We start from the raw sequence: 60,948 nt of genomic DNA, 5'->3' as shown, positions 1-60,948 counted from the left end.
CATCATTCAGCAACGTGTACACTGGCAAACGTCAAAGCGATGGAACATTAGCGCATCTGGTGGAACGATCGCGCAAATCAAATGAAATTTGAATTGATCGTTAAATACATGTGCCAGGCCGTTTTGAAGAGTGTTACGTCTGTTTGTCTGTGATCACACGAAGGCTTTGAGTGAGCAGAATTTGTTTCCGGATTTGAAGGTACCGTCGCCGCATACAGTTGTTGGCCACTTCTGCAGAAAGACTTGCTATCGATTGCACAAAATCGTGGTGATATTTTGCTAGCATTAGCCTCACCATATTGTTTTTCGATTGCCTTCTTCTTAGCATTAAAGTGTAGCTGGATCTCTTTTACGGCCTTTTTGTATGCCTCCTCAATTTCCATCAACTCCCGCTCGTACTCTTCTTCTATCTGTTTCTCCCGCAGTTCGTATTCTGCCTTCCATAATTTACTTCGTTCTTCCAATAGCATAATGCTTCGTTGTGTACACTCTATAGCAAGCTCCTTAGTGTACTCAATAAAGATCTTAAAATCTTTGAAGTTTGTTGGGGCAATCTTAACCGGAATGATTGAATACCTCTCGACAGCAGATTACATTGCAATCAGCTTCAAAGCTGCAATTTTATTATAATTTCAATTAATACATTTGATTATAATATAATATAAAACTTACATTTTAGTATTTACATCCACGATGATTCGATTCCCCAACACCATAACTTAACAACAACCTCATAAACTATTATCGGTTTTCTATACCCGACATTATGCCAACTATTATCCAGTGCTGCCAGTTTCACCAAGCAGTAGTAAAGTCACCACAACATAAAGCATACGGCTTAGAATAACTTTATTTTCTCAGTAGTACCGTAGTACCATAGACTTAAAAGTTGGTAGTACGGTAGTACGGCAGTACAATCCCGTTTTCTGAAATTCGCTTTCCTTGGTACGCAAGAAAAATATTCGAAAAGACTTTCATTGTACAGTAGCGAAATGGAGTCCATAAGGATAAATTTTTAGTTTGTATCGCAAGTTATGTACTAAATTGATATACTAAAGGCTAAAAATATACAGTTTTAGTGATGATATGGTAAGAAATTTGAAAGTAAGCTCAACTTCGGCTGATTTTCATGAAAATAACCGTTATATCAAAGATAAATTTATAAAACGTAAACTTTGGACAAAATTTATCACAATAAGAATACAAGCATGTTTTATAAGTGAGAATGGTGTGAATCAACCCGATAAGACGCACCCATGCGTCCTTAATACAACAAATCTCATCAAAACAGGTAAATGGACATTTTTTTAATTCACGTTATATTTTGTACAAAATAAAACGGCTTCGTACTTTACCAATACGATCTCATATTTTTTTCTTCTGGTCATAGTTGCTACTAGCAATGGGAAGGACAAGAACTTAATTTGTTTCATTCTAAAACCTAAGACACATAAGCGATCAACAGAGAAGGATAAAGGACAGTTAGTTCCAAAACATATGCTGTATTTGGTGTGGGCTAGTTAACTAACACATATGCATATGCTTACGTCCAAAACTGCTGTTTACCAATAATAGCCTACCTTGTCTTTGTATGCCGGGTATGTGTTATAGTAATCAAACTGTTGTAACATTGGAAACATTACCATAGACTAATTGACATTACGTTAACACGCTGGTTCATCTCATCCCACCCGTTTCAATTTAATTTGCCTCGGTGTATCATATTTTCAATGTTGATAAGATAGTTCAAATCAGTAAATGTCAAAAAACACATACTCTGCTTTTAAAAATGTGTTGAATTGGAACTAATGATCTTCATTTTACGAAAGGCGTTTGTAACCGCGATTTGAATTTGAGATGGATCAACGGATTTGCTTTTTTTTATTTTGCAGGAAACAGTGGCCTGTTTCACTGGTACAGCACTATACGTCTTCGTGCGGAGAAATAATTGAGAAAATAGACAGGAAAGTAAGATAAATGCGAAAATATGCCTTAACATTTTGTGTAGAATATGTTTAAAGAATCAATAGACAGTACGAAGCTTGTCGAGAGAACTAGCATTTTTCAAATTATTTGCTAGTGATTCTGTATGAAGGGATTGAATAATAAAACTTAAATTATTGATGTCACCATAATTCCACAGACAAACAGACGTAACTCTTAGAGTAAATTCATCAAAAACTTTTGCCCGGTGTCATTTTCATGAGCACACTGCCACCTGTTGGTAGAACCGCGCGCAACACTATCGGCCATGATGGTTTTCGATTTGACGTTTTGCTGACACGCACACTACTACACAAATTGCCTGTGATTTTTGTTTGCATCATTCAGCAACGTGTACACTGGCAAACGTCAAAGCGATGGAACACTAGCGCATCTGGTGGAACGATCGCGCAAATCAAATGAAATTTGAATTGATCGTTAAATGCATGTGCCAGGCCGTTTTGAAGAGTGTTACGTCTGTTTGTCTGTGATAATTCCTTAACACAATCAAGACAAAAACACGTTGAGCATACGTGATTTTTCACTTTGTATGTGTTTTTGGGAATATCTTATGTGACTTAAAAAAAATACCCAAAGATTCAAATTTCACCAAATAGTAAATCGTGAATAACGCTAAAATGAATAGAAAAAACGCCATGCTGTCTTCGGCAAAGTTTTTCCTCACAAAATTTCCTATCTTTTTTATGGAAATCATTTTAAATTCAAAAATTCAATTTAAAAAAATTACCTGCAAAACATGCCGTGAATTATTTTTCTCAAGTAGTTTAGATCTATATCTATATATAATTTTTGTACGGTAAAAAAATATTTGTATGAAATCGATAAGCTGCGAGGAGCCACGTGGATGATTTCACACCTGCTTGCTATACAGGGGATACTCAAAATAACTGGGACAGGCAAAATTTTCACTTTTCAAAAAATGTTCAAATCGCTGTAACTTTTCGAAAAAGGCATCAAATGTTCTCAAATTTTTACTGTAAGCTCATCAACTAGTTGTGTATCAGTGGTCAAAATTTGGGAAGGATCGGGCCATTCTACACAAAGTAATAAAAGTTCTAGAAAAAGGTATAATTATCCGATAGACAATTTTGGGCTGCTATATCTTCGGATTCAATGAACCGAATGCAATGAAATTTTGATCATTTACGACTTAAATAATGAACTTTAAAAAACAGTTGACTTAATTTGAAATTATTAATAAGAAAAAAAGTTATGGCGATTTCATTTATTCCATGTTTTTTTAGTAAATTTATCTATTTTTCATATGCATCCCATTACTTTTTCAATTTAATGAAGGCTATTTGATTGCTTTTCTTTGAAACATAAATATATTCAATTCAATTAGAGGGAATTTAAATGAACTATAATTACTATCTCGAATTTTGAAACGATGATGAAGTTTTGGAAAAATTGGTGTTATATCAGAAAAATAATCTAATCGAAATAATTTTCTTTCGTGTGAAGAATTTTAAGTTTAGTCAAATGTTTTTAATAGCTCATTATATGAGTCATAAATAATCAAAATTTCATTGCATTCGTTTCATTGAATCCGGAGATATAACAGCTCAAAATTGGCTATCGGAAAATTATACCTTTTTCTAGAACCTTTATAACTTTGTGTAGAATGGCCCGATCCTTCCCAAATTTTGACCACTGATACACAACTAGTTGATGAGCTTACAGTAAAAATTTGAGAATATTTGATGCCCTTTTCGAAAAGTTACAGCGATTTGAACATTTCTTGAAAAGTGAAAATTTTACCTGTCCCAGTTATTTTGAGCATCCCCTGTAGTTTTGATCTCGGTTTTGATGGTGTTCCAATGAGATTCTCAAAGATTTAGGTTAAGATTTTACAAATCTGAAGAGCTATATGCGTGGTGGCGGTTCCAACCGAATACAGGATCAATAGTGGTGTACTGCCGTTACACAGTTGGCAGTGGAGCTTTCGCCTATGTTCATCCGCTTTCAGCTTTGTCTATAATAGATAGATAAGCATTGATAGCTTTTTATTTCAGTTATTCAATAGCATTTAAACTTGCCATTCTCTGAACACATATTACTTTGCTTTGAACACCTCGCCACGTTTTCCGTCCGTTTGATCTTTTGTCTGATAAAATCAAAACAAAGTTCATTCTCAACAGAAATTCATTCCAGTTGCTCCCATAATAAATTTATGTGTGAACTGTTATAGATTTTAACTATTACATTTTAAACATAATTCAAAAAGGAACTGCTTTTCAATATTATGTGTGGGTTATATTAAGGGTATATGCCATCCTGCAGGGTTCCTGATTTCCACTTTTCATCTTCTTCCACATTCGAAGACAGTCAGCAGCGAACGGTTGTCGCTTTAGTTCGTGTGTATGCTTGTCAGCGACGATAGCAAACTCCGGCGAACGGTGGGAAGCCACATTTGGAAATTACTCATTCGTCCACATTCGCATCGCAAGCGAATGCGATTCGTGAGTGATGCGATTGATATTGTGCATGGGAATTTATGATGTTTTCGAATTAGTTTCTTTGCGAATCTAGCATTTCAACAACAATACAGTAAAAATGTATGCATTACATGCAGAAATTCTCTTCTATTTATGATAATAGCCGCTTCGATCGCTCACCAGCATTCTTCACCATTCGCCATTCATTCATTCGCTTGCGATCCAAACTGCGACGAATGGCAACGAATATTCATGTCAAGCAGTTGACTCATCGCTTCCCACTGGTGATGGGGTTGCGTGTTTGATCACGACGATCCGTTTGCTGCATCTTTTTCGATTCGCTTCAGCAAAGAGGAGTGAATATGAATGGAGTGAGGCGAATATACCGATCCTTGGCTAATAGTGTACTGAATGAACTATTCCAGACGAGTACGTGCCGTAATCCGGGAAATGGGGCAGTTCGGAAAATGGTTTTCTGAGAAATGCATTATTACGGAAAATGTCTTTCCGGGAAATAGTTTGAACTGTACGACCATAACAGTAAACCTAGAAAGAACAGCTCATGTTAAAAGAAGGGCAAATATCAGCTGGAAATATCAGTAATCACATTCAACACATTATTTATAAACTCGAAGATGAGCCACATGTATGTAATTACATGACAGCTCTGTCGGTCAACCAATTTACTGCTTATCATAATTTGGCGAAACTTGTGTTCAGCTATGTGACCGGGTCATGGTTTGGGTCAAAAGATTACCGGTGCATAAGGCATGGGATCAAATGTCTGGTATTGCTATGCAATCTGGAAACAAATTTCGGGAAGAAATCTTTTCCGATAAATGGTTTTCCGGTAAATGATTCATTCCGGGTAATGGTTTTCCGATAAATGGCATTCCGGGTAATGGTTTTCCGGGTAATGTCGTAAAACCTAAAAATACGATACATTTTATTGTTACAACACCATTTTTTCGAAAATTATTCACCAATAAACGTAATAATTGGGTTCTTCAGGGGCATCCGGATTATTTCAAATTCGGATTCACCGCCCAAAAATTAGTCGAAATCCAAAATTTCATAATTTTTGGAGTGCGGGAACTATTTTTAAAAAGCACTTAAATTTTGTAAGAAAATTTTATTTGTTCGGGTCGAATTGTCATTGAACTGTCATTCTATCCACGAAAATTAAAACTGTTTTGTTATTTTAAGCATCAAAACAAAGCTATTGAAATCCAATAAAATCATGTTGTACTCAGGAAAATGAGTTCTATCGATTAGGCTATAGAAAATAGCAATATTTTATTCACAAAATAACCCAATTGTAATTTTCCATCTAATTGTAATAAATCACCACTATTGTATTTTCCAAAATACAATATGTCCTAATGTTTTTTTCATTATTCTTACAATGATTGCTATTGCTTTAGTAAGATGTGGTAAAAATCATAAGGTGTTCATGAATTTCGTAAGTTTTTTTTAGTATTTGATACACTTTTTTTCTTACTTCCTTACTTAATTGTCCCTTGACCATAGACTAATTCCTTGACTTGCCCTGTCGTTTCGCACAATACATACGAAGTGGAAACTATCCATTAGAAAATACGATCGAAAGCACTAACACAACATATTAATGCTAGATCAGATATTCGGATTAAAATGAATAAATAATGCGTTTTATAAACCTAGTTCAAATTTATTTTCGTTTACAGTCAGTGGATGCAACATTGAGTAACAACTTAGCCATAGTAAAGATTTACTTTTTACACTCAAAACTATCGTTTTTTATTGTTTCTCAAACATTTGGTTTGTTGCATCAATATGGATTTACTTGTTGTTCTGTTTTTGATGTTCTCACAGCAGAAGGAAGCGTATGAACGAAAAATATGTCAGTGGCATTCGTTGTGTTGTTGGTGTGGCTAAATCATATTGCACCAGCGCTTGAACAGTACTTGGAGACACGAAGCATCAATGGTATAACAGCAGTCTTGATGTTGCTCATTTACTTTCCTGCGTCGTTCAACTTCTTTGGTAAGCTCAGCAAGGAGTTGATGAGCTCCGAGTTTCGTTTTCCATACCGTTTATTAGAGACCACGGTTACATATGGGTTATGGAGATGATAAAAGCACGCACGACAAGCCGGTAGGCTGTGCATTTCACTGAGCTCGCTTGTGTCAGAACCAGCCAACCACTCCGCTAACTGTCGTATGTATTGCTGTAAAATGGAAAACATGTTTTATTTTAATTTAACTTTAATAAAAGCAAAGGTTTTAGGTTTATAACTACAGTGTATCAAACAATTACCCATACAGAAAATTAATCATCATATTTTTGTTTTATTCAAAGGCTCACAACTTTTTTATACGTGAATCCAGTCCACTAAAAATGTAATTCTAAGTTGGCTATATATTTAAGATTATTTGCTTAAATTTTGAGTAAAATTAGATAAAATTTCAAAAATTATAGAATTTTTAGTAATACAGAACATAGACAAAATGATCGGGACAGGCAAAATTTTCACTTTTAAAAAAATGTTCAGCTAGCTGTAACTTTTCGAAAAGTGCATTAAAAATTCTCAAATGTTTACTGTAAGTTCATCAACTAGTTGTGTATTAGTAGTCAAAATTTGGGAAAGATCGGGCCATTCTCCACGAAGTTATAAAGATTCTTGGAAAAGGTAAAATGATCCGATAGCCAAATTTGAGCTGTTATATCTCCGGATTCAATGAACCGAATGTAATGAAATTTTAACCATTTATGACTTATATAATGAACTATGAAAAACCGTTAACGCAACTTGAAATTCTTAACACGGAAGAAAATTATAACGATTAGATTATTTCTCTAATAAAACATCAAATTATCCAAAACTTCAACATCGTTTCAAAATTCGAGATGCAAATTATAGTTCATTTTATTTCCTTCTATAATTGACTTATATATAAATGTGTTTCAAAGAAAAGTGTCAACATAGCCGCCAATAAATTGAAAAAGTAATGGAATACATATTAAAAACAGACCAATTTGCTAAGACATCGTGAAAAAAATAAAATCGCTAAAACTTTTTCTCTTGTTAAAAATGTCAAGTTTAGTCAAATGTTTTCCAGAGTTAATTATATAAGTCATGAATGGTCAAAATGTCATTGCAATCGATTCATTAAATCCGGAGATAAAGCAGCTCAAAGTTTGCTATCGGATAATTTTACCTTTTTTTTTAAGAATCATTATGACTTTGTGAAAAATGGGCCGATCTTTCCCAAATTTTGACCACTGATACACAACTAGTTGATAAGCTTACAGTAAACATTGAGAATATTCGATGCACTTTTCGAAAAGTTACAGCTAGCTGAACATTTTTTGAAAAGTGAAAATTTTGCCTGTCCCGATCATTTTGTCTATCCCCTGTAGTTATGAGATTTTTTCTAAATTTCTAAAACGTTAAACGTATTTCAATATGTACTTGATGAAACATTTTTAATTTTCTATGTGTTACAGCTTATACCTAAGGCTTTCATATGCAGCTTCGATTAGGGTTTTATATGCACTACAAAAAATATGAAAAAAACTGTTTATGTTCAGAGTATCATTTGAAAATTCAATCATATTTTGATCAATAAAACTGCCAAGTGTTTTCAACGTCTTAAAATTCTCTTTTTATAATATTTGTATGTCAAAAAATAACTTTTTTATATATAAATTACATTGCCAAGGCGCGACAAATAGACAACACGGAGGCTGCAATACTTCCAATCTAATGTTTGCGATTGTGCATCGACCAATCACAGAGAAACAGACGTCACACTCTACTCGCACTCCGTAGATCACCTTTTTAACGATGGATTCAAATATTAAGTAATTGGTCAATGAGCCAGTCGCGGCGCTTAAATCCCGTTCCTAATTGACGTTTGCTCACTACCGCCATCTAGTGGTTGCTTGACCAACTTGATTAGTATTGGGCGATTACGTTTTCGTGGCGATGTTTTTAACTGAAACTTGTTTGAAGAGTGACGTCTGACGTCTGTTTCTTTGTGTTACAATTCTATCGGCGAACATGCAGAACGGCGAGAGCATGAGAGACTATTCAACCCAGTGGTTCTCAACATGTACGAAGAAGTGTTTGATACACTGTCTTTTTTAGGTACGCGGAGAAAAAGCAGTACAGTTTGAAAAAACAAACACGTTTGTTGATCCACAAACGAATAAAATAGTAATTTTAAATCGAACTTTGTTGTTTTTACACCACTATTTTGGTTTGATATAAACCGGAAAATTTGTTGTTTCTATTGCCAGCTGTTTCCTTCATAAAAACAAACGGTGTCAGTTACTTTCAACTACTATTTGTCATTTTTACAGGAAAGCAATCGTTAATTTGCAAAAGAAAATATAACAATATACAGTTACTTTTAATTCCAATTGGATTAATCTTGGCGCGCCAAGGCGTCGGTATTCAAGCATAACGAAATTGATAATGCTGAAGGTGACGGTTTCGGTCCATAGAAATCTCCGTAAAGGAAAAATGGAAGCTGAGAAACAGGCTTTGTCCCAATGTGGACGTTACGCCAAGAAGAAGAGCAATTTAACATTGAAATACATGGGAATTGTTACCAAAAGGTATGCTGAGAAGGGTGATTAGTGTCCATTAAGGTGGCCCACACTTATATGAAAAACAAAAAGTTCGAAAAATGCCAAGTCTTACCTCCTAAATCAGTTGTTTTGGACTCCCAGAAGCTACGTTCAAAATTTGAGCAAAATCGGTTGAGCCTAAGGGGTCGCTTGAAGTTTGTATGGGAAAACTTGGATAAATGCAGAATGTATGGGAAAACTGAGATATGCAAAAATTTTAAGTTTTCGAATTTTGCCGCTAGGTGGCGCTGTAAGTGTTTAATAATCAAACCAATTGGTATTATTGTAGGCGACTATATGCTAAACAACTTTGTCGAAGACCGTAAAGTGATCCAACGTCTGTGTAAAAAGTTATACCCTAGGTAAGGTGAGGTAAAACATTATTGATATTTTTCCAGTACATGTAAAGGAATAATATCAATAATGAAATCTCAATTCTTTGCCTCACTTTGCCTAGGGTATAACTTTTTTCACAGACGTTGGATCACTTTGCGGTCTTCGACAAAGTTGTTTGGTATACAGTCACCTACAAAAATGCCAAAGGGTTTATTTATTGAACGCTTACAGCGCCACCTAGCGGCAAAATTTGAAAACTCAAAATTTCTGCATACATTTGGCCAAGTTTTCCCATACAAACTTCAAGCGTTTTGAGCGCCCCCTTAGGCTCAACCGATTTTGCTCAAATTTAGATCGTAGCTTTTGGGAGTCCAAAACAACTGATTTAGGAGGTAAGACTTGGCATTTTCCGAAATTTTCGTGTCCATGTATACAAGCTTGTTACCAGCGTAACTTGATGTTGTCGGAACTTAAAATAATTTGCAATAACTTTGTGTGATCCTAGCCATCTTTCCCCGCATTTTTAGTACATGGCAGGCAAGATGGGTCATCTTTAAGTTATTCAGATTTTATCAACAAAAATCAACGATGCAAGTGTGTGCGATATGCTTGCATAAAGAATCCTTCTAGAATAAAGCAGGCAAACCCACGGAAATTCTTTCGTTTTCCGAATGAAAATGTGCAACTCACGGATTGCTATTGAGGTTTTCTGGTGTTTTTACTTTGTTATCAGCCATGTATTTCCAAGCAGATTAAGAAACACATGCAGGCGCATGGTTGTTATTTCCTATGCTGCCCATGTTAAGTCCTTGACAGATTGCCCTTTTGCACTATTTCAGTTTTACGAGCCAACTTTTGAAACCAATCAATGAAAATGCATTAGAACACTTTGAATGCCTTACAAAAAAGACTACATATTTAACATAGAAAAGAACGAAAGTTTCAAAAATGGTATCTTACCCTAATGCGCGAAAACGGCATTGCTGCATTGATGGGTCTTGCCCTGTAACCTATCTTACCCCGCCACGTGGTGGTGAAATTCGGAACTAAGCGATCCATCAGTATTCGTAGTCCTGAATAACTTGGCAATAAATTGTACCTCCCAATTTGGCTTTAACTTCGTGATATATTCTACCGAAGGCGTACCGGAATTTTTTTCTCGAGTTTTTTCTAAGTATATTAAGCGCTAAATCATCTGAGTGTCGTTTTTGTCAAGGTGAAAATGAAACCACTGAACATTTACTCTGCAGCTGTGGAATCAAAGGTTGTCAATATTTGGAAAAGGGTTATTAGAGCCCTTTTGAAATTTGGCAAAGTAATCCCAAAAGGGAATAGATTTTATTAAAAGAGTTGTGCCTAGTTGGTATCAAGTGCTTTATCAACCAATATCCATCACAGCTCAATTGTGACAGGATTTTCGATTAGCACCAAATTAAATATGGGTCATACCAAAACATTTCTAAATAATGGACGCAGTGGTTAAAAGGCTCTAAAGATGAGGGGGAAAAAGGGTGAATTCTGAACTATGCTATCCATTACCTGGAAATACTTTATAGTCCTGAAGAACTTTGCCGAAGATTGCGCAACGGAAATTTCTAAATTCACTAGTGCCACGTGGTGGTGAAGTTCGAAACTACGCGCTCAGAAATCCGTTCTGATCAACGTGAACAAACAAACACAAATATGAGAACAGCAAATATACACCGTGAACTGGAACTAGTTCCAGCTGTCAATATGGGCGTTCTAGAAAATGTGAACTCTAGTTCACGGTGTACATTTCTTATTATTGTTATCGTTGCTATGCATAGTTCCCGTTGCCGTGACTGGGAGTTCACGTATATCGGAACGGATTTTTTTTGCGTAGTCCTGAACAACTTTGCTGAGGATTGTACCTGAATTTCTTGGTTCATAGATCATAGGTATTTCCAATTTTGTCTCGGAATTGATGTACACTAGCGCCACGTGGTGGTGAAATTTGTAACAATAACATCCATTACCAGGAAGCGGTTGTTGTTCTGATCAACGTTCCGAAATAAGTACGTTGCTATCTTGTTGAGGTTCCGAGAAAACTTGCTATCCAACGTGTTCGAGGTTGGCGAGGTTGCAGCAGTTGTAGCGAAACAATCTGGCTCCAAAAGGTTAAGAAGATGCTTGAATTTTTTTGGAATACATATGTCAGCTTTTACTTGTTTCGAGCGTTACATTTTAAAAGGTACATACTCCGTGCCTTCTACAGTACAATTGCTCCGTACACAATCTGACGAATAGGATACACAGCACAACTATTCCCACATCACATAAACCAGCATCGATAGGTTCGTTACCAGCTGATATAGAACTTCAATTTTCCAGATTGTAAACGTAGTGACAGTGAGGTCACTTCAGCAAGTAACATATTGTGGATTTACCGGCTACTTGCATTCTACCGGTCGCTTCAGTATGGCCTCCAAAGTAGCCGTTTTATAAAAAGAGTAACTTATTTAATGATTTTAAACAATTTTATTGTATGCGCTATTCCTAGTTGCCACTAGCTACTCAACGACATTCATTTTTTGACAATTAAGTTGATTTTTATTTGAAAACGGCTACTTTGTAACGGCTACTTAAGAAACCGGTAGAATACAAGTAGCCGGTAAGTCCACAATACTACACTTATAGTTAAAGTTCGGCCGTGCTTGCCGTACTACACTTACTTCATTATCCATATCCACCAAGTCTTCGTCGTAGGAAGGCATCGATGCACATACACTGAGGCACAAGCAAACTGCCACGAAAAAACTTGCTTTCACATTAACCATTTCGTATTCCGAGTAGAATCCTTCTGTATCTTCTAACCCTTTAGTTGGATATGCTTTCTAATAGTTATCCTTGCTGATGAGTGGTGAAAATGTTACTATCGCTCACCTTCGCCAATGCTCAATTTATATCCCGGTGCAGCGTTCTTGTGGAAAACGGCGACTCCCCATGTGGTCGCCTCAGTTTACGACCGTTTCTGTGGGGTATTTGTATTTAAACAGCATACGTTTTTCCCATTTCGCGGTACATAAGATAGAGAAGATACGCTGTCAATAACAGGTATCGGGCGCAGTTGCTGTTTCTGTTATGTTTATACAGGACCACGAGGCTCAGTCACCAGATCTCATATCCTGTGACTCAATTGTATGACTATTGCTAATGAGGATGCAGTGCGCAGAGTCCAACGTGATGAATGTGAGCTACATTTAGTTCACTCTACATCTGTTATAGACAGACCAAATCACATGTTTCACTGAAGTGATATCAACTCTGTTATCGATTCGCTGAAGCTCAACCAACTCTAGGCAATTGAGAAATATATGTATTACGATTATTGAAGCATACTTACTTACGTTGTTCGGAAACTTTATCCATTCGCATAAGCTACGGAGAAGCGCGTTCCGGAAGTTTCCAGTTATTCATGGTCGAAGCTTCTCCATGAAATGGTACGTAATCTTATATACAACAAGCGCAGCAGGGACTAAAGGTTTCTAATTATGTTTTGTAAAAATAGATTGATAATAAAGCCATAAAATTACGCAGAACCAGTATTGCGTATCATTCATTGAATGACGTAGCCAAATCCCGCGATATATTAAATTATATTTGAGGACTGAAACTGAAGAGAATAAGCGAATTAAACAAAAACGGAAATTGGTTCACCTACATCAAAGCGGTAATTTACAGAAATGCTTCAGAAGTCTTTAAAAATAGGTCTATTCTTCTTACACTCAAACGAAGGGTATTGCTTGGAAAAGCGTCTTTCGATCCAAGGCCTGAGAATCTCATTACTTAGATAGGTCACAAAATGTTCATGAAAATTTAATTAAATAAATAGTCACTTTGTTGTCTGGCACAGTTGAACTAAAAATAGTTTTTGAACTTAAAAACTGAGATGAATGCCTTCCAGAATAAAATTAAGAAATAACCAATTAGGGGATTCACTAAACAGATTAAATGACTGCGTAAACCATGATTATCTGATTATTGAAATGTTTCATGAAATTTCGAAAGAAATAATCCAAAATTGCCTTGGTAAACGCGACGTTTACTCAATACATAGTTTACTCAATTAATAGTAATTAATCAGCGATTTACACTGTTAAGGACAGACTTGTTAGAATCCCAAAATGGCCGACTTTGGCACCTACTCACGATTTTGAGGGCACAAAACTCTTCGTAAACAAAACCAGCGCACCTGAGCTTCTCATTTTAAGCTTATTACAAGTGAGCAAGAACAGAATAATAGGGGTACTCACTTAGGGGTCTCCAGTTAGCCTAGTGATTAAGGCTATGGATCGCCAATCCGGAGACGGCGGGTTCGATTCCCGTTCCGGTCGGGAAAATTTTCTCGACTCCCTGGGCATAGTGTATCATTGTACTTGCCTCACAATATACAAATCATGCAATGGCAGGCAAAGAAAGCCCTTCAATTAATAATTGTGGAAGTGCTCAAAGAACACTAAGTTGAAGCGAGGCAGGCCAAGTCCCAGTGGGGACGTCGAGCCATAAAGAAGAAGAAGAAGAAGGGTACTCACTAAACAGATTAAATTGCTGCGTAAGCCATGATTTTCTGCTTATTTGAAATGTTTCATAATTTTGCGAATGAAATAATCAAAGATTGCTTTGGTGATCGCGACGTTTAATCAGTTTAATCAGTTTACGTTGTTAAGTGAATCCCCCTAATAAAATGCATTGTTGTTTGAAGCTTGCTTTTTGAGTTTTGATGCACTGTTGAAGCGGGATGTCAAAACGTTAGTCCTTCAGTGAATCCCCGTAATTCGTAGTATATTTGCATTCTGGTCGGCTCATTTGATAGATTCAAGCAATTTATGTTAGGTACGACATTTCCCATACAAGTCACCCTCCAAAAGTTGCATGCAAGTTCACTCACTAACATAAAATGCTTAAATCCATCGATTTTGATTTGATAAAACTAAATATTTTGCATGAGCCGTTAATTTAGATGTTAGTTGACCAATTTACCCTTTGATTGACTAAAAAAAAATCCCCTGCTTAATGGCTTGCAATCAGAAAAGTCCAAAATCGCATCTCTTGCCTTATAAGGACTGTATCGGAAATTATCTATAAACGTTCAAAATGCTCTATCTCGAAACACGGTTGGTCTTTTGATTCCGGTTCTTCTATGAAATCTTCACAATATAGTTAAGTTTAGAACAGCTTGAAGAAATTTGGAAAATGTTTAGTAAAAATGTTTAGTATTATAGCGAAAACAATTTGTATGGGGAAAAATCTGGAAAATAATGATTATTACTAGCAGTTATAACATATCACTCAATACCGACTTTTAAAATTCTTATTTTGGATAGAAAAACCTCCAACATTTAGAATATGGTCTATTCCAAAAACATCTACTTTTTGGTCGAACTTTGACGCTCTGTTTTAAATATCTTCAGAGGTTATAAAATCCCGTTCTTTGGTTAAACTACCTCTTCAATAGATTAAAATACATACCCAATTGAAAAAGAATGCAAAATTTCAACTTTATGTAATTTTTATTTGCGTAATCGTTCTTTGAAGACGCATAAAAAAAGAGTTCCTCGAAAAATGGCCTTTTTATAAGAAATGACCTAAACTGCGGAGGGAATTTTTCTTGATAAAAATATATTTCCCATATCATGAGCATTCTGGAAAAGAATATATTTACGCAAAAATAAGAGAAAAAATAAAATATTTTCCCACAGTTTTCGCAATTGGCTTGGCAATTGGCTTCTTTAACGGTGTTTGATATTCTGAATCTGCATGTCAAACTGAGCCGAAATCCAAATTTTCATGAATTTTGGAGTCCAGGAACCTATTTAAAAATCAATTTGAAGTTTGTATGGGAGCGATTTGTCGAATCACCCCTCATCGCAGTTTGCTGTCAACAGTTGCTCAGCTGTCAAAAGGCGATTTCAAAAAATCTCTTCTAAAATGATTTTAGGTACCAAAACAAAGTTCTTAAAATCTGAAAAAATCATAGTGACTCAGAAAAAGGTGCTCTTTTGTATAAAATCAAAAAAATCAATACATTTTTCAAAATTAAAAAACCCAATTCCAAAAGTTTAGGAGGTGTCCAAAATTTTAAAAACATATGTGCAATTTTTGAGATTAAAGTTCAAGTTAAATAATTATTTTTTGAAAATCAGAACTGCCATTCTTTATTTAAAAGATTTATATCGTATCTCCAAAAATAAAGTTATGTCTATTTTGAACAGATTATTTTTTAGGCAATTGTGAACGTTTATAGTTTATTTCCGATACAGTCCTTAAATTGATTTATAGCTAAAACACAGACAAACAGACGTCTCAGTCTACCCACTTCCCATCGTTTCCTCTTTTAACGGATTATTTAAATATTCTGTAGTTCGCAATTCTCTCCCTCATGGCGCTTACATCAGCGTTTTTGATCCTGTTTGACGTTTGCCAATAACCGCCATCTACTCTGTGGGTTTTCGAAGTACAGCGTAATTAGCATTGGGCGATTATGCTTTTGTGATGGGTTTATGAAGCAAAAAACATGAAGAAAATGAGATTTTCTTAAAAATCGATTTTTCATACCTTTTGAACGGGAACTTGGACTTGGAACGTCAGAAAATGCAGTAGGCAAGACAAAATTTGTCGGGGACAGCTAGTTTTAAATAAAAGTAGTCAAAAAGTCAAAATCAAAGTGGTAGGAAAGAAAGAGTTATTCCACAACATGGCGACCGTGATAGGACACGAACCTACAATCTTCAGATTTGTAGTCTGTTTTGCTAAATACCTTGTCACACTATGTATTTACCGGAACCTACTACAAGTACCGGCACAACCACAACCACACCCACGATAGGTGTGCTAGGTGGTGAAAAGTTTGATTTATTTATTTATGATGTGGACGAATTTGTTTATCTTGGTACTCTAGTAACGTGCGATAATGATGTTACCCGCGAGATGAAAAGACGGATTGCAGCTACGTATCGGGCCTTTTTCGGTCTGCGTAACCAGCTGAAGTCCCGTAGACTGCAAACGAAGACAAAACTCGCGTTGTAAAAAACTCTGATACTTCCGGTCGCTTTATACAGCCATGAACCGTGGACATTGAGAGAAGCTGATTGGAGAGCCTTTGAAGACTTCGAACGTAAAGTACTGCGAAAAATACTCGGCGGTAAACTGGAGGACGGCATCTGGCGGCGTCGCATGAACCACGAATAAAGAGATAGTGAAGCAAATAAAACACGGTAGACTGCCGTGGGCTGGGCACGTAGCTCGTGTGCTGGAGGAACAACAAGCTAAAACCATATTCAGCAGAGAACCAGGAAGGGGCCGTCGGATTCGTGGTAGGCTGCGCACACAGTGGCTTTTTGCAATTGAGGAGGACCTAAGGGCTCTAAACGTACAGGTGACTGGAAGCGATTGGCCCAGGACCGAAACCAGTAGTGGAGGCGAATGCTTCATTCGGCGTAGACAAATCGCTACGAGTTTTAGCCCAACAAATATCAAGTAAATAAGACTGCAATGATCGCTTTTCTCTTTGGATTATTCTGGAAAACACGATGAGCCCCAGAGGTAAAGTCTCTCTAAACAAAAAACAAAAAAAAACACGATGAAAGTTCCGCGATAATCTCTTGGTGTATTCCGGTGGTGGACCACTAGCATCTAAAACAACAGAAACAATCGAAAACAATTTCCCGGCCAAATTATTAACGAAAGAGAAAATCGACGAAGAGAAATCGACCATTACAGATCCGCCAGTATTAGACTAAGGGCCGATTTCTTCACCCGGGCTTAAATTTTAAACCAGGCTTAGCAACATTTTAAGCCGGGCTTAACTTTTTTTCAATTTCTTCACCTTGGCTTAACCACTAAACCCGGTTTAATAAAGCTACGGTTTACGTTAAGTGTGGCTTATTTTAAGCGGTGCTCTGAGGTGGCTTAGCAGCGCTAAGCCAGGCTTAAGCCGCAAATTGCAGAGTTTGGGTTTCTTCACCTGCTTCATAAATAAATTTTTGAAACGGCAGGAAATATTTTTTAAGAAGCATGTACACTTAGGAACGATAAAATTGTTAAACTTTTGGTTACGGATGGAGACGATGATAAAGAAAATGATAACCTATAGCCGGCGGGTCGTCAATATAAAATATTCATATCGGGTTTGGGACAATCAAGTTTTTACATTAGATTGAAAGCTTTCAAAAGGCACTGTGTCAAAGTTTGGTTGGAAAAGTAGGCCAATTCGCTGCCTTTTCTCCGATTGAAAAGTAAGCACTTACGAAACGTAATTACAAAAATGTTATTTCAACCTATCTAGATTCAATGTCATCGAATATGTTCGAAAAAGGCAATAGGACACGATCGGTGAAGCACTAGATTTGTAGTAATGAGCTGAATTTTTGTATGGTGAGAAGGTGAATTCTCCGTTTCTGCAAGAAAATCGGGCAAAAAGCGTGAGTATTATGGTTCTTTGCCTAATTTGATGCTGTTTGAGCAAAACTTTAGAAAACTGTGTTGTTGTTTTGGTTATTTCTTGTCCCTTAATCAGTACAATTTTCCAAAGTTTTACTCAAATTAGCGTCAAATTAGGCAAGGAATCATAATACCCACGCTTTTTGCACGATTTCTTTGCAAAAACGCAGAATTCAACTTCTTACCATACAACAATTTACTATGTACATTACTACAAATCTAGTGCTTCACCGATCGTGTCCTATTGCCTTTTTCGAGATATTCGATGACATTGAATCTAGATTAGGCCTGTCCAGCTTTTCAAAAATGTTCTCTGATTCTCAAGTCCACCCCCATATTTTGATTGGCATCCTAAAAGAAGTAACTGGTCAAAATTTCAGCCAAATCCATTGAAATTAAGAGGTGCATCAAATCAATTTTGTGTTTTTCGACTATTTTTGAACTTCAAAAAATCATAACTACATACACTAAAACTTGTCAAAACTTCATTCTTTCGATAGAAATTGAAAGCTATACTTTTTTGCTACAACTTCTCCGAACAACGTGTGCCAATAAAATTGAAGGAAACATGTGTAATTATCACATTTGTAATCAGAAAAACCTTAAAAAGTTGATTTTTTGATAGATTTCGTTCTGGAACACCCTAATATACGTAATAAGTTGGGTTTTTCAAAACGGCATCATATTCTTCAATGTTTTTTGGTTATTTGCTTCTTTGACACCAATGCTGTAGGAGTTGAGCAAAAAATATTAAAATTAGGGAAAGCCAAATGTGGCCTAAAAACTAGCATTTTGGAGGCAATCACGCTGTGGCGCGAAATTGTACTGAACGTAGTAGCTTTGCTTCCTGGTAGTTTGCCTTGGCTACCCCCTATCACGGGTGATAACAAACAAGCGCGATGACAGGTGTTGGCTATCATATCAGTGCTGACGCGATGCCACTTTTTGCGCGCCAAAGCGTGATTGCACCCGAAAAGCTAGTTTTTGGGTGGTTTTTGGGCCACATTTGGCTTTCACGAATTTTAGTAATTTTTGCTCAACTCCTACAGCATTGGTGTCAAGGAGCAAATGATCAAAAAACATTGGAGAATATGATGCCGTTTTGAAAAATTCAACTTATTATGAATATTGGGGTGTTCCAGAACGAAATCTACTCAAAAATCAACTTTTTAAGGTTTTTCTGATTACAAATGTGATAATTACACATGTTTCCTTCAATTTTATTGGCACACGTTGTTCGGAGAAGTTGTAGCAAACAAGTATAGCTTTCAATTTCTGCCGAAAGAATGAAGTTTTGACAATTTTTAGTGTAGTTATGATTTTTTGAAGCTCAAAAATAGTCGAAAAACACAAAATTGATTTGATGCACCTCTTAATTTCAATGGATTTGGCTGAAATTTTGACCAGTTACTTCTTTTAGGATGCCAATCAATATATGGGGGTGGATTTGAGAATCAGAGAACATTTTTGAAAAGCTGGACATGCCTAATCTAGATAGGTCGAAATTACATTTTTGTAATTACGTTTCGAAAGTGCTTACTTTTCAATCGGTGAAAAGGCAGCGAATTGGCCTACTTTTCCAACCAAACTGTAACAAGTGTGCCGAAAAGTACTACTTTTTGGCACTCTTAAGTGTGCCGAAAAGTAGTGCTTTACGGCACTGTTGTTTGATTGGACAATTTGCTCCTAGTTTGGCTTAATTTATCATATTATGTTTCCAGTTCAAAACCGAATTGGCGACATTTTTTCTTTGACTTCCGCTGCTTTTGCCTTGCGTCAAACACAATGTCGGAAGTGGGGCGCTGTATTGTACACCTGGTGCTCTATACAGCGCCCCACTTCCGACATTATGTTTAACGCAAGACAAAAGCAGCGGAAGTCAAAGAAAAAATGTCGCTAATTCGGTTTTGAACTGGAAACATAATAGTTAACAAAGTTAATATGCCGGAAATCTATGAATTTTATGTCCGCGCATGTCCTTTCGGTCACTTCCTCTATTATTCCTTCCAAAAACTTCTCCTCTTAGAAGAAAAATTGCCAGACTGAACTGGACGGAAGCTTGAAAATTTGTGACAGCCATCTCGGTCTGTCCTGGTCTGAAAGCCTAGTGAAACACCTACTTGATCGGATAATAGGCTAAGACGGCTAATACACGTGGAAGCCCGCTTGAATGTTTTCTCAGAATGTGCAGTTAAAGTTGTAGTTGATGGGTGTTTTTCGTAATTACAAAAAAACTTTGTATGCAACACGTTGCAAAACTCGATTTTTTCAGCACTCGTTGTATTTATCCAACTCGTCAAGCCTGGTTGGATAAATGTACAAATCGTGCTGAAAAAATCATCATTTTTGCAACTTGTGGCATAAATATTTCAGCACTGCAAAAAACGTTCCGTTTCATATTTTAGTACAAGGCAGCGTGCATCGTATTTACGCATTTTTATATTAAAATCCTATTTTTTGCATGGGCCGTAACGCACGACCATATTTTCCTTTTCTTTAGAGCGTTGTGAACGGCACCTATTTTTTTTAAATAAAGTATTGTGGATTTACCGGCTACTTGTATTCTACCGGTCGCATCAGTATGGCCTCAAAAGTAGCCGTTTTATAAAAAGAGTAACTTAAAAAAGGTTTTTAAACATTTTTATTGTATGCGCTGTTCCTCGTTGCCACTAGCTATTCAGCGACATTGATTTTTTGACAATCAAGTTGATTTTTATATGAAAACGGCTACTTTGTAACGGCTACTCAAGTAACCGGTAGAATACAAGTAGCCGGTAAATCCACAATATTAAAAAGACCAACAAATGGAATAAAAGTAGAATAAACTGTTTCTATTAAGGAATTTTAGTTTCTAGTGTAACTTGAACTTTGCTGTGGTTTTCATTGAATGTACACAGTTCATAATTTTAAACATATTCGAAAAATGGTCTGAACTCTGAAGCATCTTACGAGAAACACATTTTCAAAAACTCACTATCGAAATGCAACTTTATTCGAAGGCGATTATGGATATCAAAACATAAAATCAACATTGCAACGCCTTTTCTGCAATGTGGCACTCCAATTTTGTACAATGAGAGGCAAATTCGAACACCAAATGTTGTGGAACGATTATATGTAGTAGGTACTAAATCGTAGATCTTCGATACTAGCGTTGGGTAAAACATCAACAGTCTAGGTAGATCATTATAGTTAATTTCCTTCTGTATCCGAAAAAAATACCGAGCGATTCCGCTTTTCCCAGGCCCCTGGCATCAGTGAAATTTATCGTAGCCATTGGCGTAAATAGGGGGTGGCCAGGGGGGGGGGGGGCCTGGCCCCCTCCAGAATAATCCATTTCGGTAAAAAATCTCGCAATTCAGGCAAAAAGTATCTTTTCAGTATAAAAAATCTATATCGAAATGGCCTTGCCCCCCCCCTAGAGCTATGACCTATTTACGCTTATGATCGTAGCCAACATGTAGGGTGGGGCGGGGCAAGATGGGTCGCGGGGCAAGATGGGTCAGTGCCATTTTCGGGCGCATTACTCATGTTTTGATTATGTTAATAATTTTGTTAGATGACCACCCTGAATATACAAAAGTTTTGGGCATTGATTGAAAAATTATTCACTCTGATTGGAAATAAAAATTAAAATGGTTTTTAGCCATTTTTCTTATGCGATACATTCCATATAATCTCCATATAAACTGCCGCGGGGCAAGATGGGTCACCTTCAATTTTGAACGTATTTTTGGAGCATTCAAAATTTATTTATTTTTTATTACAAGACTGTCTCATAAATGACTTCAATCAAGCGAAATGAACGCTCAAAGTTATAACATAAAATTATGATATTTTTTAAGTGAAAACATCGATTTTCAAGTCGCCTTTGGACCACTCAAATCGTAAAGTTTTTTATATTTCAAAGAAAGTTATAAAATGTTTACTACTAGCCCTTGTTTACTCAGTATGGATGTGGAGCATATATGAATGCGGAACAAATATTATATTTTGACGTTTTTCGTTGAGAAAATGTGAATTACTTAAAAGGTGACCCATCTTGCCCCGCACTTTTTTCACGGCGTAAAATCGATCACTTTTTAAAACTGCTTGTTTAACATCATATTTTGTATTTAATGAACTTTTTATCGACTTTTAGCATAGCTAACTAGTGTATTAAAGAGTAGCGGATGAATACAAACCAATATGATTTGTATTTACAAAGTTATAATGATCCATCCTTATGCGACCCATCTTGCCCCGCCCCACCCTAACTGCCTTATACTCATATTCGTTGAAATTGAAACGAGCGTGTAATCAACAAACGCAGCTTTTGTTTGATGTTGTGAGCCACACACGAAATCACATTCACAATGCGTGTTTGTTGGGTTGCTTTATTCAACTAATCGCATGCTCCTCTTACCGCCCGCATAGAGAAATACAGTTTGGCATACATTTCAAACAGTAAATTTGTTCTATGCGGTAAGGTTAATGTGTCACAAATGGTTGCTTTCATGTTCAACAACATGACACTCAAAGCTACGTACAGTAAATAACAGTTTGAATGCCCCATACCAAACTTTAACCATATATTGTAGTGTGCACATATTGTCAAAGTATATGAACATGAAAACTCGTATTAAATGGTTGCAATAAGCAATCACACTATATCAAACGGTTGATTATTATGCTTGCGCAACACACTAACACAGCTATATTTCACAATGCAGAACTCTTGCATAACAGCATGGTAAACAGTTCCGCATATTCGTATTTGTGAACGACATGATCCAGAAAGCGCATCGTCTCTTTGCAAGCTCCCAGCTTGTTTCTTAATTTCTCGCTAAATAATTTACAAAGTCCTGTTATCTCAAAGCTGCAAACCTTGAAATAATGTCATATATTTTCCCTATTTTCGAGTATTGGTTAGTGTCACTTTTTAAAGTATTATCGTCGCACCACCAAATCGAAGTCGTCGCTAGAAGCACATGCGAAGTTGCAGCTGCGAAGTAAATTTGAATATATTTTTTCTGTTGCGCATCATTAAGCTAATTAAGAGCAACAATATGCACTAATCCAAATTGAGTTGCGACATTTCTAAGTAGGTTAAAAATCAATTTTCGCACGTTCGGTCACTTCGTATTTTGACCAAAAGCATAATAGGTGGTTGATTCACCATTGATTGACATTGAAATTTGTGAATGAAAATGACAAAAATATTAATATTTATTTATGCTTATTTTTATCGGCACCGAATTTCGAATACCATATCTTAATGTATTTTAGCAAAAACTTGAAAATGGCAAAAAAAAAAATTATTCGAAACTTGATTATAAATTTCCCGAGAGTAGGACCTTTTTATATGTTACGCGAGATTTGCTCCCTTTGCGACAAAAATAAAAATGAAAAAGAAACATTCCGTCGCCGTCGTCGCGGGAACACCGGGAGAACTAAATGGTTCTGGGGATCAGAATCTGGTCTGCGGAATCTATCAGCTGCAGTGAACCTGAAAAACAAAACAGCAATCGATTGTCCAACCAGAAGTATAAAAATCTTAGAGGTGAGTTTTGTGCGAGTTTTGTGCATCGGATAATTTCAACGAAAATCTTATGTTTATCTGATTGCAGATCGATTCTTGGATTGGATCTAGAGGATCTTCAAACGATTACGGCAGTTTCGGTGGCCAAATCGTGCCCAGCGAGTTCTACTGGCCTCCCAAAGGCACCTCACAATCCGACCGCTCATCGCACCGTCGTTCTGGCAGTGCCTATCCTCAAAGAATTCCACCTCAGCATCCAACGCAAGCCGGCCAACACGTACGTTCCGGCTAATGCAATGTTCCGATTCGATGCACACCAGACGGCTTGCCAGAGGAGTGACGACGTCGGATACGATCGCTGGTGCAACTTCAAGTGTGCCCATTTTGAGCGCGTTAGCATTGTATCCTCATAAGGAACGTATTGGAGGCTAAGGAAGGTTCAAGAGAAGCAACAAAAACAGAACCAGCATCAGAGCGGAAGAGGTCTTATTTATTTGTGAATGCTGTGTGATTATGTGATTTTTTAAACCTGTAAGTCTGACCTACCTTAATTTCTTCTTTTGCTTTTATGAAAATGCTTTTCAATTAACTATGAGAGAGGGATAGAACAACCACAGGAACAACAACTTCATGTAAATTTATTGTAACTACCTTTTTATTATAAATTGGTTCATATTTAATTATATCAATAAAAGTATGTTAATAATTACAACCTGTAAACAGAACTATCGTACTGATTTATTATATTTCTTAATTTTAATAAAACAAAAGCATTAGTTTTTAACGGTTTGAATACAGAAGAACCATATAGCATACGTTAAAAATACCATGAAAGACCATAAATCAATCATAACACATACATTGTTAGTTTTCCCCCAGATTTATTGTAAAACAGTTCTCTAACCATTTGATAACCAGTAAATTATCTGAAAAACTGGATAGTATATTGACCATATCCTCTACTGTTTTGCGAAAAATTTGTTCGAGAAAACGAGCGATTTTTTATGGTAACCTATCTTAACCGCCTATTCCACATACTGTAATTTGGCGGATAACCATTTGCCATACTGGCGAATCTGTACATGAAATGGTTATCTTACTGTAATCTAGGATAGTCTGAGAAATGGTTCAAGGACAATTGCTAATAGTCATCTACAGTATGAGAAACGTTGCATTTACAGTTAGTGATTATGCGGGCGTACATTAATATTAAAGCGAGTTTGAAGTGTTTTGTGATCATAGTGGTTTCTGCTTTTAGTGGTGTTGCGTGTACGTACACGCTGCATTACACGAACACCACCTGAGTTACTGGTTGAAAATAATAAACAAAGATCAGCTGTTCCCAGCAAAATCAAATGGGCATATTTTCAACCAGTAGATTTGCATTAGTGTTCGTGACACCGCGCTGCGAAACCACTATAAGAGGTGGAAAAAATGATTCCAAAAACTGATCAACAAACCACAACAAACGTTAAACAAAAAAATTGTTGATGTTTTCGCATTTGACAGTGGGCGCTATTTACTAGCGCCCAGGACATCCTGTCTACCATGATTCCAATGCATTGATATAGGCCGTGTCAGGGGCCTGGCTTTTCCTGCTAAAATTTCAGCGGATGTTTTGTTGTTACTCCATACTGCATATAACGGGCATTTCAAAATATCGGCGGCTTAAAATGACGTTTCCATTGGAAAGTCACTGGAATGATATGGGAAATTTCGTTAAGCTTAGCTTAGCATAAGCCGTCGCCTTTATTTGCTAAACCGGTGTGAAGAAATGCAAATATTTAAACCTGGCTTAAGAATTTGGCTTAACTTTAAGTGTGGTTTAAGATAAACCAGGCTTACGTCGTTAAGCCTTGTAGGTGAAGAAATCGGCCCTAAGGGGCGATTTCTTCACCCTGGCTTAAGCGTTAAGCCAGGTTTAACTGTATGGGTAAGCCTGGCTTACCGGTTAAGCCGAGGTGAAGAAATCGGCCCTAAGCGCGAGAAATAGGTACAGGCATACCTCGATAGTACGTACACCACCGCTTCGTTTAGTGTACGTACTATCGAAACGTACGTACTATCGAATCACAAATTTTTATTTCAAATTCCATTTTCGAATCGAAGAATGTTATTTCCAGAACGTCAGGATTGCCAAAAAATTACATATGGCTAAAGGGTCCGTTTATAAATTACGCAATTTTACTTGTCTGGGATCCTATCTTTATTGGAAAAATCTTCTTGTGCTCTGGGGATGCTTCGTAGAGGCATCTCGTCTCTGGGAACTTATATTGGTTTTGTTTGAGTTATCTTTTAGAACCATCCAAACTGGTCTAGATATAATTAAATCGATCTAGATCAGTTATATCTTGTTACATTCCAGATGTATTTTCTTCTGCAATATTTATTGCCGCGATATTTTCAAAATCTTCTGAACATTTCTCCTTCTAGGGCTCCTCCAAGAGTTTAATTTGTTTACGAGAAGGGATTCCTAGAGGGCCCATATAGCCGAGGCGGTAAACTCACGGGTATTCAGCATGACCATGCTGAGGGTGACGGGTTCGATTCCCAGTCGGTCCAGGATCTTTTCGTAAAGGAAATTTCCTTGACTTCCTTGGGCATAGAGTATCTTCGTGCCTGCCACACGATATACGCATGCAAAATGGTCATTGGAAGAGGAAGCTCTCAGTTAATAACTGTGGAAGTGCTCATAGAACACTAAGCTGAGAAGCAGGCTTTGTCCCAATGAGGACGTTATGCCAAGAAGAAGAAGAAGAAGATTCCTAGAGGTATCCCGGAGCTCTTAGAGGAATCCCGCTACTCTTGGAGGAATTCAAGGAAAAATTATTTGATGAATATTAGAAAGAATTCCTGTAGGAATCTTGGAATGAATTTCTGGAGGAATCTTGGAATTAATTCATGGAGAAATGCCGGAACGAGATTCCAGGAGGTATTCTGGAAGACATTCCTGAAGAAATCCTGGAAGTCCCGAAAGTATTACAGAAGAAATGCTTGGTGAAGTTTCGGAAGGAATCTCTGGAGAAATCTTTGAAAGAGACCCTGGAATCTTATGCGGAATCCCACAAGAAACTCCTGGAAAAATCCCTAAGGAAACCCAGAAAGAATTCCTGGAGAAATCTCGGAACCAACACCTAGAGGAATTTCAGAACTGAAAGAAACTTGAAACTTGAAGAAATCCCTAAAGCAAGCGAAAAAGCGAAATGTATTTCCCCGAATCTCACAATTTGGGTTCACCCCGAAACAATTGAATTGCAACAGCCTATAGGAAGTATCCATTTAGTACGTAACGCTAAAGTAGGGAATTTTCAACCCACCGCCCCTGTACGGGTTTTTCGTATATCTAACACATTGCTTGTCACACTTTCACAAATCTCCCCTCCCCCCGAGGACCGTGACGTACTTAATGGATGACCCCATAGGGAATTGCAAGCCGCTGTTGCTAAAGAATTTTTTTCTGAGTTTTTCACGTTTTGTTACCTTCTTGTTTACATTCCGGACTTCAAGAAATTTCTTCCAGAATGTCTCAAGGAGTCCCTGGAATTCTTCCAGGAATTTCATCTGAGATTCTCCAAATAGTTTCTTTTCGGATGTCTCTGGATTTACTTTTTGGGCTTCCAGATGGTATTCCTGGAAATTCTAGCAACTTCACCCAGATTTTATCTAGGACTTCTTTCGGAAATTGTATCAGAAATTCTTACCGAGATTCCTTCAAAAACTCCTTGCAACAATCCGTAAGGATTTATTCCTGGAATTTTATACGAGATTCTTCCCGAAGCATCTTCTGGGAATTATTCAGTAATTCCTTCTGAAAACCTTCCAGAAACCCTACAAGAACCCTGACAAGAAGTTCATTCACTATTCCTCTGAAAGCTTCTCCAAGATCCCTCTCCGGTTATTTTTTTCGAGAGCTACTTCTGATGATTCAAGTATTACTTCTGGGATTCCTACAATAATTTCACCAGGTAATCCTTTTGGGATTTTTCGGAAATTCCTTCCGGGATTCCTCCGGGAATTTCTCCTGGGTGACTGTCAGGAATTACTTTTCAGGAACATCTTCCGGGATTACTCTTAGAGCTTCTTCTAGGAATTCTTTCAGAAACTGATTCCGGGGTTTCTTCGAGAACTCTTTCCAGTAATCATCTAGGGACTCTGAACTAGTCTAGAGCTCCGTAAGGAATTCCTGCAGACCCTTCAAAAACTCTTTCAGATGTTTGTAATGGAAATCCTTCTGGAGTTAATTATTAATTTTTTGGAGTATTTTGTTTGTGGAATTCCTCATGTAGTTCCTGTAGGATTTCCTTGAATAAACACCGGAAAAAGCACCTTAGTTATAGCTCCCTGAAGAATCACATAAGTCCTAGAGGGATTCTAGAATAAGTTTGTGGAGAAACCACGGCAGGAATACCTGGAAGAATTTCAGGAAAATTTACTAAAATAATCCTAGAAGGAGTAATACTGAGTGAATCTCGGAATTAATTTCTACAGAAATCCAAGAATCTCGGGGAGCTTCTTGGAACAATCCTTGCAAGAGCTTTTGACGGAACCCCAGACGGAACTTCTTAAGGAATCTCAGAAAAAAAAAAACTCCTGGGAAACCCCAGAGGGAACTTCTGAAGGAATTCTAAATAAATTTCCCGTTGAATCTCATTAAAAGCTTACGAAATCCCAGAAGAAAGCTCTGGAACAAATTTGTGGACAAACCACGAGGGGAGTCCCGGATGGAACTCCATGAGGTGAGCCAGCATGCCACCATCACGTTATAAAACAGCACACGCACGCATACCCCACATTTTGAATTAAATCTAATAACTCATGATAAGCTGGCGATTTTTTAATTTTAATTTAAAAACTAAGAATATTTTCCTTAGCAACCGCGGCTTGCAGTGCCCTACGGTACACAACGTTGTTTAAATTTCTAAACTCAAGGAAAACTGTCAAATATTTTATACGTATCGCAAAAAAGTTAATTGTTGGAAAACGAAAAAAAAAAATAACAAGTAGGTGAACTGAAATCAATGGTTTGGATAAGTAACTTGATGGGTTTGATTCATGTTTTGGAGAGCATTCTTCGCCGAGAAATTTTGTTTTTTTCTTATTACCACACAAAATAGAACCATCATGTGCCTTTTTGTTTTATTACAACATTCTATTGGTAAAGAAAGCGTTTAATTAATAACTGTGCGAGTGCTTATAGACCACTAAGCTGAGAAGCAGTTCTCCCCAGTTGGGATGTAACGCCAGAATGATTATGCCAGATATTATGACTGGCAGAAAATATCTCTGTAAAGCGAAAAATATTGCAATCATTACATCAAACGTATTCGTTCATGCCTTTCATTTCGCTACATCTTTAAACTGTTTAGTGAAAATCCGTGTTGAAGGAGTCTGCATAACACAAATTCATAGTATCGGAGTCTCTGCTATACGTCTACTAATGATTCCAACTTATTTTTGTAGATTACAAATTAACTAAATTTTGGTGTACGTACTATCGAGGCAAAATGTACGTACTATCGAGGGTACGTACTATCGAGGGTACGCACTATCGAGGGTACGTACTATCGAGGTACGCCTGTATTTCGGATCAATCAAGCATTGTTAACTATTCCATAAATATTTTATTTTTTATTAAACCATATTGACACACAAGTTTACTCCCTACAATGATTTGTTTTAAATAAATGTTACCATCAATATATAAACACGACGATGCGTTGCATTGAACGGTTTATATTTATATCGATAAGTTATTATCCGAAAGTTCATGACTGACTTGTTATGAAGTGATGAACAACTACATGTAATAGTGTAGTAAAACATGGTTTATTTTCTAGTATTTAGAACGTTGCTTGTCGTCACATATAGAATCATATGAATTCTCCAAAATTTCTGACTTCAACATCAACAGCCATATCCGAAGAATATGTGGATCTCTTTTGAACTGGCTCATGAATAATAATGATTGCAAATGTAGATATATCAAATAGACGCAACTGTTTTGTAGTTACTGTGCCCCACTAACACCGTACATACAAATGTTTTTAATTTTAAGCAGTGTTCTGATCAGTCACACTTGAGCTTAGTTCTTCTTCTTCTTGCGCTCATTGTTCTGCTCCTTCTGTGTAAGGATAATCAACAGGCGGCGGAAGATGCTGATGACATCGTAGAACAGGTCCAATGAGTGGGCGATGCAATCGTTGCTGCCCATGCGGTGCTTCTCCATGATCATTTGGGTGTCGAATAGAACGAAGCCGGACATCACCGCCAAGCCAAGATACAAGTTGAGCTGTAATTGGACAATTGAGTAAAAGTAAAAATGTGCATTAATGACTAACGTTTAATTGTTTGATTTTTGTTGTGTTAAAGGTGTCAGTCTATGGCAAAGTGAGCGAGCATACCCGTATTATAGTTATAAATTCCACGATGTGTTCGCTTGTAGCTTCGAATTCATCAATGTAATAAACTAATAGCGAAGCATAGAACGGAGAACGCATTTTTCTATGAGAAAAATAGCAAGAAGTACCCTATGTAGGTACCTATGAGTTGGGGACCAAAACACTGTAAATATCAGTATCACGAAACAGTAAACATTAAAAAGGTTTTGAGAATTCGTTAGTAGCCATTAGCGTTGGCCATGGTGGTCGTTTTTTTTACAGATCAAAGTTTTTTTTGTTCCTTTTCGGGTTCGATTGTGCAAAATTTGAGCGCGATCCGTTATGCCTTCACTTTGACCATTACAAATTAAGTTTGTGTTGATTATTTTATTCGATCATTTGCGCAAAAGCGCCCACTTTTGTAAAAGAGAGATCTCCCAATGTTAAGACCTAAATAAACAGAGTTGAGTTTGCACCGAGCAAGAGAAAACGTGCTTTATTTTTTCTCCCGAGTTTAACTCCCGGAACGCAGATCAGTGTGGACATTTTTGGTCCAAAATTCGAACCGAATTGTCTCCGGGAGTGTTCTTCGCGCGTAGTTGCCGGAAAATATTGAGACGGTCGTATTGTTCCTGAGGGAAGTGCGATTTTGTGTTCGCGCACTGCAACGAGCTGCATTCCGGACGCGTCTTCATTGAGTGTTTGAGGTTCCTAACCTCAATTCGTTCGCTTCCACGAGAGTGGAACTGCATCGACTTTTGCGGAAGTCCGGTCTGTTGCGGAGTGTGAAGAAGCACCGACTTCCGCAGAAGCCGGTCGGACATTTGAGTGAGTGAAGAAAGCACCATCCCGTGTGGGGACTGGTCAAACATCAGTGTGAAAAGGCACCATTCCGAGCTGGACTGGTCGAACATAAGTGCGTGTGTGTGTGGGTGAAAACTGCGCCGTCGTGAGCGCCGATCGATAAACAGTGAGAAGTGAGAACACTGCACCGCTCGAAAAGCGGTCTGAAAAAAATGTAAACAAAGTGATGAGTGAAGAGAATAATATTTTGACACCCCGGGCAAGAGGCAGAGGGAACGTCATTCATACCCCGGTGTCGGAACAGAAAAAACAACAACAACAGCGACAACAACAAATGATGGCAGAACACAAATTTCACGCTTTGACGGCTCGACGGACTGCAGTTGCAGCAAAGCTCCAGCGCGTGAAAGATCTGTTGGGACAGGCAGCCAACATCACTGTTTACCACCTAGAAACGTATCTGCGACGGGTAGATTCCTGCTACGAAGAGTATAACACGATCCAGAACGAAGTGTACACGGAGTTTCCCGGTCAGCGGCTGGAGCAGGAGCGGTATTTCGTCGAGTTTGAAAACGTCTACAAGGATCTGCGTATCGAACTCTGTCAAGCGATCGACGGTATTCGAAAAAATGACAATAAGCTAACGGTGGCAGAAGTCATTCCCCAGCCAGCTGCTGTGAATCATGTTCCCGGGTTGCCAAACGTTCCCCTACCAAGCTTCGATGGAGCGTACGAAAAATGGTACCGCTTCAAACAGCTATTCGTAGACCTCATGCAGAAACACCACCACCTTTCGGATGCCACCAAACTGTACTACTTGCAACAGTGCTTGAAGGGGAAGGCTGAGAGCGTACTGAGCGACCAGGTGGTAAACGAGAACAATTTTCAGCTGGCCTGGAAAGCTCTTGAGGAGCGGTTTGAAAATAAAAGGACTATTGTAGACGTGCACATCGGAGGGCTGCTGAATTTGCGGAAAATGACGAAGGAAAGCTCTATCGAATTACGCCAACTCGTCGACGATTGCAGTCGGCACGTCGAAGCGCTAAAGTTCCACGCTCTGCCGATGCAAGGAATGTCTGAACTTGTTGTTTCGCTCCTAACCTCCAAGCTCGATAATGCAACAGCAGCATTGTGGGAGAACAGCGTGGAGCCAAGGGAACTTCCGGAGTATGAGGAAACCATTCAGTTCCTGCAAAACCGCTGCTTTGTCCTGGAGCGGTGCGAAAGCAAGATGAAGTGCAAAATCCTTGAAACGACCAAGATGAAGCCAGTGGTACCGACCGCGAAGCCTATGCAGAGGGTGCATGCGGTGCAAGCAGCGGAGGATGTGTGTTCCATCTGCGACAGTACGCACAACGTAAACAAGTGTGAAGTGCTAAAGCAAATGACAGTGTCGGACAGAATGGAGATGACAAAAAAGCGCAACCTGTGCTTCAATTGCCTGAAGCGCGGCCATCGAGTTGGTCAGTGTAGATCAAGAGCGTGTACAGTGAGCGGATGCGGTAAGAGGCACCACACCTTACTGCATTTTGAAGAAATTTCGTCGGAGCAGCCGGTTCCAATTAGAAGCGCCGCGGAGCAGCAGGAAGATGTTGCGCCGCAGTTGACTCCGTCGATATCCGGTATCAGCATCGCAATGCCATCACAACGAGTTCACGAAAAGGAGATTTTACTTTCGACTGCGATTGTGGAGCTGCAAGATTCTAGCGGATCGTATCATCTGTGTCGAGCCCTATTAGATTCGGGGTCGCAGTCCAGCTTTGTTACCGAAAGCGTCGTCCGGCGTCTGCGGCTGCGGCGGGAACGAGTTCGAGCTCCTGTCATCGGAATCAGTGGAGATAGACGTGTCGTTTCACATCAAGCCGTGGCGCAAATCAAGTCCATGTACAGCGAAGCATCCTGGACTCTCGACTTCCTAGTGGTTCCGCACGTTACTGGATGTCTGCCGGCTCGGAAGATCGACACTGACCAGTGGCAGATACCATCGGAGTTGCTGCTGGCGGATCCAAGGTTTAGTGTTCCAGCCAAGGTGGACATGCTCATAGGAGCGGAACTGTTTTTTGAGTTGCTGTTAATGGATCGTCTGAAGCTCAACAATTGTCAAGCGATGCTGTGGAACACAAAGCTGGGATGGATCGTGAGCGGAGCATTTCCAAGCATCCAGCGAACAGTAGTAGCTGCGTCCCACATTGCGTATCTGGAATCACCGGAGTCGAACCTGGAGGGTCTAGTACAACGATTCTGGGATCAGGAGGAAGTTGGAGGAACGGCGGTGTCAAGCACAGAAGATCAGCAATGTGTTATATACTCGTTTCATGACCCTTTCGATTTAGAGTGCAACTCTAGAATGATTAATGATTATCTGTCATCTGTCATGTTTCGTGGGGTTTGAGAATAACAAGAATAAGAACAGTTCAAATAGATTCGTGCAGTTAGGTTTGATGTTGAGTAGAGGAAATAAACTAGCTCTCTTGGATTGCTACCGTGAACCTGTAAAGAAGTGGTTTTATTAAATATTGGAGAATATAATAGTGGACGACGAGGTGAAAAGTAGTTCGCGTGTGAAGTTGGAAAGTGTTGCAATTTTTGGCCGAAGTTGGCAAATCTAGTCCGGACGGCAGCGGAGAATCTGGAGAGTTCCGTTTTGCGTCGGATTGAAGGTAATTATTTCCTTTTCTTTTTCATGGAAGTGAAAGTTGGAAGATTTTTTTTCTCTTGAGTAATTGAATAGAGATTGAAAGAATTCAATAGTTGACCGCAACCCATTGTTTGTGAAAGGAAGCTATTGTGAGCTCATTTCCGTTTGTTTTTCTTTTGTTCTATAGCCGGTCGAAAGCGACGCTATACTCGGTTGGTTGAAAGCGCTGGTGTTGAGGTGACATTGCCATCCTCCCAGGTCGATCCGCTCCCTGGTTGAGTGCCAACGCTGAGGTTCCAGAAGATTTAGTGAAGTGTTTATCCTGCAAGCGTCCCAGGTTGATCCGCTCCCTGGTTGAGTGCCGACGCTGAAGTGAGTTCCCTGCAAGCGTCCCAGGTTGATCCGCTCCCTGGTTGAGTGCTGACGCTGATATTACAGAAGATTCGAAGCAGTGATTACCCAGCTTGCTTCCCAGGTCGATCCGCTCCCTGGTTGAATTCCGTTCGAGATCATCCTGCAGTTCATCTGGTTGGACTGGTCTTTGGCTGAGATCGATTGGACCACTAATTGGCAGGCGTTATCTGCAGCGTCGACTGGTATACATCCTTTGGTGTTCCGGAATCCCAGGAATTGAGCGAAGGTACGTTGAACTTTTTTTTCTCTCTTTTATTGAAACTGAGTGATTTTCTTTTGTTTTAATTTCAAATTGTAAATTTAGACGCCATGGGACTAATTGGTTCAATTGATCCATATGTCCAAGGCACTTCTTTTTCGCATTATGTGGAACAAATGGAATTCATTTTTTCGAGTAACGATATAGTAGAGGGCAAGAAAAAGGATATATTTTTGAGTTTGTGTGGTGTAACGGTCTTTCAGGAACTAAAACGACTTTATCCTGCAACGGATTTAAAAACGGTTTCTTACGCGGATATAATTAAAAAATTGAAAGAGCGATATGACAAAGTGGAATCGGATATAGTGATGCGGTATAAATTCAGGTGTAGGGTTCAAGGACCAAATGAGACGAATGAAAACTTTTTGTTAGATGTTAAATTATTAGCAGAAACGTGTGATTTCGGGGAATTCAGAGATTCGGCAATAAGGGACCAATTAGTGTATGGAGTTTATGATAAAGATTTGCAGCAGAAACTTTTAGATGAAGAGAAATTAACTTTGAAAATAGCAGAGAGAATTTTGAAGACTAAAGAAGTTGCGGCAAAAAGCTCACAGGCGATAAATAGAAGCAGTGGTGTTCATTCAGTATCAGTAAGGCAAAGATTAGGATGGAAGGATTCGACCGATAATAGAAGGGTTTATGGAGGAAGAGATGGAGAAAGAAAAGGAAGAGAACGGTCCAGATACGACGATAGGCGGTCTACATATCATCATGGGAGTTACAGATCTAGGTCACGATCACAGACAAAAGGACGATACTCAAATTTTATTTGTCATTATTGCAATGCAAGAGGTCATATTCAGAAAAATTGTTATAAATTTTTAAATCAACAAAAGCATGCAGTTCAATTCGTAGGTGAAACTTCTAGCGTGGAGGATCCCCATGAGTATTTTAAGAGATTGAGGAAGGATTACGATAGCGACGCAGACTCAGGTGATTACTATCCTTGCATGATGATTAAGTCAATTCTTAGGGTTAGTGAACCTTGTCTAGTGGACGTGATTGTCGAAGGTAGGCAAATCAAAATGGAAGTAGACAGTGGATCATCTGTCTCAGTTTTGAGCAAGATGGACTATTTTAAACATTTTAGAACAATGCAATTGAGAAATAATACAAAAAGACTAGTAGTGGTAAACGGTTCTAGTCTTAAAGTGTTTGGTTCTGTTTTGGTGAATGTGACTTTGAATTCTAGATGTGTCCGGTTGGAACTAATAATTATTGACACTGAGCATAATTTTCTACCATTGTTTGGACGAGACTGGTTAGATGTTTTTTGTAAGGACTGGAGGAATAATTTTTCTCAAACTATATCTGTGAAAAACGTAGCAATTCAAAATAATGTTGACAAAATTGTTGATGGCTTGAGGACAAAATTTGATGGTGTTTTTAACAGGGATTTTTCGTTTCCAATAAAGGGTTACGAAGCAGATTTGGTGCTGCGGGAGAATAAGCCCATATTTAAAAAAGCATACGATGTGCCGTACAGACTTCGGGATAAGGTGTTGGTGCTATTAGAAGAACTGGAAAAAGATGGTATCATAACTCCAATCAAGACAAGTTTATGGGCTTCCCCGGTTGTTATTGTACCAAAAAAGGATAATGACATTAGGTTGGTGATTGACTGCAAAGTCTCAATTAACAAAGTATTGATTCCAAACACATACCCCTTGCCTACAGCCCAGGATGTTTTTGCTTCTTTAGCTGGCTGTAAGGTATTTTGCTCTTTAGACTTGACGACGGCATACACGCAATTAAAGCTCTCAAAAAACTCGAGGAAATTTGTTGTTATTAACACTTTAAAAGGTTTGTTCACTTATAATCGGCTACCCCAAGGTGCGTCATCAAGTGCTGCAATCTTCCAGCAAATTATGGAAGACATTTTGAAGGATATTGAATTTGTATTCGTTTATCTTGACGACGTATTGATAGCAGGAAGAACATTAGAAGAGTGTCTGAGTAAATTGGAGAAAGTTTTGAATCGCTTGTCACAGGCTAACATCAAAGTTAACTACCAAAAATGCAAATTTTTTGTAGATCAACTACCATTTCTGGGACACATAATTTCAAAAGAAGGGTTGTTGCCGAACCCAGAGAAAGTTTCCACGATACAAGCTGCAAAAAACCCTGGAAATGTGACTGAGCTTAAAGCCTACTTGGGACTTCTCAACTACTACAACAAATTCATTCCCAATCTTTCAGTGATTTTGCAGCCATTATATGCTTTACTTAAAAAGAATGTTAAATTTGAGTGGAACTCGATTTGTGAAAAAGCCTTTCAGGAGTCAAAAGCCAAATTGCTTGCTTCAAATGTTCTTACCACAGACAAACAGACGTAACTCTTAGAGTAAATTCATCAAAAACTTTTGCCCGGTGTCATTTTCATGAGCACACTGCCACCTGTTGGTAGAACCGCGCGCAACACTATCGGCCATGATGGTTTTCGATTTGACGTTTTGCTGACACGCACACTACTACACAAATTGCCTGTGATTTTTGCTTGCATCATTCAGCAACGTGTACACTGGCAAACGTCAAAGCGATGGAACATTAGCGCATCTGGTGGAACGATCGCGCAAATCAAATGAAATTTGAATTGATCGTTAAATGCATGTGCCAGGCCGTTTTGAAGAGTGTTACGTCTGTTTGTCTGTGTTCTTACCTTTTATGATCCGGCGAAACCTATAATTGGGTTTTTAATTAAGAAAAAATCAATGATTTTTTAATTTTAAACGAAAGAGCACCTTTTTCTGAGCCGCTATGATTTTTTTCAGATTTTTAGAACTTTATTTTGGTACCTAAAATCAATGTCAAAGAGATTTTTTGAAATCACATTTTGACAGCTGGGCAACTGCTTGACAGCTCCGCTCAGTATAAAATGCGACGAGGGGTGATACGACAAATTGCTCCCATACAAATTTCAAATTGATTTTTAAATAGGTTCCCATGCACCAAAATTGATGAAAATTTAGATTTCGGCTCAGTTTGGCATGCAGATTCAGAATATGGAATTATCTCAACACCATTAAAGAAGCCAATTGTGAGCACGGATGCTTCGTCGTATGGTTTGGGTGGAGTAATTTCACACATTATTAATGGAAGGGAACAACCTATATGGTTTACTTCATTTTCCTTGAACAACGCACAAAAAGTTTATCCCATTTTACACCTGGAAGCTTTGGCGGTGGTTTCCACCGTAAAAAAATTTCACAAATTTTTGTATGGCCAAAAGTTTGTAATATATACAGATCATAAGCCCCTTTTAGGAATATTGGGTAAATCGGGACATAATTCTATTTACGTGACTAGGCTTCAGAGATACATAATGGATCTGTCAATATATGATTATGAGATTGAATATAGACCAGCCGAGAAACAAGGAAATGCTGACTTTTGCTCCAGATTTCCACTAGAGGAAGAATTTTCTGTTGACCCGGCGAGTAATTATGTCAAATCATTGAATTTGTCATCAGAATTTCCTCTAGATTACCGATTAGTAGCCGAAGAAACGAAAAACGATTCATTTTTGCAACAAATATTTTTTTATATCAAGAATGGTTGGCCAAAAAGAGTACAAAATTGTTTACGAAATGTTTTTGCTCATAGTCAGGATTTAGAAGAGGTAGAAGGTTGTTTATTGTTCCAAGATCGGGTAGTAGTACCTGAAAAATTGAAAAGTAAAATTTTGAAGCTTTTGCATGTGAATCATAATGGGATCATAAAAATGAAGCAGTTAGCTAGAAAATCAGTTTACTGGTTCGGGATAAACAAAGACGTAGAAAGTTTTGTAAATAACTGTGATATATGCTTGAAAATGACGAATATTCCTGGAACTAAAGAGACAAACAAATGGATTCCTACTATTAGACCATTTAGTCGGGTCCATGCTGATTTTTTTTACCTTAAGGGACACACTTTCTTATTAATTGTGGACAGCTGGTCCAAGTGGTTGGAGATTGAAATGATGGATTCAGGTACATGTGCAGACAAAGTTTTAAGAAGGTTAACAGGATTTTTCGCTAGATTTGGACTACCTGACACGATTGTGACAGACAATGGGCCACCTTTCAATTCAAATGTGTTTATTTCATACCTTGAGAGGCAAGGGATAAGAGTCCTCAAAAGCCCCCCATATCACCCTCAAAGTAATGGGCAGGCTGAGAGATTAGTAGGAGTTACTAAAGAAGTTTTAAAAAAATTTTTGCTGGATCCACAAATGGTTTCATTGAATTTGCAGGACAAAATCAATTACTTCCTTTTCAACCATAGAAACACCTGTCTTGAATCTGGTTTTTCTCCTGCGGAGAACATTTTGGGATACAAACCGAAAACTTTATTAGATTTGTTAAATCCGAATAAATCATTCAGAAACCAATTGCAATATCCACCGATAGACAACGTCAGGTTCGGTCATGTTAGTAATCATTTTAATGATCCTTTTGAAAGATTGAAGCCAGGGGACAAGGTTTACTATAGAAACCCAAATATTTCAGAAACACAAAGATGGGTTGAAGCAAGGTTTACTAAAAGAATTTCTACGAATACATTGCAGATCGCCATCGGAGCCCATCTCCTAACGGCCCACAGGGGGCAGATAAAGCTCACAAAAACGAATGAACCAAGGCGAAATGTTTCGCTTCATGTTGGAGGAAGGAAGAGAGCACCGAAGAGGAAGTTTGTTCATTCGGAGGATGAGGAACCGTTTTGTGGATTCGACGAGCCTATTGGACCGCCACCCTCGAGATCGGAATTACATCCGGAAGCACTGCTAGCGTTTTCCGGACGTGCTTCGCCAAGCATCTCTAAATCACCTGCCACACTACGACGATCCAACAGGAAGAAGCAAAAATCACAGCATGATGAATTCATATATTATTAAGAGATATATTCTGAATTACTCAAAGTATGTATTTTGAAGTGAAAGTGATAATAGCAAAATAAGATAAAAGTTACTGAGTTTAGTTGCGCCAACTTTTCGATTATTAAAGATAACATCTGGATTAAGCATGATGCACAAGAACTAAAAGAGGAAGGTATTGTTATATACTCGTTTCATGACCCTTTCGATTTAGAGTGCAACTCTAGAATGATTAATGATTATCTGTCATCTGTCATGTTTCGTGGGGTTTGAGAATAACAAGAATAAGAACAGTTCAAATAGATTCGTGCAGTTAGGTTTGATGTTGAGTAGAGGAAATAAACTAGCTCTCTTGGATTGCTACCGTGAACCTGTAAAGAAGTGGTTTTATTAAATATTGGAGAATATAATACAATGCTTGGAGCATTTCACCAAGACCCATCGACGTGAAGAAGGGCATTTCGTGGTCCGATTGCCTTTTCGAGACAACGTGAACCAGCTTGGAGAATCTCGTGCCATAGCAGAGAGGCGTTTCTATCAATTGGAGAAGAAGCTCAACCTGAACCCCGACCTCAAGCTACAGTACTCCGCCTTTATAAACGAGTACATTAGTTTGGGACACTGTGTGAAGGTCAAGGACAATGGTAGTACTGGGTTCTTCCTACCGCACCACGCCATTTTGAAGCCATCGAGTTCATCTACCAAATTGCGTGTGGTGTTCGATGCATCCGCACGATCGGATACCAATGTCTCATTGAACGATGTGCTGATGAACGGACCGACGATCCAGGACACCCTAGCAGCTATAGTACTACGCTCTCGGAAATACAAGTTTTTGTTCTCCGCCGACGTCATCAAGATGTTCCGTCAGGTGCGGGTAGACGACAGAGACACCAGTTTCCAGAAGATACTGTATAGAGACGATCCAAACACCGAACTGGGCGTTTTTGAGTTGAAGACGGTTACATACGGCACATCATGTGCGCCGTTTTGTGCGACCGCTTGCTTGAGACAGCTCGCCCTCGACGAAGAGAAGGATTACCCACTTGGAGCGCGGGTGGTGAAGCAAGATGTTTATATGGATGACGCAATCACCGGGGCTGACAGCCTAGAAGAAGCATTGAAGTGCCAATCGCAGCTCATCGAACTACTGAAGCGAGGGGGTTTCGAACTCCACAAGTGGTGCGCAAATACCCCTGAATTGCTGCAACGCATTCCGGAGCACGCCAGGGAGCAGCAAGTTAACATCGAAGAACGAGAATTCAACGACGTGATAAAGACCCTAGGACTGTTGTGGGATCCATCAGCTGACGTGTTCCTGTTTCGGATGCAGCCAAACGACGAGTCACTAGAAGTCTATACAAAGCGACTTGTTTTATCTGAGACGGCGAAGATATTTGATCCCCTCGGTTTACTGGAGCCGGTCACAGTGCTAGCGAAGCTCTTCATTCAGCAGCTGTGGTCGCAAGAGCTGAGTTGGGACGAACCTCTATCCATCGAGCTGAATTCCACGTGGCGACAATTCAAGGAACAGTTGCAGGAGATAAACGAAATTCGGATTCCGCGCAGAGTGGTAGCAGATGATGCCGCATCCTTCAAGGTACACGGGTTTTCAGATGCTAGTCAAAAGGCTTATGGAGCCTGTGTGTATCTACGGAGCTTGAAGAGTGACGGTACCTCTGAGATGCACTTGCTTAGCAGTAAAACTCGTGTCACACCACTTCCCAGCAAGCCAGGGAGTAAGAAGGCAAGAAGACCGTACACCATACCGAGAGCTGAACTGTGCGGCGCTCTTCTGCTATCGAAGCTGGTCACAGGTGTACTGAAAGCCATGGACATGGCGATCGACAAGGTGGTTTTGTGGTGTGACTCGCAAATCGTCTTATGTTGGCTCAACAAGTCAGCAGCCAGTCTCGAAATCTTCGTTGGTAGCCGAGTTCGAGAGATCAATCAACTAACACATGACTTCGAGTGGCGGTACATCTCTTCCAACGATAATCCCGCTGATTTGGCTTCCAGGGGAGTCACTCCGTCGGATCTACAGTACTCAAACCTCTGGTGGCACGGTCCTGCCATGCTGCTGCAGAGCGACAACTTTTACGTACCTCCCGAATCACGTACGTTCAGCGACGAGCAACTAGAAATCGATAACCACACCTACTGTCAAGTGGTTGTGCGCTTCAATCCGTGTGAACTACTAACAAGATACAGTAACTTTAGAAAACTTCAGCGAGTGGTAGCCTATCTGTATCGATTCGTCAACAACTGCCGCAAGAAGAAGACCGAGCGAACATCTGGCTCGCTTTCCATCCTGGAGCTACGTAGCGCGACATTGAAGATCATTTGGAATGTGCAGCGGGAAGCATTTGCCGATGAGTTGCACATGTTGCAGCACAACAAGACGAAAAAGAGCAAGTTTCTGCAACTAGCGCCGTTTTTGGACTTGGACGGGTTGCTGCGAGTCGGCGGCCGTCTGAAGCATACGAAGCTACCGTTTCAACGAAAGCATCAGCTGCTATTGCCGCCTGGACACCACGTCACACGAATTTTGATCGAGTCACTACATAAGGAACACCTCCACGTGGGCCAACAAGGACTACTTGCCATGGTTCGGCAACGATACTGGCCGATAAGAGGTAAGGGTATTGTTCGTCAAGTTGTTAAGAAGTGTGTGCGTTGCTTCCGGATGAACCCTCCGGAAAATGAGCAGTTCATGGGCAACCTGCCGGACTATCGTGTTGTACCCGCTCCGCCTTTCGCTAAAACTGGCATCGATTACGCAGGTCCCATTTACATAAAACAAGGTCGACGGCAAGCACGTATCAAGGCATACATTGCTGTCTTTATTTGTATGAGTACGAAGGCCATACATTTGGAGGTAGCCTCCGATCTACAGGGTTGTTACGAGAAGGGTGGAAAAAAATCCGCGCCAAATCCGCGCGAGCCAAATTTGAATCCGCGCCAAATCCGCGCGATTCTGGAATCTAATTCGCGTCAAATCCGCGAGAGTGTGAAGATAAATTTGTGTTTTTTTTATTTACGTTATTGAAGAAATCCATTAAACTACTAGTTGAGTGCTTGATGAAGAATGAACTTTTGATTTGTAAATCAACGCAACTCATCACGATTATTGTAAGCTTTCTACTTGAAATTGAAGACATTTCTGCAAATTTCCCGATTTTTTTTGCTAAAAACACCCCTTAAATATATTTTAACCAATTTTTGATAAAAATTCGTTAGACAAAATCTCAGGCGAAACATGCCCAGAACTAGGTACTGGATTCGTGGGAAAAATATAAAAAAAATGGAGAAATTTTAAATGGAACTGAAATAAACAAACATATTTCTGTAAAAAAAAAACTTTGAAATAAACAGAACGTGGAGACTTTAAGTATTTCTGAATATTCTTGGAAACAGTACCCGAATACAAAATTTTTAGAAGAATTTTTAAAACCAATTAGAGAATTTGAATTTGAGAGTATCCTCATAAAGATTTCTTATAAGATCACTTCGATTTTTAGGAAGATTCTTGAATGAATCTTTAGTGAGGAATTTTCTCAGGAGAATACCTGGAAAACATCCCTTACAATGAGTAATCACTGGGAAAATCCTAGAAGGACAATGTTGAAAATCTGAAAAGTTTACTTGTTGGAGTCCACTGAAATTCTTACAGGGTTTTCCTGGATTTATTAGGAGTTTCTCTAACAATTCCTGCAGTAATATATCCAGGAATACCTACAGAGATTCCCCAGAAAATTCCGCTAAAGTTTTCAGTAACAAGTCTTGCAATGATGTATATGCCTTTTTACAAAAGTTTTCTCTAGGATTCCTCTCAACTGATTTATCCCGAAATAAACGAGGTATTTATTGAGAAATCTCTTTTAAAAATATATAGCAGGTGACTTTTAAAATTGTACCGGTAATTCGGGCAGATTTTTTTTTTGGAACTAGTCTTTCGGCTTCTGATAAATGGAATGCCTGGGAACAAATTTGATGTTTTTTTGAGAAACTTGTGTTCTTTGACAGAATTTAGATACATAACATACCCGTAATGGAAATATTGGAGGAATTGTTGCACAACTTTTTCAGAGAAATAGTTTGAAGAACTGATGAAAATCGTAAAAAAATGTTGTAAACCAATATAAAAACATGCTCTAAATTCTTCACTAGCACACAGAGCCTCTCAAGCACATTCGTCCGCTCCAAAATCCGCCCAAAGAAAAACGAGAAAATAGAAACCAGTCCCAAAGTTCCGCTTGCTTTGTGTTTTTTTTTGTTTGAACTAAACAATAAGACCACCGGTCCTGTTTCATACAAAATGCCCAAGTTTGACGATATGGTACTCGGTTTTTAGTGAGCTGATTTGGCTGAAATTTTGGCAACCGACATGAATTTACGGGAAATTTGAATTATATTGATTTGATTGAGTTCTGTTCGCTACTTTCAAAGTTACAGATATACACGGTGCGACAAAACAATAACACCAGACTTTTATGATGGTTATTTGTCGACAATTCAATAAAAATGTCCCCAAGTTTAAATGGCATCCTTAATTATAGTACATACTAGTATATCAATAATCGAACATCAGATACTCTGATATATCCTTCCTTTACCAAACCTGAAAGTTGTCCTATTGTTTTGTCGTTTCGTATATCTGTAACTTTGGAAGTAGTGAGCAGAACTGAATCAATTCAATACAATTCAAATTTGCCGTAAATTCATGTCGGTAGCCAAAGTTTCAGCCAAATCGGCTCACAAAAAAACCGAGTACCATATCGTCAAACTTGGCCACATTGTATAAAAAATGACAGGTGGTCGTATTGTGTTGTAAGACACTGTATATATATAAATGCAATGGCATACGTAGGACCACGCATAACTCGTGAACGATACGTCCGATTCATCGGCTTTGTGACTTGGACTTGAAACGTTAATAAACGCAGTTTGCCGGAGACAGCTAGTTTAACATATTTTTGAAATATATCGACTAACTACTACTATATCCAAACCTGGCAATTTAAACTAACACATTTTATAATTTTATTATCAAGTGTCGATAATCTTTCAATTATATCGCTATACACACTACAAAAATCAATTCCGCGCCAAATCCGCGCGAGGGCCAAATTCCATGGGTAAATCCGCGCCAAATCCGCGAAAATCGCGAAATCCGCGAAATTCGCGAAATCCGCGCTGTTGTAACAACCCTGGATCTAACTACCGAAGCATTCCTGGCAACTTTGCAGCGATTCGTCGGTAGGAGAGGAACACCAGAACAGCTCCATTCGGACAATGCTACAAACTTTTGCGGAGCGCAGTCCGAATTGACAGAACTGTACGAACTATTCAAGCAACAGCAGACCGCCACTAAGATCAACGAGTTTTGTGATGCGAAGGAGATACAATGGTCTTTCATCCCGCCTCGTTCTCCTAATTTCGGCGGTATATGGGAGGCTGGGGTGAAGGCGGCCAAGTCGTTGCTGAAGAAGGTGTTGTGCGAAACTTCCTTGTCCTACGAGGAGCTTACAGCAGTAGTCGTCCAAATAGAGGCCATCCTCAATTCACGGCCGATGACACAGTTGACGTGCGACCCAAACGATTTCACGGCGCTGACTCCTGCTCACTTTTTGGTGGGTCGCGAACTCACGGCGTATTCGGAACCGAGTTACGAAGAAGTTAAGGTGTCGCGGTTGTCACGTTGGCAGTATCTTCGAAGACAAAAACAAGTGTTCTGGGCGAGATGGTCTTCGGAATACCTGAACGAACTGCAACCTAGAGGAAAATGGTATAAACAAAAGCTGAATATTCCCTGGCCAAGTTCGCAGGGGTTGACGGTATTAAAGTGAAGGAGTTTCATTTTGATTATTGTAATGTAGTGTTCTTTAGTGAAACATATCACCTTTTTAACACTTTAATGCGCCTCCAACGGTTCATCACGAACCGGCTGCTCCAGATGGAGTATGGCTGATCATATGCATCAGACATGCTCGATAAACACGGAGGAACCGCCAGGGCTCAGTAGAGTCTATTCCCAAGCAACAGTTCCAAGTCGGTTGGATTTGAGATGGTTTTGATGATCGTTACAAATCCTAATAAAAGTATTATAGGATTTGTGACAGGTTTTGGAACCTTTAACAGCCAGCTGACTTTAAAATGTTGTTTGGGCTCTATTTCCCACGTTTCTCGGTTGATTTTGATTAGTAATTCATTAATGTCATAGACGCTTTTTCGATTTTTTACCATGTTAGTTGGTCATATTTTCTTTAAATAATGCAATTAAAATCAACCGACGAATTGATAGTGGGAAGGAGATTTGCAGCACTTAATTGTGCTGATAGATTCGAAGCTAACGTGCGAACATTTAAACGCATTGTTGACATCAATGCGTTCGACGTGACATTTTGGACAAAAGCTGACTGCTTTTTATTAACTGAACAACGTTACTTTTGTATGACTAGGATGACATTTCTAGGCCACGCATGAGAAAATGACATGGTTTATCGAGGTAGGACCGATAGGATAGAACGAATTTGAATATTTTTCATAGTATTTGTAGGGGGATGAATACATAATAGTTGACAAGCAATTTTTGTTTTATTACAATCAACTGACCAACTTTGCGTATTTTTGTTCTTCTCTTAGATAGTGTTATGACACCAACAGAAAAATATCAGGAGTTCAGTTACATGTTTCTGTGGGTTTTTCACCGATGACAATTTAAGGACACAAGAGATGAACACAGAGAAGTAGAAATCAAGAAAACAATTTGACAAAGAATCGACTATATTTTAACATACGGGTTCGACTGATTCGATGAATCTATCTAGAAGTATCTAGAAGACAATTGATGCAAAGATTGGAAAATAGCTTGCAGTTGGGACTAGACTAAAATAGTGGCCAATAGAAAACAATGCGCTAGACAGCATTATTATACATTTTTTTTTAAATATTTACCCGTAGGCTTTTCGACGGTTGACAGTACGGTATTTAGCTGAGTACGAAGATACGGATTAGTTGGTGTACAGATGACAGGGTTCTCACGGGAAGTGCTTCAAGCGAGGCTTACATAACAACTGACAATAAAGAAACCTATTTTCCTTGACTTTCTACTGACCGAACACACGTGTTTTTGTTAATCGCCTAGGCATTATTAAGACATGACGTATGTGCATGACGCAACAACTACCAGGACACAGTTCCATACGTCTCTTTTTAATAACGACATTCAGCATATTTCCAATAAAACTATAGTTCAATAAAGCAATGACTAAAACTGGTATGATAGAACAGATCAGAATGACTTAATTGACTATTACCTTGGGAATCTACTTCGAATAACTGACAAATTGACAAGAACCTAACTAAATACATGGACCATACTACAAAAAACCAATTGACAAAAAGAAAAAAGGGAAACTTTTATTATAACTATTTTTGTTCAACGCAGGCTAAAACAGTGTCGACTTGGGCCACGATATGCCTACGTACTTCTGTGTGTTGAAACAAAAATAGAGGCTCATAGAAGCAAACGTAGGGAAAGGGTGCGGTGCTAGAACATAAGCACAGTGTGCTACCGCCGTAATCACTATGAAAAAAAAAAAAAAAAAAAACAAAAGCTGAATATTAAACCTGGAATGCTAGTGGTCCTGCGAGAGGAGAATATGGCACCGCAACAATGGCGAATGGGACGGATTGTTCAGACTCACCCTGGCTCGGATAACATCGTCCGAGTGGTTACCATCCGAACAACAACCGGCGAAGTCAAAAGAGCCATCAGCAAGATCGCTGTTTTGCCAATTGAGGAAGGTTCCGTTTAAAGTTGTTGGACACTACGTGCCAACTGGGGGGTGGATGTTGATTATTTCTGGAGCTCGATTAGAATAGGTCGTATGTGCTTTTGTCGATTAAAAATTCGATCAGTTGGATTCGCTTATTATAGCAAAAATCGCTGAAATTGAGCAAAGTTGATACATACATCAGAATCCTCACTAAACAGGCTTTCTGTTCCAACATTGAAAGTTTGCAAAATATCTGCCATATTACTACAATGACTAAAATGAACTGATCGAATTTTATATCGACAAAAGCACATACGACCTATTCAAATCGAGCTCCAGATTTTATTCGATCATTTGCGCAAAAGCGCCCACTTTTGTAAAAGAGAGATCTCCCAATGTTAAGACCTAAATAAACAGAGTTGAGTTTGCACCGAGCAAGAGAAAACGTGCTTTATTTTTTCTCCCGAGTTTAACTCCCGGAACGCAGATCAGTGTGGACAGTTTGTATATAAACTAACTTTTTTTGCATTTTCCATTTTGCATTGTTGTGAATGTATATAACAGATGCTGTAGAAGTATAGCCTAAGACTCGCTGAGACGGGCCCACTATTTACACCTTATTTTCAAAAATGTTTTAGGTGGCGATTATCTGAAAATCCTCGCAAAAAAGTAAGGAAAATTAATTTTGTTACTCAAATTGATGGACCCCCCGTTAGTTAGAGCCACAACAATTTTTGCAAACCCCTCGATTTTTATCAAATGGTGGCTAATTAAAACCGTTTTGTCTCGAAATTTTCGCCTAAAACCACATCAAAATGGAATGTTGTTAGAAAGAGGAAAGATAGAGCTACTATTTACAATTATAAAAAGTTGGATCGGTCATATTGATTTTGGTCGCCATCTTGGATTTTTATACCACAACTTTTTTTCACCATGATGGCAATCACCGATTTTCAAAATGTTTGCATCAATTGAAAGCTGAGACATTTATACATAACATATCAAATAATTAGATATGTCCAATACGTTTCGTAATGGATATTTCCAGTAAGCCTTCATATCGGGTTAAAAGGCTAAGGCCTAGCATTGTATTAAAAAAAATGTACTGTTAGGATACGTGCACCGGTGTTGGCAAGTCTAAGGGAATTCCAATGCAATTAATTACCTGCATCGGCTGTTTTCCTACTCTCCGCATCGACCAATGTGGCGCTAGCTTCTATGCGCGAAAAATCGCTAAAAGTAAATCGCAAAAATATTGTATGGCGAATAGCATCTAAAGCCAAATTTCTCGAAGGGGAATACATTATTCGAAAAAATATTTGGTAGTGGTAAAAGCTTTTCATTTCGAGAAATTCGAGTTTAGATGCTTTTCGCCATACAAAATTAAATGGATTTACTCCTGCTGATCAACTGTGGGTGCGCGTCAAGCGGGTAGTCCATTCAATTCAATATTTATTTCTAACTTAACGAAAATAATGACTTTTTAGGAGTTGAACATTGAGATTTGGGATACCTTACAACAATAAAATAGAACAAGCACTTCTTTGATGAAAACTAACAAACAACTAGCAACAATTTTGACAAAAAAGGAAAAAAAATCAGTGAAAAACCTTTGAAATAGCGTAGGAAACATTCTAGAAGAGAAATACTTAATTCTAATATCACATGACTATGCGGCCAGCTCTTGTAACTCTTAAATATGGGAATGAGTCTCCGGAAGCAGTCGTCGTTTGGCTCCACTCCAGCAAGACGGTGTACCTCTGTACTTGGATGGAAGGTGCTCAGATCCAGAATCATTTTGAGCAAGCGATTCTGCTAGACTTGAACTTTCTTCTGGTGAGCGAGGGAGCAGTCATACCAAGCAGGAAACCCATACGAAACCGTAGACCGGAAAACGGTTTTATACAGCAGGATTTTGATTTTGGACTAAGGGGATTTGTTTTTCAAAAAATAAACAATAATGTTATTGAAACTAACATTATGTTAAATGAAAATTCTCAATCTATATTTTGTGGGGAAAAAGCTGAAACCTGACAAAAACATACCTTTGCATTAGAATAAGCACTGCGTTAGCTTTGGCCAGATTCCTCACTCAGGTTTCTATTTTGGCCAATCGCGTGTATTTTATGTGGAAGAGGCCAAAATAGAAGCACCCAGGCCAAAATAGACATATGGGAGCTGATTGTTTAGGGGAAACTAAGTTGATTATTAGAAAAATAAATTTGCCGATTGTGTAAGGAATCCCGAGCAGGGAATCAGAACAACCCTAAAGTATTATCCAGTTAGAATCCGGACGCAAGTTATAATTTATAGTGACGCTCTCAATGATTATAATCACCATGCTTTTACAGCAGTCTGATCATAAACTAGTCCTCTTTAAACAGTGAAACGATTCTCTAGCAACGAGTGAAAAGTTATTTTAGATTGAAGAAAAGTAAATAAATCTTGCACAAAAACGTTGAAAATTTAGCGTGGTCAGGTACGAAAGTCGCGAAAAATGTTAATATCTGCTAAACCATCATCATGATGAGATGTGCGTAGATGTTGTTAACCATGTTATGAGGAAGTGTTCCCGGAAGATTAAAGTTTGCTCTAGGCATCGTTTGCTCACATCACGAAGAAGACAACAAATGTGTACAAGGATGATCAAAAATCGCGTGCTGCTTTTTAGTTGATGGTTGACCAAGCTCAGTCCTTTCAATATTGGGCGAATATGTTTCAGTGACTATGATTTGAATTAAAAAATGTTCAAAGTGTTACGTCTGTTTGTCTGTGGCTTAACCATTCCTGTTTGTTATTCCATCTCTGAGACAAAAGTGATTTTCTCCGTCCGGATTCTAAATGGACAAATGCTATAACAAATTGATAACTAATTTTGTTATTGATAACAAAATGAAATCAAAACAAATTTTAGTTCCAAAATGTTTTATTTTAATATGAAATTGAGATATAACTTTGTTATCATTTGCTCTTTTTGGGTAATGTTCATGCTTAGGGGTAGGCGGGGCATAATGAGCAGGTGGAGCATAATGAGCACCTTGTATTTTCACTGTAAATCTTCAAATTAACAAAACAAATTGCTTGATTGTAGCCTAATCATGTAAAATCCAATGAGTTGATGACAAAACTTTAGTCAAAAAATCCGTTTACCTTCAAAAATTATTCAAAATGCGTAAAGTGGTCATGTACTGGGAAAATATTATAAGAATCAGGTGACCTAAAATAAGGTTTTGGGAATCGAAATCACAACTTAGTGGGCATTTATCAATTTTCTTGATATTCCCTAGGCCAATGAAATTTATTTGTAACACTTTTCAACTATTTGTATAATTATTTTGTTGAAAAAACATGCTTCAAAGAGTTGGTAGTAGGATGGGGCAAAATGAGCAACTGGTAAAAAAAATAAAGAAAATGGTAAACATCTTCAACAAACAAATTTTAATATTGGTTTTCTCTGTTTTGATGCATATAGTAAGATTTTGTCTGTAACTTTCAATTTATTAGCTTTAAAATTTCAGTATCTGTATATTATCACCGTTTAAAAATTCCTCAATAGAAGACTCCTTGGAACCCCACAGTTCCTTACGAATTAAACCCCGTAATCCCTTCAAATTCTCATTGATTGTTGCCGGTATGCTTTATCATTGACAAGAATAGACAATTAGCATTTGATTGTGTACAAAACTGGTATTGATCATTCTGCCCCACCTAGGGTGCTCATTATGCCCCACCCCCAAAACGCAACTCGCGATTTTATACGTTTTTAAAAACATAAAATTTTACAACATTTTAAACTTTATTCGGAATTTCAACGATTAGCTTTTGTCAGTTAAGGTTCAAATGAGGATTGAACGTTAAAATTACACATTGGATGCACATAATTTACTGGATTTGATGGCAAAATGCTTAAGCTGCTCATTATGCCTCGTCTACCCCTATACGTTGATTTAAGTTGTTCTGAAATTTAATGAGCCTTCTTGGTGTGACTTTGGGTATTAACGGTAGGTTTGTTCTATTCGTCATGAAATTGTCTGAAACTTGGTTGTATAACTCAACTTGGTTGGGAAATATTTGAGGCCACGAGTACAAAAGGTTTCAAAAAGCCTCCCATAGTAAAAAAAAAAATGCAAAACAAAAATGCAAAGCACTCCTACAATACTAAAATGAATATCAGGAGGCTTTGTCTCAGTAGGGACATTACTCCAACAAGTGGAAGAATAACAGAAAATGTTGGTAATAGGAGCTATTATGTCATTAATGACAAAATACATGAACAGTCTAAGGAAGTAAATTGATCATGTTTTTAGTGTTGTTCCCAGCTTGGCTAAAATACATGATTTACCCTAAGTTCTACAAACGCTAAACGACAATTATCATAATAAGCGTTGTGCTTTACACATGTTCCAAGCTCAAGCTAAGCTAAAGAAACATGACGTGGTACAAATTGTTAAGTATCAAACAGCAAATGCAATGACGTCATATCAGATGCTTACTTTCCGAATGGTGCAATCTGTATGTCAATAATGAAACTCAAATAGGTACAATATATATACAGATACAGACTTACCTCGTGTACAAAGTACGATCGGAACAGCAAATTTCCCAGGCTGATGAGGAACATGGCACTGAGTGTGCTCATCAGAATACCTCCAAGGAACAGATAACTACCGCGTTTCGCCAACACTGCAGCGGCACTCAGGCATGTGAATATGGTAGTCGTTCCCACGAGGGCCGTCACAACGATGGCTGGATTGATGAAGATAACCTGTTCCAGCAATAGTCCCAGAGAGTGACCACTGAATGCACCGAACCCAAGCAACAATCCCAAACGCAGATTGAAGTTTTTGCCATTGTCCGGTGTGAAGACCAATCCCAGCACAAGACCCAGTGAGATGAGTGCACTTAATAGACCGGCTTGCCAGATTCCTTGGAGATGTATGATCGATCCAACTGTGGCCGCGGCGCATGTGGCAGTGAGACAGGCATAAACCTTCGACAGATGGTACCGTACGCTGGGCTCACTAGAAATAGATGTCAAACAAAATGGGAAAAAATGTAAAGTTGAATTGTTGAAGTACAGTTATTGATTGGCTTAAATAGAGGTCGAGAAGCTGATACGAATGATAACGATTTTCGTATTGTTTTATTCCAGTATTTGTAATAATGATTTTCCTCGTTCAAAATCAAGAGACGAGGCAGCTGCAGGGTGATTGTCTCTTTAATAAAGACAAAACAAAATCAACTTCTATACTTCTACTAGCCCTGGTATAAGCTACAAACAGAAAGTAGCATAATTTCAGCGACTTTAGTTATTCTTCATCCCGAACAGTTAGGGAATCGCGCCACTTGGGCGGTGGCTTCTAAATTCGTCTGTTTTTCACTATAATACCCCGGACAGACATGTGATACGAGTGTGATTCCTGTACAACGGTACGCAGTGTCAAGAAAATTCTAACAAGACTGACTTGAACTGAGAGAATTTTCAGTATGGCACTCATTTCAAGCGCAATTGTACAGTGATTCTTGTATCACATGTGTGTCATAAGTATAACTCAGTCAAATTTGAACCAATGGACACAACTTTTGGAATGTGGTGAGATAGGTATAGTATCTACCCGTGTACAACATTTCAAGTCACTTGGTTCAAAATTGACTGAGTTATAGTGGAAAACAGACGAATATAGAAGCCACCGCCCAAGTGGCGCGATACCCTATCTCTTTTCATAGTTCCTTATTGTATTAAAGAAATTATACAATTGTGACAAATGTACGATAATTCTCGGTTACGGTTAGTTATATCTACATGGTTTTTGATTAGAAGTGATACATCTATCGTAACATTGACAATTGTTCAGTAAATTTAAAGGATTTTTGCATTGTTGGTGCATTTTTAAATCCTACCATGGTGTCATTAGAAATTACAATGGAATTTTAGAAGCTTTCCCAAGTAGAAAAATACACAGCAAATTCAGCTTCTGTTTTTGTACCGAAACAAAAATTTGAGATCCTCAAGTTTATGGACTGCTCACAGACAAACATACGTAACACTCTGATGATTGTCATTGTACATCGATTTAACAGTTTATTTGAAAGTTTGGTGGTTGACCAACTGCCCATCCGAGGCGATCGCATCGTTTTTGTTCGAGTTCGAGAGTTTGAAGAGACGAACCAGTCAAGGGCTGAAAGTCTCCATAATAAAGACAAAATTTATTATAAATTGTTCGGGTTTGATGTTTGCTCACTACTGCCACCTAGTTGATGATTGGCCAAATTCAGCCCTTTTAGAATTGGACGAACCTGTTTCCGAGACTAAAATTTGAATCGAAAAATGTTCGAAGTGTTACGTATGTTTGTCTGTGGACTGCTTTTCACGATACTCTCATAATGATTGTGCATTATTTTTTTTTTTTTTTCATTTTCATTATTATTTATTTTCACTTCATTCAATGTTGTCTGACTAATTTACTTTGACTCAATAAAAAGTATTTTTATGCAAATTGCGATTCTTCAATGATTTAGTGAAAATAGTGACCCAATTGCTCTGACTTCACGCTATTACGTATGAAAAGGGCAGTAGTAAAGTAATAGGTAATTGTGAGTAATACCAGGAGGCATTTAAAAATTTATTACATATTATTAATACCGGCCATACATTTATATCACCTTATATGCACCTTTTTCCTTTGACCGTTAGGTACACAAGCGAGTGTTACAAATGGCCTCGAAAAAGTTTTCTAGAAACCCCCTGAATTGTCTGAAAACCTTTTTGGTAGAGGTCAAACGTAGGTGGGTATTCTCAAACAATCTAGATGATTCTAGAAAATACCGCAATAAAAGAATAATCCTACTATGTACTTTGGAATGTTGTAATTTTATCGTAGGTGCCATCTTCAATACAAACAAACAACGCAATTTCATGTAATGATATACGTGTTTGTCGTCGATTGGATGGAAACATTTTTGATTTCGTCACAGCATAAAATTAACCATTGTCAGCCTAATAGAGATAATTTAGCACAATTTTCAACGCGATTCTGTACCAAAATCTCGAAAGAAGCAAACAAGATAAGCAAATACTTACAGATTTTGACCCATGTTCCGCATGAACCGCTCGTAGGAAAAATTTGTGAATGACGTGGCCATTGTGTTTGGGTTTTGCTTGAATTGTCTTTTGAATTGGGAAATCAAATTTCACTTCGACTTCTACTAGGAAATTAGTACGATTCTTGCGACAATTACCACTTTTTTCAACTTGACTATTGGATTTGACACTCCCGTTCAAGAGAAAATTTTCACTTGCTGCACAAAAAATAGCGATCCTTCCTTTTCAGATTTTTCCGACAGACTGATGTTTTGATCAGGGGACTGTTATGGTCTTCTTGTTTTCTTACCCCGCATTAAAATTATGCTGCTGTGTTGAAAGATAGGTTGTCAGCTTGAGCCCTACGCTTGAGCCGCTGTTATGCTGGCTACGAAAACATTGCATTGGTGGGATAGGGATGCCAATTCCTTGGTTTTGATGCAATGAGGTACAGATAGAGGTGGCGCAGATAAACATTGCAAACCACTAGTTGTCTCTTTTGTTCTACCGCTGATCAAATGCAACTCAATTAGTGACGTCACTAATTGAGTTGCATTTGATGAGAGGTAGAACAAAAGAGACAACCAGTGGTTTGCAATGTTTATCTGCGCCACCTGTATCTGTACCTCATTGGTTTTGATGTGCTTGTGTGGAGACTTTCGTTGACAAAGTGCGATTTTGACAAGAATGTGTAGACATTCGATGAGTACACTGGTCGGAAACAACGACTGTATTTATATTCATTATTATACATTCCGGCAAATAAACCGACAGGAATCTCGTACATATTTGGTATCATATATATATATATATATACGGGCGTATCTAAATTAACCTCCTAAAGAGAGATTAAATATGTTTTGTGAAATCCCTTTTCGTATTTTAGTGTTTGAACATTTCCAGATAAATAATCTTGTTTGGTTAAGGTGAAACGGGACGCCGTGTTATTTTTCCTATCTTGCCTCTCTTTCTAACAATTTGCCTCGCGATTTTGAAGATGGTAATCTCGAGTTCTATTGCACTGAAGATGATGAAAAACAATCAGCATGTGCAGTGCAAGTGAGCATACACAATGATAGGTTTTTGTTGCAAAATATGAAGTAGAATCTGAGATTACCATCTTAGTAGCAACAGAGCAATGGCGGATATTTACCCGACCGTCCCGTCCGCCCTTAAACCGGGTAGAAAAAACAGCCTTATGTGGCTTTATCCTTAATTGTTTCTCTCGAAGCGATTTAGATACATTACTTCTCTTTTCATGCATTATACTGTAATTCAACGTCTTGTAACGAACCCTTATAGCGGTTTTAGCTACGATTTTCCATCCCTGTGCCAAAATATTCAATGAAACCAATCACCGTTCAACAGCAAATAACTTCAAAATCTCCATCGTAGTTAATTTTAGCAGCTTCAACTAATATGAAAAGCAATTTTCTGTGGTTTTGCAGTATCTCTAAACATCAATAACAGTTTTAAGGCTACTTTAGATTGATTTTTGGATGGTGACATAGGCCTTACCACAGGTGGCCATCTTGCCCCGAATGATTACTATATGTTTATCATTTTTTATATGAAATAATTCTGGAGATAGATTTGAATAGGTCGTATGTGCTTTTGTCGATATAAAATTCGACCAGTTTGTTTATTTTAGTTATTGTAGCAATATGGAAGATATTTTTGAGACTTTCAATGATGGAACTGAAAGCTGATTTTGTGAGGATTCTGCTGTATGTATCAACTTTGTTCAATTTCAACGGTTTTCGCTACAATAAGCGAATCCAACTGATCGTATTTTTAATCGACAAAAGCACATAAGACCTATTCAAATCGGGCTCCAGAATTAATTTATAACATTGAAATTTTATTGTCGAGGCTCAAAAACAGTCACATATAGACACCATTAAAAATTAAAAATAATTTTTAAAACGATGTTATTTCATTACTAATCCTTAAAATCAGATGACCTGATACTATAAGAAAACACTGTTTTTGAACACTCAAACTTCAAATACTATTTTATAGCAGATTTTTCAAACTAATAGTAACTTTTTCGCACATTATAAACATAAAGCATTGTTTATAATCACAACCCATGCAAACAATATTTTTGTGTTGCGAATTAATGCTTAAAAGACAGGGTGGCCATCTTGCCCCACAACCCCCTAGTTGTCACTGTCTTATAAAGGGTTAAAGGTTAAACCACAGGGGAATTCAGGTATTTTGGACAGACCGTTACGGCAAAATCAAATGAATACACTGCAAAAACTGCAAATATTTATTCTATGTGAAAATTCACATCGATACAATTGACCTTCCCACACATACATTTTATTACCTAAAATATAATCAAAATGTTTGTTGCCCATGCTTTAGATAAGTTTTACAAATAGTTAGTATGTGTTATCACCTATAGCAAAAAAATATGTGTGTACACACATAATAACAATGCATGGCGTCTGTGTCAGCCGTCCGCGATGTGCCAAGTGAAAAAATGGCGACTAAAACGCGTTTACAAAAAAAAATGCTGCAGAAGTTGCAGCTCCCAGTGGAGTTATTTTACGTAAATCATAGCGGCCATGTGCACAGGGACATGAAAAAGTTGTCCTCAATCACTTGACATCGAAAAATCATTGGAAACTCGGTAATTTTCAAGTGTTTTCACAGTTTGGAACATCACTCGGAGCTGCAAAGTTGACCGCTTGGTCGTTCTCTGTGGTTCACATTCAACCAACTTTTCGGTGCAGTACGATGTTTGACTTATTTCAAATGAACTTTTGGCTTTGTTTTAAAATCAATTCTACAGTTTTTGCGAGGTTTTATGGGATCTAACTTGTAACATTAATCCCCAGTAAAACTTCTATTCTCTCATATCAAAACCATTTGAGCACATCTATTGATTATATTTGCCATTCTGTATTGTTTTTATGTGTAATCACACATAAGAACGATAAACACCGAGAAACAGCTCATTATGTGTGTCACACATAAACAGTATTTGTCTAGACACATTGCAAAAATATATGTGTACGAAACATAAAATAAATATTTGCAGTTTTTGCAGTGTATGTATGTTCAAAATATATACACTGAAGTTTATTTTTTACGACGGTAATGGTACCGCGTAAAAAACCGTCGTGAAAAAAACGCGTTATTTCAAAAAACGGTAGTAAAAAAATCATAAAAAACACGTAAAAATAACCGCGTTATTTCAAAAAACGTAAAAAAGTCAAGCCACGGTAGTTATGAAAATAGACTAGAGATTTCAGAGGGTCCAGGATGTTTCAGAGGGCTATTAGGGGCGTTTCAAGGGGTTACAGAGGCGTTTTCGAGGCTTCGGGTGCGTTACATCGGGTCCGAGGAGGTTGTAGGGGGGATTTCGAAGGCATTTCAGGAAGCTTAAAAGGATATTCGGCGGGTTTCAGAGACTTTACGGAAGCGTTACATAGGCAATACAAGCACGTTTAAGGTGCGTTCCAGGGGGGATTTCAAAGGCATTTGAAGAAGCTGGAGGATTTTCGGCTGGTTTCAGAGACGTTACATAGGCGTTTTGGAGGGTTCCAGGTGCGTTACATGGGGTCTGAGGGGGTTTTTGGGGCGGGGCTGTTTCGGAGGGTTTCAGGTACAATACAGGGGTTCCGACGCCTATGTAACGTATCTGAAACCCGCCGAAAATCATTAAAGCTTCTTGAAATCCCCCTCGGGCCCCATGTAACGCACCTTAAACTCTCCGAAAAACCCGAAATCGCCTCTGTAACCCCTTGAAACACCCCTAAAAACCCTCATGAAATCTCTAGTCCACGTAATTTGAAATAACGCGACTTTTAACGCTTTTTTTAAATAATTCGTTTTTTTTACGCGGACCGCGTACCTAAATTTTGACCAAATTGCAGATGGGACTGACTTGCGATTCACGGCAGTACAATAGACCACCTCACGGCGAAATTCTATCTCTTTTGCTCCTTCAGAGAGTTTGAAAACAACAGGACCAGTACCTGTCAAATTTGACAGGTGTTGGTCCTGTTGTTTTCTAATTTTCCGTAGGAGAGAAAGAGAGCGATTTCTTGATGACGTCACCGTGCAATGGGCAATACCTAGTAATTGTGAAATTGACTGAGTTATAGCGTAAAATGCCTAAAATAGGTCATCCTGTTCAAATGATTTTAGACCCTATATTTGTATGGTTTTCGGAGTTGCAAGTTATAGCGGAATCAACATATTTTGGACACAGCAACGCGCCAATATTTTTTGGACACTTACGACAAAAACAAATGGAAGTGTCCAAAACAAATTGGCGTAACGCTGTGTCCAAAATACGTTGGTTCGCCTATGGAATTACCTCGATGGTTTAATGAACAAAATAAAAAAGGAAAGCTTGTGAAAGTAAAAAAAAAACACCAAAAAAATAACTTTTGACAATAAAAGTTTATATTTTTAATTATTTCCTTATCCGAAATAAAACACCACCCGAAAACATCCGGCATTATCGGAATTGGCGCCGGCAACCTGTTGCCATGCGATTCCACACATTTGCAAGACGACTACGACGGATTTGACCGGACATCCTCAGGGGAGGTTGGTGTTTCTCTCAAACGAATGGCTTAATCTTCCTCTTCCTCATCGGCACCACCGCTGCCACCCTGTCCCTTCTTCATGTTCTTCCTCTTGACGCGACCAGGACGGCCACCACCGAAGGGCGACTTGAGCGAGAAGTCGATGTGCTTCTGGGAATCCAAGCGGACGATGAACGACGGAATGTTCACGACCTGCTTACGGACGCTGTTGGGGTGGAGAGAATAAGGAAAGAGAAAATTGATGATTAGAACATGAGCTTAAAGATTGAATAATACAATGCGTTTTAGCTGGCTACGAAAACGTCACTTTACTTCCATAAGCGTTTGTTTGTCCTTCATTTTTCGGCCCATTTGCGGCTACCGATTTCAAGCCAGCAAAGGTTCCTAATGAAGTTTTAATCTGCCCCTGCGTGTGTGAATATGAGCAGTTACCATTGCTCTTCTGGCACCCTGAATCGGCTGGGTAGTTGGCACGATCCGGGCGTGGCCGAGGGGTTTATTTGTCCGTTGGGTAAAGTGACGTTTTCAGATAGCATTGAACTATTCATAGCATAGTAAATGGCAGCAATGTTTCATATTTTTCGGCCCGTTTCTGTCCATCTGGTAGGATGCAGAAAGGTTCCTAATACGAGTTTTTCTCTTCCCCGACGTGTGTGTATTACGAGCAGTTACCATTGCTCATCTGGCACCCGAAATTGACACAAGACGATCAATCCGAGCGTGGCCGTGGGGTTACTTTTCAATGAAGGTTGATTTCAGATGCATACAAAGTTTGTTTCAATTCTACTGTCTCGCATTTTTCGGCCCGTTTCTCTCCATATTGGTAGAAGCAGAAAGGTTCCTAATGCGAAATTGTACTCTTCCCCAACGTAATGAAACGTGAGCAGTTACCATTGCTCTTCTGGCACTCGATTACGACAATGTGGATGTATCGTACCAAGCGTGGCCGTGGGGTGAAAACTTTTTACGTTTATTTTTCATGGAAATTATTCACTTTTCGCATGCAAAGGCTACATGAAGTTAACTTGAACATTTTAAACATAATTCTGAGAAAAAGAAAAATAATTTTCCTGATATGATCATCTTATCCTTAGTTAAACTTGATTCGAATCTCTAGTTTTTCCGTATTTTTTTGCATATGTTATTGGATTGTTAAAAATAACAATTTCATCGTTAAAATCAAATGAAATTCAAGACGTTTATGGAAACTATTGAAAAAACTAATTACCTAACTTCAAATAAAACCGTATGGAAATGGCGTAATGTTCAAATAGCATCTAATGAGATCACATATGCTAAATGCTCATGTGAAAATCTGATGAAAACTAATAGCTATGTAGCTTCTCATGTGTAAGAAAAATTCATATTCCCGTGCTGTGCGATTATGTTTATGGCAAAGCATGTTTAAGAACACCAAGTTGAATCAGTAGACCAAGCTATAATGGAAATGTAGAGCCAAATGATTTTATCAAATGAGTTTACTAAGCATTTTTGACTAAATTAGAAAAATAATAGTTAAACAATTGACGTTGATAATTTTTTTTATAAAAATAAAGATTATGAATTGTATTTTTTTCTTCTTTAAATGATGTGTTAGGTATAATCGCTATTGTTACATATCAGTGAATGTTTCACATTTTTCGGCCCGTTTCTCTCCATATTTTTAGGAGTAGAAAGGTTCCTAATGCGAAATCTTACTCTTCCCCAACGTAATAAAACGTGAGCAGTTACCATTGCTCTTCTGGCACTCGATTACGACAATATGGATGTATCGTACCAAGCGTGGCCGTGGGGTTAACACAATACACAATGTCCACTACTGGAACATCGGAAAAGATTCTCATTTCGGTTGTCGGTGGTTCAATGTCTCACATTTTTCGGCCCATTTCTCTCCATCTTGGTAGAAGCAGAAAGGTTCCTAATGCGAAATTGTACTCTTCCCCAACGTAGTGTAAAACGTGAGCAGTTACCATTGCTCTTCTGGCACTCGACTACGACAATTTGGATGCATCGCGTCAAGCGTGGCCGTGGGGTTAATGAATGAGAATCTTTTCTGATACTCTGAGGGAATTGTACATGTGGTCAATCATCTATTTTGAAAATGTACTTGTTTGGCTATGCTTTTCCAGTTAAATTCGGTCTACTTCCTCATCTTGAGCAATTCTAATTGTAAGGAAGGAGTTCTTCCAGGTTTTACTCGTAACTGTTCATTATTTGCAGTGATTTTTCGAAGATTTTTTCAGGATTAATCCTTGAATTCTTCCCGGAATCCCTACTAGAAAGTGCCCCGAGATTCTGGATGTTACTTTCGCGATTCCTTGAAAGAGTCTTCTCGAAATGTAGTTCTAGGCATGTTTGGGGTCTGAGATGGCCAGAAATTAGTTTACGTAGTTTATGGACAGCGCCTTATCTGTTGAAGGAATTAATACGCATTTGAAAGGTTCTAATTTTTTGATCTGTGTAACTGCAGTCATTAGGTCATATGAATAAAACTGATTAAATACACAGATTTCTGTGATTCACAGAGATTTAGTAAAGCTAGACCATCATGTTAAAAGGGCGAAACAACCATTGCGCCCCTTTACATCTTCCGTCCCTCCTAGGCGTATTTCATTGTATTTATAAAAACTTGTTATTTATTTATTATTATTATTACATCAACAGGCATGGTATAGCCCCAATGAAGGGTAAAAATTAATCATATAGAGAAGAGTCTGCTCTCTCTGTTACTGGTCAGAAATTGCATGAATAATGTGAAATATGCTCAGCAGGAGCTGGAGAAGCAGAAA

General features: G+C 38.4%; 5 protein-coding genes and 1 long non-coding RNA gene across 9 annotated transcripts in view; 2 read left to right on the top strand and 4 right to left on the bottom strand.

Annotated features, from left to right (window-relative positions):
- Positions 1 to 357: 357 nt before the first annotated feature.
- Positions 358 to 814, bottom strand: LOC134287208 (uncharacterized). The gene is made up of 2 exons (XR_009997120.1): positions 673 to 814; positions 358 to 613 (listed from the first exon to the last, which is right to left on the bottom strand). It is a non-coding gene; the product is annotated as an uncharacterized LOC134287208 (long non-coding RNA).
- Positions 815 to 6,111: 5,297 nt separating this feature from the next.
- Positions 6,112 to 12,305, bottom strand: LOC109431620 (pigment-dispersing hormone peptides). The gene is made up of 2 exons (XM_019707851.3): positions 12,089 to 12,305; positions 6,112 to 6,651 (listed from the first exon to the last, which is right to left on the bottom strand). The coding sequence occupies exons 1-2, from the start codon at positions 12,191 to 12,193 to the stop codon at positions 6,439 to 6,441; spliced, it is 318 nt and encodes a 105-aa protein (XP_019563396.2). The 5' UTR covers positions 12,194 to 12,305; the 3' UTR covers positions 6,112 to 6,438.
- A 10,856-nt stretch (positions 12,306 to 23,161) lies between these two features.
- On the top strand, positions 23,162 to 24,101 carry LOC109403342 (uncharacterized). The gene is made up of 2 exons (XM_029878506.2): positions 23,162 to 23,397; positions 23,465 to 24,101. The coding sequence occupies exons 1-2, from the start codon at positions 23,200 to 23,202 to the stop codon at positions 23,666 to 23,668; spliced, it is 402 nt and encodes a 133-aa protein (XP_029734366.2). The 5' UTR covers positions 23,162 to 23,199; the 3' UTR covers positions 23,669 to 24,101.
- A 4,881-nt stretch (positions 24,102 to 28,982) lies between these two features.
- On the bottom strand, positions 28,983 to 53,859 carry LOC109431682 (bax inhibitor 1). Its single transcript, XM_019707941.3, has 3 exons — positions 53,589 to 53,859; positions 51,075 to 51,528; positions 28,983 to 29,665 (listed from the first exon to the last, which is right to left on the bottom strand). Exons 1-3 carry the CDS (start codon positions 53,648 to 53,650, stop codon positions 29,459 to 29,461), a joined length of 723 nt encoding a protein of 240 aa, XP_019563486.1. The 5' UTR covers positions 53,651 to 53,859; the 3' UTR covers positions 28,983 to 29,458.
- Positions 32,925 to 39,132, top strand: LOC115260812 (uncharacterized). Of its 4 annotated transcripts, none has more exons than XM_062852607.1 (5): positions 32,925 to 33,217; positions 33,383 to 33,532; positions 33,592 to 33,835; positions 33,914 to 34,804; positions 38,421 to 39,132. In XM_062852607.1, exons 4-5 carry the CDS (start codon positions 33,919 to 33,921, stop codon positions 38,483 to 38,485), a joined length of 951 nt encoding a protein of 316 aa, XP_062708591.1. In that variant the 5' UTR covers positions 32,925 to 33,217; positions 33,383 to 33,532; positions 33,592 to 33,835; positions 33,914 to 33,918; the 3' UTR covers positions 38,486 to 39,132. The 4 variants fall into 4 exon arrangements, 3 of the variants coding, with proteins under 3 accessions (XP_062708591.1, XP_062708590.1, XP_062708592.1); XM_062852606.1 differs by having other exon boundaries at positions 33,383 to 33,567; positions 33,671 to 33,835; XR_009997866.1 differs by lacking the exon at positions 33,914 to 34,804 and having other exon boundaries at positions 33,383 to 33,835.
- Positions 53,860 to 57,991: 4,132 nt separating the features above from the next.
- LOC109431664 (small ribosomal subunit protein uS4) overlaps positions 57,992 to 60,948 on the bottom strand; it is a 5,082-nt gene continuing 2,125 nt past the window's right edge. The window contains exon 4 of the mRNA XM_019707911.3: positions 57,992 to 58,364. Coding sequence (XP_019563456.1) covers positions 58,187 to 58,364 — 178 coding nt within the window. The 3' untranslated portion in view covers positions 57,992 to 58,186. The remainder of the gene's footprint in view (positions 58,365 to 60,948) is intronic.

The sequence above is a fragment of the Aedes albopictus genome, chromosome 2 (assembly GCF_035046485.1).
Source record: "Aedes albopictus strain Foshan chromosome 2, AalbF5, whole genome shotgun sequence".
In the NCBI taxonomy this organism is placed as follows: domain Eukaryota; kingdom Metazoa; phylum Arthropoda; class Insecta; order Diptera; family Culicidae; genus Aedes; species Aedes albopictus.
This window is presented reverse-complemented; position numbering and strand designations above follow the sequence as displayed.

Bases quoted from the DNA above. Each gene is read 5' to 3' on its own strand.
- LOC109431620 (XM_019707851.3), bottom strand. From the start codon at position 12,193: ATGGTTAATGTGAAAGCAAGTTTTTTCGTGGCAGTTTGCTTGTGCCTC. The intron at 6,652-12,088 runs GTAAGTGTAGTA...TCCATTTTACAG, and splicing joins TGGTGGATATGGATAATGAA to CAATACATACGACAGTTAGC.
- LOC109403342 (XM_029878506.2), top strand. From the start codon at position 23,200: ATGTTACGCGAGATTTGCTCCCTTTGCGACAAAAATAAAAATGAAAAA. The intron at 23,398-23,464 runs GTGAGTTTTGTG...ATCTGATTGCAG, and splicing joins GAAGTATAAAAATCTTAGAG to ATCGATTCTTGGATTGGATC.
- LOC115260812 (XM_062852607.1), top strand. From the start codon at position 33,919: ATGGGACTAATTGGTTCAATTGATCCATATGTCCAAGGCACTTCTTTT. The intron at 34,805-38,420 runs GTGATTACTATC...AATACATTGCAG, and splicing joins CGATAGCGACGCAGACTCAG to ATCGCCATCGGAGCCCATCT.
- LOC109431682 (XM_019707941.3), bottom strand. From the start codon at position 53,650: ATGGCCACGTCATTCACAAATTTTTCCTACGAGCGGTTCATGCGGAAC. The intron at 51,529-53,588 runs GTAAGTATTTGC...ATCTATTTCTAG, and splicing joins CGGAACATGGGTCAAAATCT to TGAGCCCAGCGTACGGTACC. The intron at 29,666-51,074 runs GTAAGTCTGTAT...GTCCAATTACAG, and splicing joins GATCGTACTTTGTACACGAG to CTCAACTTGTATCTTGGCTT.